This window comes from Eschrichtius robustus, chromosome 8 (genome assembly GCF_028021215.1).
Source record: "Eschrichtius robustus isolate mEscRob2 chromosome 8, mEscRob2.pri, whole genome shotgun sequence".
In the NCBI taxonomy this organism is placed as follows: domain Eukaryota; kingdom Metazoa; phylum Chordata; class Mammalia; order Artiodactyla; family Eschrichtiidae; genus Eschrichtius; species Eschrichtius robustus.
This window is the reverse complement of record NC_090831.1, coordinates 39681504-39753592: the sequence shown is the minus strand read 5'-3', so window position 1 is coordinate 39753592 and position 72089 is coordinate 39681504.

The window sequence follows — 72089 nt, the reverse complement described above, 5'->3', positions numbered from 1 at the left end:
GAGCTGATAGGTTTTTGTAATTTGGGTTTACGTGTCTGTAAAAATTCCTACAATTCATCATTTTTCCACGCCTTTTTCTTTTCTGTTAAAAGAAAAAAGAAAAAAAGTGTGAGTATAATATACCTCTTCAAATTTCCTTTTTGGAAGGTTGCACTCTAGAATTTTTTGGTCGATTTTCGACCTCAGTATTTTTTGGAGGGCAGGTGTCATTTACAGCACTGCAATTGGTGAATATTTAGTGACCTTTTGCAGTGGGTTTAAAGCTGCTGTTGTGGGAAACGGCCACAAGGATGCAGCATTTCTCCATTCCCAAATCTGGGTACTAGGGCAGCAGAGCCGTTCTGGAAGTCGTTTGCCTAGGTTGTAAATTTGAATGGAATGGGCCAGGAAAACCCCCCATAAGTTCATGTCTCATTACCCCTAGTTCGTGGTTTTAATTTTTTCAATTGGGGTAAAGGTTAGAATGTTGCTTGTCCAAGGTATATGCACTCTGGTTCATCTACATATTCTATATACCTATTTATGTAGAGATCCTCTTCCCGTGTAAATTATTACATAGTGTTGCGTAAACCCTCCTTGCTGTATGGTCGGTCTTTTTGATATATGTGTATAATATGTGTTTGTATACATATGGTAACGCTAATCTTCATTTATCCATTCCCCACACCTTTCCTTTTAGATAAGCATAGTATTTTTTTAAGAAGTCTCTGATTGACTTTCTGTGTGGAAATATGTTCATTTATGTCAGTTATTAGATAACGCCTCTAAGTGATATCATAGGATATAGGACTTTTGCTTTCCGACTTACCTCATGTTCTGTGATTATCTCCAAGATCATCTATGGTGCCTCAAAGAGCAGTGTTTCATTGTTTTCCATGGCTAGTATTCATTGTGTACCTGGACCACTTCTTCTTTATCCTTTCATCTGTTGATGGACATTTTGGTTGCTTCACTGTCCTGTCTATTGTGAATAAGGCTGCAGTGCAGCTTTGGCAGCCCGGGTCTTCTTCATTCTGGTCTTCTCAGGTGAGAGGCCCATTGGTGCGCCTGCTGGATTGAATGGTACCTCAATTTTTCCTTTTAAACGCAGCTCCTTTCTGTTCTCATTATTAGCGTTTAACCCTTTTACATCTCACCAGCAGCTAGAGGGTACACAGTTGTCTAAAACCTCTTCAGCATTTATTGTTTGTAGACTTTTTGCCAATGGTCAGTCGACTGGTGCGAGTTGAAAACTTTTTGTAGATTAGATTGCATGAGTCTACTAATTCCTGAGGTTGAGCTTTTATCCATTTTCCTTTCTTTAAAAAGAGAGTGAGTAAAACTTACCTCTTCATACTATCTTCTTGAAAATTTTGCCTGTTTTGAATTTTTTTTATCCATTCCCTACCTCAGCACAATTTTGAGGGCAGGTGTCCTTTACAGCCCTGAGTCCTTGTGAATGGTAAGTGACCATTAGCTGTGGGTTAAAAGCTGCTCTTGCGGGAATCGGCCACAAGGCGGCAGCATTTCTCCTTTACCAAATCTGGTTACTAGGGCAACAGAGCCTTACTGGAAGTGGTGTTCTAGGTTGTCAATTAGAATGGAATGTGCGAGGAAACAGCCCTTTAATTTATGTCTCATTACTTCTTGTTGGTATTTTTAACTTAAATTTTATTTTGTATCACAGCAAACTTGATTACAATGTTTTGTTTGTTCTAGGTGTGCAAGATGTGGTTCTTTCACACATATACATATATCTGTTCTTCTTCGGATCCTTTTCCCATGTAGGTTATGACACAATGTTGAGTAGTCTTCTCTTGGTATTGCGTAGGTCTTTGGTGATTATATATTTCATATGTGTATGTATCTCTCTGTTAACCTCAATATGGTAATGTATCCAATCCTCACACCATTCCATATGGCGAACCATAAGTTTTTTTAATGAATCTATGATAGTGTTTCTCTGTGGAAATATCTTTGTTTGTATCATTTGTTAGGTAACACCTATATGTGATATGATAGGATATGTGTCTTTCGCTTTCTCACTTACTCCAAGTGGCGTGATTACTTCTAGACTCATCTATGGTGCCGCAAATGGCATTGTTTCATTTTTTCACTAGCTCATATTCCACCTGTACGGGTAGCAGCTTTCTTTGTCCACCCATCTGTCGTTGGACTTTTTGGTTACTTCCATATCTTGGCTATTGTAATACTATGCAATGCAGATTTGCGTGCCTGTGTCCTTCCAATTCTGTCTTCTTAGTTTATAGGTCCAGGAATAGGTCTGCTGGATCATATGGTAGCTCAATGTTTACCTTTTCAAGGCACCTCTATTTTGTTCTCCTTAGTGGCTCTTTCCAGGTTACGTCCCACTTAAAGTGGAGGGTATGTATTTCTTCCCAGCACCTTCAGCATTTGTTCTTTGTAGTTTTTGCTGATGGTTATTCTGAGTGGTGTGAGCTGATACCTCTTTGTGGTTGAATTTGCATGTGTCTCGTAATGCGTTGAAATTGAGCTTTAAGACACGTCCTTTTTATTTTTCCAGCTGTGATTAGAGCTTATTTCTTCAAAGGGTTTTCTTAAAGTATGTGTCACCATTTGAAATATTTTGGCCATTATCTCCCTCAAGACATTTTGAGGGCAGGTTTCATTTACAGCCCTGCAGTACTTGTTCATATGAAGTGACCGTTAGCTCAGGCTTTAAACCTGCTTTTGCAGGTAACGGCCAGAGAGCGGCAGCCTTTCTAGGTTCCCCATGCTGGTACTAGGGAAACAGACCTACCGGCCAGGGGTGTTCTTCGGTTATAAATTAGAGTGCAATGTGCCCGGGTAAACCCACAAATGTTGATGTCTCCTTGCTTTTGTTTGTTTTTAAATTTAATTTCTATTTATTATTAGAGTAATAGTCCATTGTGTACGTGGACCACTTCTTCTTGGTGCATTCCTCTGTTGATGGACATTTTCATGGCTTCCAAGTGCTGGCTGTGGTAAATCTTGCTGGCGTACAGGTTTGCCAGCCTGTGACTTTTTGATTCTCATTTTCTCAGGTGATAGGCCAAGCAGCGGTTGTGATTGATTGACTGGTAGCTCAATGTTTCCCTTTTCAAAGCACCTACATTGTGTTTTCATTAGTGGCTCTTTACATGCCCCCCCTTACAACCGAGGGTACGCATTTCTCCACACTCCCTTCACCATTTAATTTTTGCAGCATTTTTCCTAATGGCCATTCTGACTGCTGTGAGCTGATAGGTTTTTGTAGTATGGGTATGCATGTCATTAAAATTTTTAAAATTCATCATATTCCTACGCCTTTTTCTTTTCTCTTAAAAGAAAAAACCGTGAGTACAATAGAGCTCTTGAAATTGTCTTCTTCGAAGGTTGCCCTCTTTTGAATTTTTTGGTCGATTTTTGACCCCAGACATTTTCTGGAGGGCTGGTGTCATTTACAGAACTGCAAGTTGGTGAAAATTTAGTGACCTTTTGCAGTGGGTTCAAAGCTGCTGTTGTGAGAAACGGCCACAAGGAGGTAGCATTTCTCCATGCCCCAATCTGGGTACTAGGGCAGCAGAGCCTTTCTGGAAGTCATTGTCCTAGGTTGTAAATTAGAATGGAATTTGCCAGGAGAAATCCCCATAAGTTTATGTCTCATTACTTCTTCTTGGTTTTTAAAATTTTTTTAATCTGGGTAAAGTTTAGAATATTGTTTGTCCTAGGTGTACACAATCTGGTTCATTTGTACATCATGTATGTCTATTAACGTACAGATCCTCTTCCCATGTAAAATATTCAGGTGTTCCGTCGACCTCCCTTGCTATATGTTCGGTCTTTTTGATACATGTATATAATATGTATTTGTATATGTATGGTACCACTAATCTTCATTTCTCAATTTCCCCCCCTCCATTCCTTGTAGATGAGCATAGTTTGTTTTCTAAGCCTGTGAGTGTCTTTCTCTTTGGAAATCTGTTCATCTGTGTCAGTTATTAGATAATGCCATAAGTGATAATATAGGCTGTAGGCCTTTTGCTTTCCGACCTACTTCATGTTTTGTGATTATCTCCAGGCTCATCTATGGTGCCTCAAAGAGCAGTGCTTCAATGTTTTCCATGGCTAATATTCCATTGTGTACATGGACCACTTCTTCTTGGTGCATTCCTCTGTTGATGGACATTTTCGTTGCTTCCAAGTGTTGCCTATGGTAAATATTGCTGGAGTGCAGGATTGGCAGCCTGTGATTTTTGATTTTCATTTTCTCAGGTGATAGACCCAGCAGTGGGTATGATTGATTGACTGGTATGGTAGCTCAACATTTACCTTTTCAAGGCACCTCAATTGTGCTTTCATTAGTGGCTCTTACCACGTCCCCCTTAGAATCGAGGGTACGCATTTCTCCACAATCACGTCAGCATCTATTGTTTGCAGCATTTTTGTTGATGGCCATTCTGACTGGTGTGAGCTGATAGGTTTTTGTAATTTGGGTTTACGTGTCTGTAAAAATTCCTACAATTCATCATTTTTCCACGCCTTTTTCTTTTCTGTTAAAAGAAAAAAAGTGTGAGTATAATATACCTCTTCAAATTTCCTTTTTGGAAGGTTGCACTGTAGAATTTTTTGGTCGATTTTCGACCTCAGTATTTTTTGGAGGGCAGGTGTCATTTACAGCACTGCAATTGGTGAATATTTAGTGACCTTTTGCAGTGGGTTTAAAGCTACTGTTGTGGGAAACGGCCACAAGGATGCAGCATTTCTCCATTCCCAAATCTGGGTACTAGGGCAGCAGAGCCGTTCTGGAAGTCGTTTGCCTAGGTTGTAAATTTGAAAGGAATGGGCCAGGAAAACCCCCCATAAGTTCATGTCTCATTACTCCTAGTTCGTGGTTTTAATTTTTTCAATTGGGGTAAAGGTTAGAATGTTGCTTGTCCAAGGTGTACGCACTCTGGTTCATCTACATATTCTATATACCTGTTTATGTAGAGATCCTCTTCCCGTGTAAATTATTACAGAGTGTTGCGTAAACCTTCCTTGCTGTATGGTCGGTCTTTTTGATATATGTGTATAATATGTGTTTGTATACATATGGTAACGCTAATCTTCATTTATCCATTCCTCCCACCTTTCCTTTAGATAAGCATAGTATTTTTTTAATAAGTCTGTGATTGACTTTCTCTGTGGAAATATGTTCATGTATGTCAGTTATTAGATAACGCCTCTAAGTGATATCATAGGATATAGGACTTTTGCTTTCCGACTTACCTCATGTTCTGTGATTATCTCCAAGATCATCTATGGTGCCTCAAAGAGCAGTGTTTCATTGTTTTCCATGGCTAGTATTCATTGTGTACCTGGACCACTTCTTCTTTATCCTTTCATCTGTTGATGGACATTTTGGTTGCTTCACTGTCCTGTCTATTGTGAATAAGGCTGCAGTGCAGCTTTGGCAGCCCGGGTCTTCTTCATTCTGGTCTTCTCAGGTGAGAGGCCCATTGGTGCGCCTGCTGGATTGAATGGTACCTCAATTTTTCCTTTTAAACGCAGCTCCTTTCTGTTCTCATTATTAGCGTTTAACCCTTTTACATCTCACCAGCAGCTAGAGGGTACACAGTTGTCTAAAACCTCTTCAGCATTTATTGTTTGTAGACTTTTTGCCAATGGTCAGTCGACTGGTGCGAGTTGAAAACTTTTTGTAGATTAGATTGCATGAGTCTACTAATTCCTGAGGTTGAGCTTTTATCCATTTTCCTTTCTTTAAAAAGAGAGTGAGTAAAACTTACCTCTTCATACTATCTTCTTGAAAATTTTGCCTGTTTTGAATTTTTTTTATCCATTCCCTACCTCAGCACAATTTTGAGGGCAGGTGTCCTTTACAGCCCTGAGTCCTTGTGAATGGTAAGTGACCATTAGCTGTGGGTTAAAAGCTGCTCTTGCGGGAATCGGCCACAAGGCGGCAGCATTTCTCCTTTACCAAATCTGGTTACTAGGGCAACAGAGCCTTACTGGAAGTGGTGTTCTAGGTTGTCAATTAGAATGGAATGTGCGAGGAAACAGCCCTTTAATTTATGTCTCATTACTTCTTGTTGGTATTTTTAACTTAATTTTTTATTTTTTATCACAGCAAACTTGATTACAATGTTTTGTTTGTTCTAGGTGTGCAAGATGTGGTTCTTTCACACATATACATATATCTGTTCTTCTTCGGATCCTTTTCCCATGTAGGTTATGACACAATGTTGAGTAGTCTTCTCTTGGTATTGCGTAGGTCTTTGGTGATTATATATTTCATATGTGTATGTATCTCTCTGTTAACCTCAATATGGTAATGTATCCTATCCTCACACCATTTCATATGGTGAACCATAAGTTTTTTTAATGAATCTATGATAGTGTTTCTCTGTGGAAATATCTTTGTTTGTATCATTTTTTAGGTAACACCTATGTGTGATATGATAGGATATGTGTCTTTCGCTTTCTCACTTACTCCAAGTTGCGTGATTACTTCTAGACTCATCTATGGTGCTGCAAATGGCATTGTTTCATTTTTTCACTAGCTCATATTCCATCTGTACGGGTAGCAGCTTTCTTTGTCCACCCATCTGTCGTTGGACTTTTTGGTTACTTCCATATCTTGGCTATTGTAATACTATGCAATGCAGATTTGCGTGCCTGTGTCCTTCCAATTCTGTCTTCTTAGTTTATAGGTCCAGGAATAGGTCTGCTGGATCATATGGTAGCTCAATGTTTACCTTTTCAAGGCACCTCTATTTTGTTCTCCTTAGTGGCTCTTTCCAGGTTACGTCCCACTTAAAGTGGAGGGTATGTATTTCTTCCCAGCACCTTCAGCATTTATTCTTTGTAGTTTTTGCTGATGGTTATTCTGAGTGGTGTGAGCTGATACCTCTTTGTGGTTGAATTTGCATGTGTCACATAATGCGTTGAAATTGAGCTTTAAGACATGTCCTTTTTATTTTTCCAGCTGTGATTAGAGCTTATTTCTTCAAAGTGTTTTCTTAAAGTATGTGTCACCTTTTGAAATATTTTGACCATTATCTCCCTCAAGACATTTTGAGGGCAGGTTTCATTTACAGCCCTGCAGTACTTGTTCATATGAAGTGACCGTTAGCTCAGGCTTTAAACCTGCTTTTGCAGGTAACGGCCAGCGAGCGGCAGCCTTTCTACGTTCCCCATGCTGGTACTAGGGAAACAGACCTACCGGCCAGTGGTGTTCTTCGGTTATAAATTAGAGTGCAATGTGCCCGGGTAAACCCACAAATGTTGATGTCTCCTTGCTTTTGTTTGTTTTTAAATTTAATTTATATTTATTATTAGAGTAATAGTCCATTGTGTACGTGGACCACTTCTTCTTGGTGCATTCTTCTGTTGATGGACATTTTCATGGCTTCCAAGTGCTGGCTGTGGTAAATCTTGCTGGCGTACAGGTTTGCCAGCCTGTGACTTTTTGATTCTCATTTTCTCAGGTGATAGGCCAAGCAGCAGTTGTGATTGATTGACTGGTAGCTCAATGTTTCCCTTTTCAAAGCACCTACATTGTGTTTTCATTAGTGGCTCTTTACATGCCCCCCCTTACAACCGAGGGTACGCATTTCTCCACACTCCCTTCACCATTTATTTTTTGCAGTATTTTTCCTAATGGCCATTCTGACTGCTGTGAGCTGATAGGTTTTTGTAGTATGGGTATGCATGTCATTAAAATTTTTAAAATTCATCATATTCCTACGCCTTTTTCTTTTCTCTTAAAAGAAAAAACCGTGAGTACAATAGAGCTCTTGAAATTGTCTTCTTCGAAGGTTGCCCTCTTTTGAATTTTTTGGTCGATTTTTGACCCCAGACATTTTCTGGAGGGCTGGTGTCATTTACAGAACTGCAAGTTGGTGAAAATTTAGTGACCTTTTGCAGTGGGTTCAAAGCTGCTGTTGTGGGAAACGGCCACAAGGAGGTAGCATTTCTCCATGCCCCAATCTGGGTACTAGGGCAGCAGAGCCTTTCTGGAAGTCATTGTCCTAGGTTGTAAATTAGAATGGAATTTGCCAGGAGAAATCCCCATAAGTTTATGTCTCATTACTTCTTCTTGGTTTTTAAAATTTTTTTAATCTGGGTAAAGTTTAGAATATTGTTTGTCCTAGGTGTACACAATCTGGTTCATTTGTACATCATGTATGTCTATTAACGTACAGATCCTCTTCCCATGTAAAATATTCAGGTGTTCCGTCGACCTCCCTTGCTATATGTTCGGTCTTTTTGATACATGTATATAATATGTATTTGTATATGTATGGTACCACTAATCTTCATTTCTCAATTTCCCCCCCTCCATTCCTTGTAGATGAGCATAGTTTGTTTTCTAAGCCTGTGAGTGTCTTTCTCTTTGGAAATCTGTTCATCTGTGTCAGTTATTAGATAATGCCATAAGTGATAATATAGGCTATAGGCCTTTTGCTTTCCGACCTACTTCATGTTTTGTGATTATCTCCAGGCTCATCTATGGTGCCTCAAAGAGCAGTGCTTCAATGTTTTCCATGGCTAATATTCCATTGTGTACATGGACCACTTCTTCTTGGTGCATTCCTCTGTTGATGGACATTTTCGTTGCTTCCAAGTGTTGCCTATGGTAAATATTGCTGGAGTGCAGGATTGCCAGCCTGTGATTTTTGATTTTCATTTTCTCAGGTGATAGACCCAGCAGTGGGTATGATTGATTGACTGGTATGGTAGCTCAACGTTTACCTTTTCAAGGCACCTCAATTGTGCTTTCATTAGTGGCTCTTACCACGTCCCCCTTAGAATCGAGGGTACGCATTTCTCCACAATCCCGTCAGCATCTATTGTTTGCAGCATTTTTGTTGATGGCCATTCTGACTGGTGTGAGCTGATAGGTTTTTGTAATTTGGGTTTACGTGTCTGTAAAAATTCCTACAATTCATCATTTTTCCACGCCTTTTTCTTTTCTGTTAAAAGAAAAAAGAAAAAAAGTGTGAGTATAATATACCTCTTCAAATTTCCTTTTTGGAAGGTTGCACTCTAGAATTTTTTGGTCGATTTTCGACCTCAGTATTTTTTGGAGGGCAGGTGTCATTTACAGCACTGCAATTGGTGAATATTTAGTGACCTTTTGCAGTGGGTTTAAAGCTGCTGTTGTGGGAAACGGCCACAAGGATGCAGCATTTCTCCATTCCCAAATCTGGGTACTAGGGCAGCAGAGCCGTTCTGGAAGTCGTTTGCCTAGGTTGTAAATTTGAATGGAATGGGCCAGGAAAACCCCCCATAAGTTCATGTCTCATTACCCCTAGTTCGTGGTTTTAATTTTTTCAATTGGGGTAAAGGTTAGAATGTTGCTTGTCCAAGGTATATGCACTCTGGTTCATCTACATATTCTATATACCTATTTATGTAGAGATCCTCTTCCCGTGTAAATTATTACATAGTGTTGCGTAAACCCTCCTTGCTGTATGGTCGGTCTTTTTGATATATGTGTATAATATGTGTTTGTATACATATGGTAACGCTAATCTTCATTTATCCATTCCCCACACCTTTCCTTTTAGATAAGCATAGTATTTTTTTAAGAAGTCTCTGATTGACTTTCTGTGTGGAAATATGTTCATTTATGTCAGTTATTAGATAACGCCTCTAAGTGATATCATAGGATATAGGACTTTTGCTTTCCGACTTACCTCATGTTCTGTGATTATCTCCAAGATCATCTATGGTGCCTCAAAGAGCAGTGTTTCATTGTTTTCCATGGCTAGTATTCATTGTGTACCTGGACCACTTCTTCTTTATCCTTTCATCTGTTGATGGACATTTTGGTTGCTTCACTGTCCTGTCTATTGTGAATAAGGCTGCAGTGCAGCTTTGGCAGCCCGGGTCTTCTTCATTCTGGTCTTCTCAGGTGAGAGGCCCATTGGTGCGCCTGCTGGATTGAATGGTACCTCAATTTTTCCTTTTAAACGCAGCTCCTTTCTGTTCTCATTATTAGCGTTTAACCCTTTTACATCTCACCAGCAGCTAGAGGGTACACAGTTGTCTAAAACCTCTTCAGCATTTATTGTTTGTAGACTTTTTGCCAATGGTCAGTCGACTGGTGCGAGTTGAAAACTTTTTGTAGATTAGATTGCATGAGTCTACTAATTCCTGAGGTTGAGCTTTTATCCATTTTCCTTTCTTTAAAAAGAGAGTGAGTAAAACTTACCTCTTCATACTATCTTCTTGAAAATTTTGCCTGTTTTGAATTTTTTTTATCCATTCCCTACCTCAGCACAATTTTGAGGGCAGGTGTCCTTTACAGCCCTGAGTCCTTGTGAATGGTAAGTGACCATTAGCTGTGGGTTAAAAGCTGCTCTTGCGGGAATCGGCCACAAGGCGGCAGCATTTCTCCTTTACCAAATCTGGTTACTAGGGCAACAGAGCCTTACTGGAAGTGGTGTTCTAGGTTGTCAATTAGAATGGAATGTGCGAGGAAACAGCCCTTTAATTTATGTCTCATTACTTCTTGTTGGTATTTTTAACTTAAATTTTATTTTGTATCACAGCAAACTTGATTACAATGTTTTGTTTGTTCTAGGTGTGCAAGATGTGGTTCTTTCACACATATACATATATCTGTTCTTCTTCGGATCCTTTTCCCATGTAGGTTATGACACAATGTTGAGTAGTCTTCTCTTGGTATTGCGTAGGTCTTTGGTGATTATATATTTCATATGTGTATGTATCTCTCTGTTAACCTCAATATGGTAATGTATCCAATCCTCACACCATTCCATATGGCGAACCATAAGTTTTTTTAATGAATCTATGATAGTGTTTCTCTGTGGAAATATCTTTGTTTGTATCATTTGTTAGGTAACACCTATATGTGATATGATAGGATATGTGTCTTTCGCTTTCTCACTTACTCCAAGTGGCGTGATTACTTCTAGACTCATCTATGGTGCCGCAAATGGCATTGTTTCATTTTTTCACTAGCTCATATTCCACCTGTACGGGTAGCAGCTTTCTTTGTCCACCCATCTGTCGTTGGACTTTTTGGTTACTTCCATATCTTGGCTATTGTAATACTATGCAATGCAGATTTGCGTGCCTGTGTCCTTCCAATTCTGTCTTCTTAGTTTATAGGTCCAGGAATAGGTCTGCTGGATCATATGGTAGCTCAATGTTTACCTTTTCAAGGCACCTCTATTTTGTTCTCCTTAGTGGCTCTTTCCAGGTTACGTCCCACTTAAAGTGGAGGGTATGTATTTCTTCCCAGCACCTTCAGCATTTGTTCTTTGTAGTTTTTGCTGATGGTTATTCTGAGTGGTGTGAGCTGATACCTCTTTGTGGTTGAATTTGCATGTGTCTCGTAATGCGTTGAAATTGAGCTTTAAGACACGTCCTTTTTATTTTTCCAGCTGTGATTAGAGCTTATTTCTTCAAAGGGTTTTCTTAAAGTATGTGTCACCATTTGAAATATTTTGGCCATTATCTCCCTCAAGACATTTTGAGGGCAGGTTTCATTTACAGCCCTGCAGTACTTGTTCATATGAAGTGACCGTTAGCTCAGGTTTTAAACCTGCTTTTGCAGGTAACGGCCAGAGAGCGGCAGCCTTTCTAGGTTCCCCATGCTGGTACTAGGGAAACAGACCTACCGGCCAGGGGTGTTCTTCGGTTATAAATTAGAGTGCAATGTGCCCGGGTAAACCCACAAATGTTGATGTCTCCTTGCTTTTGTTTGTTTTTAAATTTAATTTCTATTTATTATTAGAGTAATAGTCCATTGTGTACGTGGACCACTTCTTCTTGGTGCATTCCTCTGTTGATGGACATTTTCATGGCTTCCAAGTGCTGGCTGTGGTAAATCTTGCTGGCGTACAGGTTTGCCAGCCTGTGACTTTTTGATTCTCATTTTCTCAGGTGATAGGCCAAGCAGCGGTTGTGATTGATTGACTGGTAGCTCAATGTTTCCCTTTTCAAAGCACCTACATTGTGTTTTCATTAGTGGCTCTTTACATGCCCCCCCTTACAACCGAGGGTACGCATTTCTCCACACTCCCTTCACCATTTAATTTTTGCAGCATTTTTCCTAATGGCCATTCTGACTGCTGTGAGCTGATAGGTTTTTGTAGTATGGGTATGCATGTCATTAAAATTTTTAAAATTCATCATATTCCTACGCCTTTTTCTTTTCTCTTAAAAGAAAAAACCGTGAGTACAATAGAGCTCTTGAAATTGTCTTCTTCGAAGGTTGCCCTCTTTTGAATTTTTTGGTCGATTTTTGACCCCAGACATTTTCTGGAGGGCTGGTGTCATTTACAGAACTGCAAGTTGGTGAAAATTTAGTGACCTTTTGCAGTGGGTTCAAAGCTGCTGTTGTGAGAAACGGCCACAAGGAGGTAGCATTTCTCCATGCCCCAATCTGGGTACTAGGGCAGCAGAGCCTTTCTGGAAGTCATTGTCCTAGGTTGTAAATTAGAATGGAATTTGCCAGGAGAAATCCCCATAAGTTTATGTCTCATTACTTCTTCTTGGTTTTTAAAATTTTTTTAATCTGGGTAAAGTTTAGAATATTGTTTGTCCTAGGTGTACACAATCTGGTTCATTTGTACATCATGTATGTCTATTAACGTACAGATCCTCTTCCCATGTAAAATATTCAGGTGTTCCGTCGACCTCCCTTGCTATATGTTCGGTCTTTTTGATACATGTATATAATATGTATTTGTATATGTATGGTACCACTAATCTTCATTTCTCAATTTCCCCCCCTCCATTCCTTGTAGATGAGCATAGTTTGTTTTCTAAGCCTGTGAGTGTCTTTCTCTTTGGAAATCTGTTCATCTGTGTCAGTTATTAGATAATGCCATAAGTGATAATATAGGCTGTAGGCCTTTTGCTTTCCGACCTACTTCATGTTTTGTGATTATCTCCAGGCTCATCTATGGTGCCTCAAAGAGCAGTGCTTCAATGTTTTCCATGGCTAATATTCCATTGTGTACATGGACCACTTCTTCTTGGTGCATTCCTCTGTTGATGGACATTTTCGTTGCTTCCAAGTGTTGCCTATGGTAAATATTGCTGGAGTGCAGGATTGGCAGCCTGTGATTTTTGATTTTCATTTTCTCAGGTGATAGACCCAGCAGTGGGTATGATTGATTGACTGGTATGGTAGCTCAACATTTACCTTTTCAAGGCACCTCAATTGTGCTTTCATTAGTGGCTCTTACCACGTCCCCCTTAGAATCGAGGGTACGCATTTCTCCACAATCACGTCAGCATCTATTGTTTGCAGCATTTTTGTTGATGGCCATTCTGACTGGTGTGAGCTGATAGGTTTTTGTAATTTGGGTTTACGTGTCTGTAAAAATTCCTACAATTCATCATTTTTCCACGCCTTTTTCTTTTCTGTTAAAAGAAAAAAAGTGTGAGTATAATATACCTCTTCAAATTTCCTTTTTGGAAGGTTGCACTGTAGAATTTTTTGGTCGATTTTCGACCTCAGTATTTTTTGGAGGGCAGGTGTCATTTACAGCACTGCAATTGGTGAATATTTAGTGACCTTTTGCAGTGGGTTTAAAGCTACTGTTGTGGGAAACGGCCACAAGGATGCAGCATTTCTCCATTCCCAAATCTGGGTACTAGGGCAGCAGAGCCGTTCTGGAAGTCGTTTGCCTAGGTTGTAAATTTGAAAGGAATGGGCCAGGAAAACCCCCCATAAGTTCATGTCTCATTACTCCTAGTTCGTGGTTTTAATTTTTTCAATTGGGGTAAAGGTTAGAATGTTGCTTGTCCAAGGTGTACGCACTCTGGTTCATCTACATATTCTATATACCTGTTTATGTAGAGATCCTCTTCCCGTGTAAATTATTACAGAGTGTTGCGTAAACCTTCCTTGCTGTATGGTCGGTCTTTTTGATATATGTGTATAATATGTGTTTGTATACATATGGTAACGCTAATCTTCATTTATCCATTCCTCCCACCTTTCCTTTAGATAAGCATAGTATTTTTTTAATAAGTCTGTGATTGACTTTCTCTGTGGAAATATGTTCATGTATGTCAGTTATTAGATAACGCCTCTAAGTGATATCATAGGATATAGGACTTTTGCTTTCCGACTTACCTCATGTTCTGTGATTATCTCCAAGATCATCTATGGTGCCTCAAAGAGCAGTGTTTCATTGTTTTCCATGGCTAGTATTCATTGTGTACCTGGACCACTTCTTCTTTATCCTTTCATCTGTTGATGGACATTTTGGTTGCTTCACTGTCCTGTCTATTGTGAATAAGGCTGCAGTGCAGCTTTGGCAGCCCGGGTCTTCTTCATTCTGGTCTTCTCAGGTGAGAGGCCCATTGGTGCGCCTGCTGGATTGAATGGTACCTCAATTTTTCCTTTTAAACGCAGCTCCTTTCTGTTCTCATTATTAGCGTTTAACCCTTTTACATCTCACCAGCAGCTAGAGGGTACACAGTTGTCTAAAACCTCTTCAGCATTTATTGTTTGTAGACTTTTTGCCAATGGTCAGTCGACTGGTGCGAGTTGAAAACTTTTTGTAGATTAGATTGCATGAGTCTACTAATTCCTGAGGTTGAGCTTTTATCCATTTTCCTTTCTTTAAAAAGAGAGTGAGTAAAACTTACCTCTTCATACTATCTTCTTGAAAATTTTGCCTGTTTTGAATTTTTTTTATCCATTCCCTACCTCAGCACAATTTTGAGGGCAGGTGTCCTTTACAGCCCTGAGTCCTTGTGAATGGTAAGTGACCATTAGCTGTGGGTTAAAAGCTGCTCTTGCGGGAATCGGCCACAAGGCGGCAGCATTTCTCCTTTACCAAATCTGGTTACTAGGGCAACAGAGCCTTACTGGAAGTGGTGTTCTAGGTTGTCAATTAGAATGGAATGTGCGAGGAAACAGCCCTTTAATTTATGTCTCATTACTTCTTGTTGGTATTTTTAACTTAATTTTTTATTTTTTATCACAGCAAACTTGATTACAATGTTTTGTTTGTTCTAGGTGTGCAAGATGTGGTTCTTTCACACATATACATATATCTGTTCTTCTTCGGATCCTTTTCCCATGTAGGTTATGACACAATGTTGAGTAGTCTTCTCTTGGTATTGCGTAGGTCTTTGGTGATTATATATTTCATATGTGTATGTATCTCTCTGTTAACCTCAATATGGTAATGTATCCTATCCTCACACCATTTCATATGGTGAACCATAAGTTTTTTTAATGAATCTATGATAGTGTTTCTCTGTGGAAATATCTTTGTTTGTATCATTTTTTAGGTAACACCTATGTGTGATATGATAGGATATGTGTCTTTCGCTTTCTCACTTACTCCAAGTTGCGTGATTACTTCTAGACTCATCTATGGTGCTGCAAATGGCATTGTTTCATTTTTTCACTAGCTCATATTCCATCTGTACGGGTAGCAGCTTTCTTTGTCCACCCATCTGTCGTTGGACTTTTTGGTTACTTCCATATCTTGGCTATTGTAATACTATGCAATGCAGATTTGCGTGCCTGTGTCCTTCCAATTCTGTCTTCTTAGTTTATAGGTCCAGGAATAGGTCTGCTGGATCATATGGTAGCTCAATGTTTACCTTTTCAAGGCACCTCTATTTTGTTCTCCTTAGTGGCTCTTTCCAGGTTACGTCCCACTTAAAGTGGAGGGTATGTATTTCTTCCCAGCACCTTCAGCATTTATTCTTTGTAGTTTTTGCTGATGGTTATTCTGAGTGGTGTGAGCTGATACCTCTTTGTGGTTGAATTTGCATGTGTCACATAATGCGTTGAAATTGAGCTTTAAGACATGTCCTTTTTATTTTTCCAGCTGTGATTAGAGCTTATTTCTTCAAAGTGTTTTCTTAAAGTATGTGTCACCTTTTGAAATATTTTGACCATTATCTCCCTCAAGACATTTTGAGGGCAGGTTTCATTTACAGCCCTGCAGTACTTGTTCATATGAAGTGACCGTTAGCTCAGGCTTTAAACCTGCTTTTGCAGGTAACGGCCAGCGAGCGGCAGCCTTTCTACGTTCCCCATGCTGGTACTAGGGAAACAGACCTACCGGCCAGTGGTGTTCTTCGGTTATAAATTAGAGTGCAATGTGCCCGGGTAAACCCACAAATGTTGATGTCTCCTTGCTTTTGTTTGTTTTTAAATTTAATTTATATTTATTATTAGAGTAATAGTCCATTGTGTACGTGGACCACTTCTTCTTGGTGCATTCTTCTGTTGATGGACATTTTCATGGCTTCCAAGTGCTGGCTGTGGTAAATCTTGCTGGCGTACAGGTTTGCCAGCCTGTGACTTTTTGATTCTCATTTTCTCAGGTGATAGGCCAAGCAGCAGTTGTGATTGATTGACTGGTAGCTCAATGTTTCCCTTTTCAAAGCACCTACATTGTGTTTTCATTATTGGTTCTTTACATGCCCCCCCTTACAACCGAGGGTACGCATTTCTCCACACTCCCTTCACCATTTATTTTTTGCAGTATTTTTCCTAATGGCCATTCTGACTGCTGTGAGCTGATAGGTTTTTGTAGTATGGGTATGCATGTCATTAAAATTTTTAAAATTCATCATATTCCTACGCCTTTTTCTTTTCTCTTAAAAGAAAAAACCGTGAGTACAATAGAGCTCTTGAAATTGTCTTCTTCGAAGGTTGCCCTCTTTTGAATTTTTTGGTCGATTTTTGACCCCAGACATTTTCTGGAGGGCTGGTGTCATTTACAGAACTGCAAGTTGGTGAAAATTTAGTGACCTTTTGCAGTGGGTTCAAAGCTGCTGTTGTGGGAAACGGCCACAAGGAGGTAGCATTTCTCCATGCCCCAATCTGGGTACTAGGGCAGCAGAGCCTTTCTGGAAGTCATTGTCCTAGGTTGTAAATTAGAATGGAATTTGCCAGGAGAAATCCCCATAAGTTTATGTCTCATTACTTCTTCTTGGTTTTTAAAATTTTTTTAATCTGGGTAAAGTTTAGAATATTGTTTGTCCTAGGTGTACACAATCTGGTTCATTTGTACATCATGTATGTCTATTAACGTACAGATCCTCTTCCCATGTAAAATATTCAGGTGTTCCGTCGACCTCCCTTGCTATATGTTCGGTCTTTTTGATACATGTATATAATATGTATTTGTATATGTATGGTACCACTAATCTTCATTTCTCAATTTCCCCCCCTCCATTCCTTGTAGATGAGCATAGTTTGTTTTCTAAGCCTGTGAGTGTCTTTCTCTTTGGAAATCTGTTCATCTGTGTCAGTTATTAGATAATGCCATAAGTGATAATATAGGCTATAGGCCTTTTGCTTTCCGACCTACTTCATGTTTTGTGATTATCTCCAGGCTCATCTATGGTGCCTCAAAGAGCAGTGCTTCAATGTTTTCCATGGCTAATATTCCATTGTGTACATGGACCACTTCTTCTTGGTGCATTCCTCTGTTGATGGACATTTTCGTTGCTTCCAAGTGTTGCCTATGGTAAATATTGCTGGAGTGCAGGATTGGCAGCCTGTGATTTTTGATTTTCATTTTCTCAGGTGATAGACCCAGCAGTGGGTATGATTGATTGACTGGTATGGTAGCTCAACGTTTACCTTTTCAAGGCACCTCAATTGTGCTTTCATTTGTGGCTCTTACCACGTCCCCCTTAGAATCGAGGGTACGCATTTCTCCACAATCACGTCAGCATTTATTGTTTGCAGCATTTTTGTTGATGGCCATTCTGACTGGTGTGAGCTGATAGGTTTTTGTAATTTGGGTTTACGTGTCTGTAAAAATTCCTACAATTCATCATTTTTCCACGCCTTTTTCTTTTCTGTTAAAAGAAAAAAGAAAAAAAGTGTGAGTATAATATACCTCTTCAAATTTCCTTTTTGGAAGGTTGCACTCTAGAATTTTTTGGTCGATTTTCGACCTCAGTATTTTTTGGAGGGCAGGTGTCATTTACAGCACTGCAATTGGTGAATATTTAGTGACCTTTTGCAGTGGGTTTAAAGCTGCTGTTGTGGGAAACGGCCACAAGGATGCAGCATTTCTCCATTCCCAAATCTGGGTACTAGGGCAGCAGAGCCGTTCTGGAAGTCGTTTGCCTAGGTTGTAAATTTGAATGGAATGGGCCAGGAAAACCCCCCATAAGTTCATGTCTCATTACTCCTAGTTCGTGGTTTTAATTTTTTCAATTGGGGTAAAGGTTAGAATGTTGCTTGTCCAAGGTGTACGCACTCTGGTTCATCTACATATTCTATATACCTATTTATGTAGAGATCCTCTTCCCGTGTAAATTATTACAGAGTGTTGCGTAAACCCTCCTTGCTGTATGGTCGGTCTTTTTGATATATGTGTATAATATGTGTTTGTATACATATGGTAACGCTAATCTTCATTTATCCATTCCCCCCACCTTTCCTTTTAGATAAGCATAGTATTTTTTTAATAAGTCTGTGATTGACTTTCTCTGTGGAAATATGTTCATTTATGTCAGTTATTAGATAACGCCTCTAAGTGATATCATAGGATATAGGACTTTTGCTTTCCGACTTACCTCATGTTCTGTGATTATCTCCAAGATCATCTATGGTGCCTCAAAGAGCAGTATTTCATTGTTTTCCATGGCTAGTATTCATTGTGTACCTGGACCACTTCTTCTTTATCCTTTCATCTGTTGATGGACATTTTGGTTGCTTCACTGTCCTGTCTATTGTGAATAAGGCTGCAGTGCAGCTTTGGCAGCCCGGGTCTTCTTCATTCTGGTCTTCTCAGGTGAGAGGCCCATTGGTGCGCCTGCTGGATTGAATGGTACCTCAATTTTTCCTTTTAAACGCAGCTCCTTTCTGTTCTCATTATTAGCGTTTAACCCTTTTACATCTCACCAGCAGCTAGAGGGTACACAGTTGTCTAAAACCTCTTCAGCATTTATTGTTTGTAGACTTTTTGCCAATGGTCAGTCGACTGGTGCGAGTTGAAAACTTTTTGTAGATTAGATTGCATGAGTCTACTAATTCCTGAGGTTGAGCTTTTATCCATTTTCCTTTCTTTAAAAAGAGAGTGAGTAAAACTTACCTCTTCATACTATCTTCTTGAAAATTTTGCCTGTTTTGAATTTTTTTTATCCATTCCCTACCTCAGCACAATTTTGAGGGCAGGTGTCCTTTACAGCCCTGAGTCCTTGTGAATGGTAAGTGACCATTAGCTGTGGGTTAAAAGCTGCTCTTGCGGGAATCGGCCACAAGGCGGCAGCATTTCTCCTTTACCAAATCTGGTTACTAGGGCAACAGAGCCTTACTGGAAGTGGTGTTCTAGGTTGTCAATTAGAATGGAATGTGCGAGGAAACAGCCCTTTAATTTATGTCTCATTACTTCTTGTTGGTATTTTTAACTTAATTTTTTATTTTTTATCACAGCAAACTTGATTACAATGTTTTGTTTGTTCTAGGTGTGCAAGATGTGGTTCTTTCACACATATACATATATCTGTTCTTCTTCGGATCCTTTTCCCATGTAGGTTATGACACAATGTTGAGTAGTCTTCTCTTGGTATTGCGTAGGTCTTTGGTGATTATATATTTCATATGTGTATGTATCTCTTTGTTAACCTCAATATGGTAATGTATCCTATCCTCACACCATTTCATATGGTGAACCATAAGTTTTTTTAATGAATCTATGATAGTGTTTCTCTGTGGAAATATCTTTGTTTGTATCATTTTTTAGGTAACACCTATGTGTGATATGATAGGATATGTGTCTTTCGCTTTCTCACTTACTCCAAGTTGCGTGATTACTTCTAGACTCATCTATGGTGCTGCAAATGGCATTGTTTCATTTTTTCACTAGCTCATATTCCATCTGTACGGGTAGCAGCTTTCTTTGTCCACCCATCTGTCGTTGGACTTTTTGGTTACTTCCATATCTTGGCTATTGTAATACTATGCAATGCAGATTTGCGTGCCTGTGTCCTTCCAATTCTGTCTTCTTAGTTTATAGGTCCAGGAATAGGTCTGCTGGATCATATGGTAGCTCAATGTTTACCTTTTCAAGGCACCTCTATTTTGTTCTCCTTAGTGGCTCTTTCCAGGTTACGTCCCACTTAAAGTGGAGGGTATGTATTTCTTCCCAGCACCTTCAGCATTTATTCTTTGTAGTTTTTGCTGATGGTTATTCTGAGTGGTGTGAGCTGATACCTCTTTGTGGTTGAATTTGCATGTGTCACATAATGCGTTGAAATTGAGCTTTAAGACATGTCCTTTTTATTTTTCCAGCTGTGATTAGAGCTTATTTCTTCAAAGTGTTTTCTTAAAGTATGTGTCACCTTTTGAAATATTTTGACCATTATCTCCCTCAAGACATTTTGAGGGCAGGTTTCATTTACAGCCCTGCAGTACTTGTTCATATGAAGTGACCGTTAGCTCAGGCTTTAAACCTGCTTTTGCAGGTAACGGCCAGCGAGCGGCAGCCTTTCTACGTTCCCCATGCTGGTACTAGGGAAACAGACCTACCGGCCAGTGGTGTTCTTCGGTTATAAATTAGAGTGCAATGTGCCCGGGTAAACCCACAAATGTTGATGTCTCCTTGCTTTTGTTTGTTTTTAAATTTAATTTATATTTATTATTAGAGTAATAGTCCATTGTGTACGTGGACCACTTCTTCTTGGTGCATTCTTCTGTTGATGGACATTTTCATGGCTTCCAAGTGCTGGCTGTGGTAAATCTTGCTGGCGTACAGGTTTGCCAGCCTGTGACTTTTTGATTCTCATTTTCTCAGGTGATAGGCCAAGCAGCAGTTGTGATTGATTGACTGGTAGCTCAATGTTTCCCTTTTCAAAGCACCTACATTGTGTTTTCATTATTGGTTCTTTACATGCCCCCCCTTACAACCGAGGGTACGCATTTCTCCACACTCCCTTCACCATTTATTTTTTGCAGTATTTTTCCTAATGGCCATTCTGACTGCTGTGAGCTGATAGGTTTTTGTAGTATGGGTATGCATGTCATTAAAATTTTTAAAATTCATCATATTCCTACGCCTTTTTCTTTTCTCTTAAAAGAAAAAACCGTGAGTACAATAGAGCTCTTGAAATTGTCTTCTTCGAAGGTTGCCCTCTTTTGAATTTTTTGGTCGATTTTTGACCCCAGACATTTTCTGGAGGGCTGGTGTCATTTACAGAACTGCAAGTTGGTGAAAATTTAGTGACCTTTTGCAGTGGGTTCAAAGCTGCTGTTGTGGGAAACGGCCACAAGGAGGTAGCATTTCTCCATGCCCCAATCTGGGTACTAGGGCAGCAGAGCCTTTCTGGAAGTCATTGTCCTAGGTTGTAAATTAGAATGGAATTTGCCAGGAGAAATCCCCATAAGTTTATGTCTCATTACTTCTTCTTGGTTTTTAAAATTTTTTTAATCTGGGTAAAGTTTAGAATATTGTTTGTCCTAGGTGTACACAATCTGGTTCATTTGTACATCATGTATGTCTATTAACGTACAGATCCTCTTCCCATGTAAAATATTCAGGTGTTCCGTCGACCTCCCTTGCTATATGTTCGGTCTTTTTGATACATGTATATAATATGTATTTGTATATGTATGGTACCACTAATCTTCATTTCTCAATTTCCCCCCCTCCATTCCTTGTAGATGAGCATAGTTTGTTTTCTAAGCCTGTGAGTGTCTTTCTCTTTGGAAATCTGTTCATCTGTGTCAGTTATTAGATAATGCCATAAGTGATAATATAGGCTATAGGCCTTTTGCTTTCCGACCTACTTCATGTTTTGTGATTATCTCCAGGCTCATCTATGGTGCCTCAAAGAGCAGTGCTTCAATGTTTTCCATGGCTAATATTCCATTGTGTACATGGACCACTTCTTCTTGGTGCATTCCTCTGTTGATGGACATTTTCGTTGCTTCCAAGTGTTGCCTATGGTAAATATTGCTGGAGTGCAGGATTGGCAGCCTGTGATTTTTGATTTTCATTTTCTCAGGTGATAGACCCAGCAGTGGGTATGATTGATTGACTGGTATGGTAGCTCAACGTTTACCTTTTCAAGGCACCTCAATTGTGCTTTCATTTGTGGCTCTTACCACGTCCCCCTTAGAATCGAGGGTACGCATTTCTCCACAATCACGTCAGCATTTATTGTTTGCAGCATTTTTGTTGATGGCCATTCTGACTGGTGTGAGCTGATAGGTTTTTGTAATTTGGGTTTACGTGTCTGTAAAAATTCCTACAATTCATCATTTTTCCACGCCTTTTTCTTTTCTGTTAAAAGAAAAAAGAAAAAAAGTGTGAGTATAATATACCTCTTCAAATTTCCTTTTTGGAAGGTTGCACTCTAGAATTTTTTGGTCGATTTTCGACCTCAGTATTTTTTGGAGGGCAGGTGTCATTTACAGCACTGCAATTGGTGAATATTTAGTGACCTTTTGCAGTGGGTTTAAAGCTGCTGTTGTGGGAAACGGCCACAAGGATGCAGCATTTCTCCATTCCCAAATCTGGGTACTAGGGCAGCAGAGCCGTTCTGGAAGTCGTTTGCCTAGGTTGTAAATTTGAATGGAATGGGCCAGGAAAACCCCCCATAAGTTCATGTCTCATTACTCCTAGTTCGTGGTTTTAATTTTTTCAATTGGGGTAAAGGTTAGAATGTTGCTTGTCCAAGGTGTACGCACTCTGGTTCATCTACATATTCTATATACCTATTTATGTAGAGATCCTCTTCCCGTGTAAATTATTACAGAGTGTTGCGTAAACCCTCCTTGCTGTATGGTCGGTCTTTTTGATATATGTGTATAATATGTGTTTGTATACATATGGTAACGCTAATCTTCATTTATCCATTCCCCCCACCTTTCCTTTTAGATAAGCATAGTATTTTTTTAATAAGTCTGTGATTGACTTTCTCTGTGGAAATATGTTCATTTATGTCAGTTATTAGATAACGCCTCTAAGTGATATCATAGGATATAGGACTTTTGCTTTCCGACTTACCTCATGTTCTGTGATTATCTCCAAGATCATCTATGGTGCCTCAAAGAGCAGTATTTCATTGTTTTCCATGGCTAGTATTCATTGTGTACCTGGACCACTTCTTCTTTATCCTTTCATCTGTTGATGGACATTTTGGTTGCTTCACTGTCCTGTCTATTGTGAATAAGGCTGCAGTGCAGCTTTGGCAGCCCGGGTCTTCTTCATTCTGGTCTTCTCAGGTGAGAGGCCCATTGGTGCGCCTGCTGGATTGAATGGTACCTCAATTTTTCCTTTTAAACGCAGCTCCTTTCTGTTCTCATTATTAGCGTTTAACCCTTTTACATCTCACCAGCAGCTAGAGGGTACACAGTTGTCTAAAACCTCTTCAGCATTTATTGTTTGTAGACTTTTTGCCAATGGTCAGTCGACTGGTGCGAGTTGAAAACTTTTTGTAGATTAGATTGCATGAGTCTACTAATTCCTGAGGTTGAGCTTTTATCCATTTTCCTTTCTTTAAAAAGAGAGTGAGTAAAACTTACCTCTTCATACTATCTTCTTGAAAATTTTGCCTGTTTTGAATTTTTTTTATCCATTCCCTACCTCAGCACAATTTTGAGGGCAGGTGTCCTTTACAGCCCTGAGTCCTTGTGAATGGTAAGTGACCATTAGCTGTGGGTTAAAAGCTGCTCTTGCGGGAATCGGCCACAAGGCGGCAGCATTTCTCCTTTACCAAATCTGGTTACTAGGGCAACAGAGCCTTACTGGAAGTGGTGTTCTAGGTTGTAAATTAGAATGGAATGTGCGAGGAAACAGCCCTTTAATTTATGTCTCATTACTTCTTGTTGGTATTTTTAACTTAATTTTTTATTTTTTATCACAGCAAACTTGATTACAATGTTTTGTTTGTTCTAGGTGTGCAAGATGTGGTTCTTTCACACATATACATATATCTGTTCTTCTTCGGATCCTTTTCCCATGTAGGTTATGACACAATGTTGAGTAGTCTTCTCTTGGTATTGCGTAGGTCTTTGGTGATTATATATTTCATATGTGTATGTATCTCTCTGTTAACCTCAATATGGTAATGTATCCTATCCTCACACCATTTCATATGGTGAACCATAAGTTTTTTTAATGAATATATGATAGTGTTTCTCTGTGGAAATATCTTTGTTTGTATCATTTTTTAGGTAACACCTATGTGTGATATGATAGGATATGTGTCTTTCGCTTTCTCACTTACTCCAAGTTGCGTGATTACTTCTAGATTCATCTATGGTGCTGCAAATGGCATTGTTTCATTTTTTCACTAGCTCATATTCCATCTGTACGGGTAGCAGCTTTCTTTGTCCACCCATCTGTCGTTGGACTTTTTGGTTACTTCCATATCTTGGCTATTGTAATACTATGCAATGCAGATTTGCGTGCCTGTGTCCTTCCAATTCTGTCTTCTTAGTTTATAGGTCCAGGAATAGGTCTGCTGGATCATATGGTAGCTCAATGTTTACCTTTTCAAGGCACCTCTATTTTGTTCTCCTTAGTGGCTCTTTCCAGGTTACGTCCCACTTAAAGTGGAGGGTATGTATTTCTTCCCAGCACCTTCAGCATTTATTCTTTGTAGTTTTTGCTGATGGTTATTCTGAGTGGTGTGAGCTGATACCTCTTTGTGGTTGAATTTGCATGTGTCACATAATGCGTTGAAATTGAGCTTTAAGACATGTCCTTTTTATTTTTCCAGCTGTGATTAGAGCTTATTTCTTCAAAGTGTTTTCTTAAAGTATGTGTCACCTTTTGAAATATTTTGGCCATTATCTCCCTCAAGACATTTTGAGGGCAGGTTTCATTTACAGCCCTGCAGTACTTGTTCATATGAAGTGACCGTTAGCTCAGGCTTTAAACCTGCTTTTGCAGGTAACGGCCAGCGAGCGGCAGCCTTTCTACGTTCCCCATGCTGGTACTAGGGAAACAGACCTACCGGCCAGGGGTGTTCTTCGGTTATAAATTAGAGTGCAATGTGCCCGGGTAAACCCACAAATGTTGATGTCTCCTTGCTTTTGTTTGTTTTTAAATTTAATTTCTATTTATTATTAGAGTAATAGTCCATTGTGTACGTGGACCACTTCTTCTTGGTGCATTCCTCTGTTGATGGACATTTTCATGGCTTCCAAGTGCTGGCTGTGGTAAATCTTGCTGGCGTACAGGTTTGCCAGCCTGTGACTTTTTGATTCTCATTTTCTCAGGTGATAGGCCAAGCAGCAGTTGTGATTGATTGACTGGTAGCTCAATGTTTCCCTTTTCAAAGCACCTACATTGTGTTTTCATTAGTGGCTCTTTACATGCCCCCCCTTACAACCGAGGGTACGCATTTCTCCACACTCCCTTCACCATTTATTTTTTGCAGTATTTTTCCTAATGGCCATTCTGACTGCTGTGAGCTGATAGGTTTTTGTAGTATGGGTATGCATGTCATTAAAATTTTTAAAATTCATCATATTCCTACGCCTTTTTCTTTTCTCTTAAAAGAAAAAACCGTGAGTACAATAGAGCTCTTGAAATTGTCTTCTTCGAAGGTTGCCCTCTTTTGAATTTTTTGGTCGATTTTTGACCCCAGACATTTTCTGGAGGGCTGGTGTCATTTACAGAACTGCAATTTGGTGAAAATTTAGTGACCTTTTGCAGTGGGTTCAAAGCTGCTGTTGTGGGAAACGGCCACAAGGAGGTAGCATTTCTCCATGCCCCAATCTGGGTACTAGGGCAGCAGAGCCTTTCTGGAAGTCATTGTCCTAGGTTGTAAATTAGAATGGAATTTGCCAGGAGAAATCCCCATAAGTTTATGTCTCATTACTTCTTCTTGGTTTTTAAAATTTTTTTAATCTGGGTAAAGTTTAGAATATTGTTTGTCCTAGGTGTACACAATCTGGTTCATTTGTACATCATGTATGTCTATTAACGTACAGATCCTCTTCCCATGTAAAATATTCAGGTGTTCCGTCGACCTCCCTTGCTATATGTTCGGTCTTTTTGATACATGTATATAATATGTATTTGTATATGTATGGTACCACTAATCTTCATTTCTCAATTTCCCCCCCTCCATTCCTTGTAGATGAGCATAGTTTGTTTTCTAAGCCTGTGAGTGTCTTTCTCTTTGGAAATCTGTTCATCTGTGTCAGTTATTAGATAATGCCATAAGTGATAATATAGGCTATAGGCCTTTTGCTTTCCGACCTACTTCATGTTTTGTGATTATCTCCAGGCTCATCTATGGTGCCTCAAAGAGCAGTGCTTCAATGTTTTCCATGGCTAATATTCCATTGTGTACATGGACCACTTCTTCTTGGTGCATTCCTCTGTTGATGGACATTTTCGTTGCTTCCAAGTGTTGCCTATGGTAAATATTGCTGGAGTGCAGGATTGGCAGCCTGTGATTTTTGATTTTCATTTTCTCAGGTGATAGACCCAGCAGTGGGTATGATTGATTGACTGGTATGGTAGCTCAACGTTTACCTTTTCAAGGCACCTCAATTGTGCTTTCATTTGTGGCTCTTACCACGTCCCCCTTAGAATCGAGGGTACGCATTTCTCCACAATCACGTCAGCATCTATTGTTTGCAGCATTTTTGTTGATGGCCATTCTGACTGGTGTGAGCTGATAGGTTTTTGTAATTTGGGTTTACGTGTCTGTAAAAATTCCTACAATTCATCATTTTTCCACGCCTTTTTCTTTTCTGTTAAAAGAAAAAAGAAAAAAAGTGTGAGTATAATATACCTCTTCAAATTTCCTTTTTGGAAGGTTGCACTCTAGAATTTTTTGGTCGATTTTCGACCTCAGTATTTTTTGGAGGGCAGGTGTCATTTACAGCACTGCAATTGGTGAATATTTAGTGACCTTTTGCAGTGGGTTTAAAGCTGCTGTTGTGGGAAACGGCCACAAGGATGCAGCATTTCTCCATTCCCAAATCTGGGTACTAGGGCAGCAGAGCCGTTCTGGAAGTCGTTTGCCTAGGTTGTAAATTTGAATGGAATGGGCCAGGAAAACCCCCCATAAGTTCATGTCTCATTACTCCTAGTTCGTGGTTTTAATTTTTTCAATTGGGGTAAAGGTTAGAATGTTGCTTGTCCAAGGTGTACGCACTCTGGTTCATCTACATATTCTATATACCTATTTATGTAGAGATCCTCTTCCCGTGTAAATTATTACAGAGTGTTGCGTAAACCCTCCTTGCTGTATGGTCGGTCTTTTTGATATATGTGTATAATATGTGTTTGTATACATATGGTAACGCTAATCTTCATTTATCCATTCCCCACACCTTTCCTTTTAGATAAGGATAGTATTTTTTTAATAAGTCTCTGATTGACTTTCTGTGTGGAAATATGTTCATTTATGTCAGTTATTAGATAACGCCTCTAAGTGATATCATAGGATATAGGACTTTTGCTTTCCGACTTACCTCATGTTCTGTGATTATCTCCAAGATCATCTATGGTGCCTCAAAGAGCAGTATTTCATTGTTTTCCATGGCTAGTATTCATTGTGTACATGGACCACTTCTTCTTTATCCTTTCATCTGTTGATGGACATTTTGGTTGCTTCACTGTCCTGTCTATTGTGAATAAGGCTGCAGTGCAGCTTTGGCAGCCCGGGTCTTCTTCATTCTGGTCTTCTCAGGTGAGAGGCCCATTGGTGCGCCTGCTGGATTGAATGGTACCTCAATTTTTCCTTTTAAACGCAGCTCCTTTCTGTTCTCATTATTAGCGTTTAACCCTTTTACATCTCACCAGCAGCTAGAGGGTACACAGTTGTCTAAAACCTCTTCAGCATTTATTGTTTGTAGACTTTTTGCCAATGGTCAGTCGACTGGTGCGAGTTGAAAACTTTTTGTAGATTAGATTGCATGAGTCTACTAATTCCTGAGGTTGAGCTTTTATCCATTTTCCTTTCTTTAAAAAGAGAGTGAGTAAAACTTACCTCTTCATACTATCTTCTTGAAAATTTTGCCTGTTTTGAATTATTTTTATCCATTCCCTACCTCAGCACAATTTTGAGGGCAGGTGTCCTTTACAGCCCTGAGTCCTTGTGAATGGTAAGTGACCATTAGCTGTGGGTTAAAAGCTGCTCTTGCGGGAATCGGCCACAAGGCGGCAGCATTTCTCCTTTACCAAATCTGGTTACTAGGGCAACAGAGCCTTACTGGAAGTGGTGTTCTAGGTTGTCAATTAGAATGGAATGTGCGAGGAAACAGCCCTTTAATTTATGTCTCATTACTTCTTGTAGGTATTTTTAACTTAATTTTTTATTTTTTATCACAGCAAACTTGATTACAATGTTTTGTTTGTTCTAGGTGTGCAAGATGTGGTTCTTTCACACATATACATATATCTGTTCTTCTTCGGATCCTTTTCCCATGTAGGTTATGACACAATGTTGAGTAGTCTTCTCTTGGTATTGCGTAGGTCTTTGGTGATTATATATTTCATATGTGTATGTATCTCTCTGTTAACCTCAATATGGTAATGTATCCTATCCTCACACCATTCCATATGGTGAACCATAAGTTTTTTTAATGAATCTATGATAGTGTTTCTCTGTGGAAATATCTTTGTTTGTATCATTTTTTAGGTAACACCTATGTGTGATATGATAGGATATGTGTCTTTCGCTTTCTCACTTACTCCAAGTTGCGTGATTACTTGTAGACTCATCTATGGTGCTGCAAATGGCATTGTTTCATTTTTTCACTAGCTCATATTCCATCTGTACAGGTAGCAGCTTTCTTTGTCCACCCATCTGTCGTTGGACTTTTTGGTTACTTCCATATCTTGGCTATTGTAATACTATGCAATGCAGATTTGCGTGCCTGTGTCCTTCCAATTCTGTCTTCTTAGTTTATAGGTCCAGGAATAGGTCTGCTGGATCATATGGTAGCTCAATGTTTACCTTTTCAAGGCACCTCTATTTTGTTCTCCTTAGTGGCTCTTTCCAGGTTACGTCCCACTTAAAGTGGAGGGTATGTATTTCTTCCCAGCACCTTCAGCATTTATTCTTTGTAGTTTTTGCTGATGGTTATTCTGAGTGGTGTGAGCTGATACCTCTTTGTGGTTGAATTTGCATGTGTCACATAATGCGTTGAAATTGAGCTTTAAGACATGTCCTTTTTATTTTTCCAGCTGTGATTAGAGCTTATTTCTTCAAAGTGTTTTCTTAAAGTATGTGTCACCTTTTGAAATATTTTGGCCATTATCTCCCTCAAGACATTTTGAGGGCAGGTTTCATTTACAGCCCTGCAGTACTTGTTCATATGAAGTGACCGTTAGCTCAGGCTTTAAACCTGCTTTTGCAGGTAACGGCCAGCGAGCGGCAGCCTTTCTACGTTCCCCATGCTGGTACTAGGGAAACAGACCTACCGGCCAGGGGTGTTCTTCGGTTATAAATTAGAGTGCAATGTGCCCGGGTAAACCCACAAATGTTGATGTCTCCTTGCTTTTGTTTGTTTTTAAATTTAATTTCTATTTATTATTAGAGTAATAGTCCATTGTGTACGTGGACCACTTCTTCTTGGTGCATTCCTCTGTTGATGGACATTTTCATGGCTTCCAAGTGCTGGCTGTGGTAAATCTTGCTGGCGTACAGGTTTGCCAGCCTGTGACTTTTTGATTCTCATTTTCTCAGGTGATAGGCCAAGCAGCAGTTGTGATTGATTGACTGGTAGCTCAATGTTTCCCTTTTCAAAGCACCTACATTGTGTTTTCATTAGTGGCTCTTTACATGCCCCCCCTTACAACCGAGGGTACGCATTTCTCCACACTCCCTTCACCATTTATTTTTTGCAGTATTTTTCCTAATGGCCATTCTGACTGCTGTGAGCTGATAGGTTTTTGTAGTATGGGTATGCATGTCATTAAAATTTTTAAAATTCATCATATTCCTACGCCTTTTTCTTTTCTCTTAAAAGAAAAAACCGTGAGTACAATAGAGCTCTTGAAATTGTCTTCTTCGAAGGTTGCCCTCTTTTGAATTTTTTGGTCGATTTTTGACCCCAGACATTTTCTGGAGGGCTGGTGTCATTTACAGAACTGCAATTTGGTGAAAATTTAGTGACCTTTTGCAGTGGGTTCAAAGCTGCTGTTGTGGGAAACGGCCACAAGGAGGTAGCATTTCTCCATGCCCCAATCTGGGTACTAGGGCAGCAGAGCCTTTCTGGAAGTCATTGTCCTAGGTTGTAAATTAGAATGGAATTTGCCAGGAGAAATCCCCATAAGTTTATGTCTCATTACTTCTTCTTGGTTTTTAAAATTTTTTTAATCTGGGTAAAGTTTAGAATATTGTTTGTCCTAGGTGTACACAATCTGGTTCATTTGTACATCATGTATGTCTATTAACGTACAGATCCTCTTCCCATGTAAAATATTCAGGTGTTCCGTCGACCTCCCTTGCTATATGTTCGGTCTTTTTGATACATGTATATAATATGTATTTGTATATGTATGGTACCACTAATCTTCATTTCTCAATTTCCCCCCCTCCATTCCTTGTGGATGAGCATAGTTTGTTTTCTAAGCCTGTGAGTGTCTTTCTCTTTGGAAATCTGTTCATCTGTGTCAGTTATTAGATAATGCCATAAGTGATAATATAGGCTATAGGCCTTTTGCTTTCCGACCTACTTCATGTTTTGTGATTATCTCCAGGCTCATCTATGGTGCCTCAAAGAGCAGTGCTTCAATGTTTTCCATGGCTAATATTCCATTGTGTACATGGACCACTTCTTCTTGGTGCATTCCTCTGTTGATGGACATTTTCGTTGCTTCCAAGTGTTGCCTATGGTAAATATTGCTGGAGTGCAGGATTGGCAGCCTGTGATTTTTGATTTTCATTTTCTCAGGTGATAGACCCAGCAGTGGGTATGATTGATTGACTGGTATGGTAGCTCAACGTTTACCTTTTCAAGGCACCTCAATTGTGCTTTCATTTGTGGCTCTTACCACGTCCCCCTTAGAATCGAGGGTACGCATTTCTCCACAATCACGTCAGCATCTATTGTTTGCAGCATTTTTGTTGATGGCCATTCTGACTGGTGTGAGCTGATAGGTTTTTGTAATTTGGGTTTACGTGTCTGTAAAAATTCCTACAATTCATCATTTTTCCACGCCTTTTTCTTTTCTGTTAAAAGAAAAAAGAAAAAAAGTGTGAGTATAATATACCTCTTCAAATTTCCTTTTTGGAAGGTTGCACTCTAGAATTTTTTGGTCGATTTTCGACCTCAGTATTTTTTGGAGGGCAGGTGTCATTTACAGCACTGCAATTGGTGAATATTTAGTGACCTTTTGCAGTGGGTTTAAAGCTGCTGTTGTGGGAAACGGCCACAAGGATGCAGCATTTCTCCATTCCCAAATCTGGGTACTAGGGCAGCAGAGCCGTTCTGGAAGTCGTTTGCCTAGGTTGTAAATTTGAATGGAATGGGCCAGGAAAACCCCCCATAAGTTCATGTCTCATTACTCCTAGTTCGTGGTTTTAATTTTTTCAATTGGGGTAAAGGTTAGAATGTTGCTTGTCCAAGGTGTACGCACTCTCGTTCATCTACATATTCTATATACCTATTTATGTAGAGATCCTCTTCCCGTGTAAATTATTACAGAGTGTTGCGTAAACCCTCCTTGCTGTATGGTCGGTCTTTTTGATATATGTGTATAATATGTGTTTGTATACATATGGTAACGCTAATCTTCATTTATCCATTCCCCACACCTTTCCTTTTAGATAAGGATAGTATTTTTTTAATAAGTCTCTGATTGACTTTCTGTGTGGAAATATGTTCATTTATGTCAGTTATTAGATAACGCCTCTAAGTGATATCATAGGATATAGGACTTTTGCTTTCCGACTTACCTCATGTTCTGTGATTATCTCCAAGATCATCTATGGTGCCTCAAAGAGCAGTATTTCATTGTTTTCCATGGCTAGTATTCATTGTGTACATAGACCACTTCTTCTTTATCCTTTCATCTGTTGATGGACATTTTGGTTGCTTCACTGTCCTGTCTATTGTGAATAAGGCTGCAGTGCAGCTTTGGCAGCCCGGGTCTTCTTCATTCTGGTCTTCTCAGGTGAGAGGCCCATTGGTGCGCCTGCTGGATTGAATGGTACCTCAATTTTTCCTTTTAAACGCAGCTCCTTTCTGTTCTCATTATTAGCGTTTAACCCTTTTACATCTCACCAGCAGCTAGAGGGTACACAGTTCTCTAAAACCTCTTCAGCATTTATTGTTTGTAGACTTTTTGCCAATGGTCAGTCGACTGGTGCGAGTTGAAAACTTTTTGTAGATTAGATTGCATGAGTCTACTAATTCCTGAGGTTGAGCTTTTATCCATTTTCCTTTCTTTAAAAAGAGAGTGAGTAAAACTTACCTCTTCATACTATCTTCTTGAAAATTTTGCCTGTTTTGAATTATTTTTATCCATTCCCTACCTCAGCACAATTTTGAGGGCAGGTGTCCTTTACAGCCCTGAGTCCTTGTGAATGGTAAGTGACCATTAGCTGTGGGTTAAAAGCTGCTCTTGCGGGAATCGGCCACAAGGCGGCAGCATTTCTCCTTTACCAAATCTGGTTACTAGGGCAACAGAGCCTTACTGGAAGTGGTGTTCTAGGTTGTCAATTAGAATGGAATGTGCGAGGAAACAGCCCTTTAATTTATGTCTCATTACTTCTTGTAGGTATTTTTAACTTAATTTTTTATTTTTTATCACAGCAAACTTGATTACAATGTTTTGTTTGTTCTAGGTGTGCAAGATGTGGTTCTTTCACACATATACATATATCTGTTCTTCTTCGGATCCTTTTCCCATGTAGGTTATGACACAATGTTGAGTAGTCTTCTCTTGGTATTGCGTAGGTCTTTGGTGATTATATATTTCATATGTGTATGTATCTCTCTGTTAACCTCAATATGGTAATGTATCCTATCCTCACACCATTCCATATGGTGAACCATAAGTTTTTTTAATGAATCTATGATAGTGTTTCTCTGTGGAAATATCTTTGTTTGTATCATTTTTTAGGTAACACCTATGTGTGATATGATAGGATATGTGTCTTTCGCTTTCTCACTTACTCCAAGTTGCGTGATTACTTGTAGACTCATCTATGGTGCTGCAAATGGCATTGTTTCATTTTTTCACTAGCTCATATTCCATCTGTACAGGTAGCAGCTTTCTTTGTCCACCCATCTGTCGTTGGACTTTTTGGTTACTTCCATATCTTGGCTATTGTAATACTATGCAATGCAGATTTGCGTGCCTGTGTCCTTCCAATTCTGTCTTCTTAGTTTATAGGTCCAGGAATAGGTCTGCTGGATCATATGGTAGCTCAATGTTTACCTTTTCAAGGCACCTCTATTTTGTTCTCCTTAGTGGCTCTTTCCAGGTTACGTCCCACTTAAAGTGGAGGGTATGTATTTCTTCCCAGCACCTTCAGCATTTATTCTTTGTAGTTTTTGCTGATGGTTATTCTGAGTGGTGTGAGCTGATACCTCTTTGTGGTTGAATTTGCATGTGTCACATAATGCGTTGAAATTGAGCTTTAAGACATGTCCTTTTTATTTTTCCAGCTGTGATTAGAGCTTATTTCTTCAAAGTGTTTTCTTAAAGTATGTGTCACCTTTTGAAATATTTTGGCCATTATCTCCCTCAAGACATTTTGAGGGCAGGTTTCATTTACAGCCCTGCAGTACTTGTTCATATGAAGTGACCGTTAGCTCAGGCTTTAAACCTGCTTTTGCAGGTAACGGCCAGCGAGCGGCAGCCTTTCTACGTTCCCCATGCTGGTACTAGGGAAACAGACCTACCGGCCAGGGGTGTTCTTCGGTTATAAATTAGAGTGCAATGTGCCCGGGTAAACCCACAAATGTTGATGTCTCCTTGCTTTTGTTTGTTTTTAAATTTAATTTCTATTTATTATTAGAGTAATAGTCCATTGTGTACGTGGACCACTTCTTCTTGGTGCATTCCTCTGTTGATGGACATTTTCATGGCTTCCAAGTGCTGGCTGTGGTAAATCTTGCTGGCGTACAGGTTTGCCAGCCTGTGACTTTTTGATTCTCATTTTCTCAGGTGATAGGCCAAGCAGCGGTTGTGATTGATTGACTGGTAGCTCAATGTTTCCCTTTTCAAAGCACCTACATTGTGTTTTCATTAGTGGCTCTTTACATGCCCCCCCTTACAACCGAGGGTACGCATTTCTCCACACTCCCTTCACCATTTATTTTTTGCAGTATTTTTCCTAATGGCCATTCTGACTGCTGTGAGCTGATAGGTTTTTGTAGTATGGGTATGCATGTCATTAAAATTTTTAAAATTCATCATATTCCTACGCCTTTTTCTTTTCTCTTAAAAGAAAAAACCGTGAGTACAATAGAGCTCTTGAAATTGTCTTCTTCGAAGGTTGCCCTCTTTTGAATTTTTTGGTCGATTTTTGACCCCAGACATTTTCTGGAGGGCTGGTGTCATTTACAGAACTGCAATTTGGTGAAAATTTAGTGACCTTTTGCAGTGGGTTCAAAGCTGCTGTTGTGGGAAACGGCCACAAGGAGGTAGCATTTCTCCATGCCCCAATCTGGGTACTAGGGCAGCAGAGCCTTTCTGGAAGTCATTGTCCTAGGTTGTAAATTAGAATGGAATTTGCCAGGAGAAATCCCCATAAGTTTATGTCTCATTACTTCTTCTTGGTTTTTAAAATTTTTTTAATCTGGGTAAAGTTTAGAATATTGTTTGTCCTAGGTGTACACAATCTGGTTCATTTGTACATCATGTATGTCTATTAACGTACAGATCCTCTTCCCATGTAAAATATTCAGGTGTTCCGTCGACCTCCCTTGCTATATGTTCGGTCTTTTTGATACATGTATATAATATGTATTTGTATATGTATGGTACCACTAATCTTCATTTCTCAATTTCCCCCCCTCCATTCCTTGTGGATGAGCATAGTTTGTTTTCTAAGCCTGTGAGTGTCTTTCTCTTTGGAAATCTGTTCATCTGTGTCAGTTATTAGATAATGCCATAAGTGATAATATAGGCTATAGGCCTTTTGCTTTCCGACCTACTTCATGTTTTGTGATTATCTCCAGGCTCATCTATGGTGCCTCAAAGAGCAGTGCTTCAATGTTTTCCATGGCTAATATTCCATTGTGTACATGGACCACTTCTTCTTGGTGCATTCCTCTGTTGATGGACATTTTCGTTGCTTCCAAGTGTTGCCTATGGTAAATATTGCTGGAGTGCAGGATTGGCAGCCTGTGATTTTTGATTTTCATTTTCTCAGGTGATAGACCCAGCAGTGGGTATGATTGATTGACTGGTATGGTAGCTCAACGTTTACCTTTTCAAGGCACCTCAATTGTGCTTTCATTTGTGGCTCTTACCACGTCCCCCTTAGAATCGAGGGTACGCATTTCTCCACAATCACGTCAGCATCTATTGTTTGCAGCATTTTTGTTGATGGCCATTCTGACTGGTGTGAGCTGATAGGTTTTTGTAATTTGGGTTTACGTGTCTGTAAAAATTCCTACAATTCATCATTTTTCCACGCCTTTTTCTTTTCTGTTAAAAGAAAAAAGAAAAAAAGTGTGAGTATAATATACCTCTTCAAATTTCCTTTTTGGAAGGTTGCACTCTAGAATTTTTTGGTCGATTTTCGACCTCAGTATTTTTTGGAGGGCAGGTGTCATTTACAGCACTGCAATTGGTGAATATTTAGTGACCTTTTGCAGTGGGTTTAAAGCTGCTGTTGTGGGAAACGGCCACAAGGATGCAGCATTTCTCCATTCCCAAATCTGGGTACTAGGGCAGCAGAGCCGTTCTGGAAGTCGTTTGCCTAGGTTGTAAATTTGAATGGAATGGGCCAGGAAAACCCCCCATAAGTTCATGTCTCATTACTCCTAGTTCGTGGTTTTAATTTTTTCAATTGGGGTAAAGGTTAGAATGTTGCTTGTCCAAGGTGTACGCACTCTGGTTCATCTACATATTCTATATACCTATTTATGTAGAGATCCTCTTCCCGTGTAAATTATTACAGAGTGTTGCGTAAACCCTCCTTGCTGTATGGTCGGTCTTTTTGATATATGTGTATAATATGTGTTTGTATACATATGGTAACGCTAATCTTCATTTATCCATTCCCCACACCTTTCCTTTTAGATAAGGATAGTATTTTTTTAATAAGTCTCTGATTGACTTTCTGTGTGGAAATATGTTCATTTATGTCAGTTATTAGATAACGCCTCTAAGTGATATCATAGGATATAGGACTTTTGCTTTCCGACTTACCTCATGTTCTGTGATTATCTCCAAGATCATCTATGGTGCCTCAAAGAGCAGTATTTCATTGTTTTCCATGGCTAGTATTCATTGTGTACATAGACCACTTCTTCTTTATCCTTTCATCTGTTGATGGACATTTTGGTTGCTTCACTGTCCTGTCTATTGTGAATAAGGCTGCAGTGCAGCTTTGGCAGCCCGGGTCTTCTTCATTCTGGTCTTCTCAGGTGAGAGGCCCATTGGTGCGCCTGCTGGATTGAATGGTACCTCAATTTTTCCTTTTAAACGCAGCTCCTTTCTGTTCTCATTATTAGCGTTTAACCCTTTTACATCTCACCAGCAGCTAGAGGGTACACAGTTCTCTAAAACCTCTTCAGCATTTATTGTTTGTAGACTTTTTGCCAATGGTCAGTCGACTGGTGCGAGTTGAAAACTTTTTGTAGATTAGATTGCATGAGTCTACTAATTCCTGAGGTTGAGCTTTTATCCATTTTCCTTTCTTTAAAAAGAGAGTGAGTAAAACTTACCTCTTCATACTATCTTCTTGAAAATTTTGCCTGTTTTGAATTTTTTTTATCCATTCCCTACCTCAGCACAATTTTGAGGGCAGGTGTCCTTTACAGCCCTGAGTCCTTGTGAATGGTAAGTGACCATTAGCTGTGGGTTAAAAGCTGCTCTTGCGGGAATCGGCCACAAGGCGGCAGCATTTCTCCTTTACCAAATCTGGTTACTAGGGCAACAGAGCCTTACTGGAAGTGGTGTTCTAGGTTGTCAATTAGAATGGAATGTGCGAGGAAACAGCCCTTTAATTTATGTCTCATTACTTCTTGTAGGTATTTTTAACTTAATTTTTTATTTTTTATCACAGCAAACTTGATTACAATGTTTTGTTTGTTCTAGGTGTGCAAGATGTGGTTCTTTCACACATATACATATATCTGTTCTTCTTCGGATCCTTTTCCCATGTAGGTTATGACACAATGTTGAGTAGTCTTCTCTTGGTATTGCGTAGGTCTTTGGTGATTATATATTTCATATGTGTATGTATCTCTCTGTTAACCTCAATATGGTAATGTATCCTATCCTCACACCATTCCATATGGTGAACCATAAGTTTTTTTAATGAATCTATGATAGTGTTTCTCTGTGGAAATATCTTTGTTTGTATCATTTTTTAGGTAACACCTATGTGTGATATGATAGGATATGTGTCTTTCGCTTTCTCACTTACTCCAAGTTGCGTGATTACTTGTAGACTCATCTATGGTGCTGCAAATGGCATTGTTTCATTTTTTCACTAGCTCATATTCCATCTGTACAGGTAGCAGCTTTCTTTGTCCACCCATCTGTCGTTGGACTTTTTGGTTACTTCCATATCTTGGCTATTGTAATACTATGCAATGCAGATTTGCGTGCCTGTGTCCTTCCAATTCTGTCTTCTTAGTTTATAGGTCCAGGAATAGGTCTGCTGGATCATATGGTAGCTCAATGTTTACCTTTTCAAGGCACCTCTATTTTGTTCTCCTTAGTGGCTCTTTCCAGGTTACGTCCCACTTAAAGTGGAGGGTATGTATTTCTTCCCAGCACCTTCAGCATTTATTCTTTGTAGTTTTTGCTGATGGTTATTCTGAGTGGTGTGAGCTGATACCTCTTTGTGGTTGAATTTGCATGTGTCACATAATGCGTTGAAATTGAGCTTTAAGACATGTCCTTTTTATTTTTCCAGCTGTGATTAGAGCTTATTTCTTCAAAGTGTTTTCTTAAAGTATGTGTCACCTTTTGAAATATTTTGGCCATTATCTCCCTCAAGACATTTTGAGGGCAGGTTTCATTTACAGCCCTGCAGTACTTGTTCATATGAAGTGACCGTTAGCTCAGGCTTTAAACCTGCTTTTGCAGGTAACGGCCAGAGAGCGGCAGCCTTTCTAGGTTCCCCATGCTGGTACTAGGGAAACAGACCTACCGGCCAGGGGTGTTCTTCGGTTATAAATTAGAGTGCAATGTGCCCGGGTAAACCCACAAATGTTGATGTCTCCTTGCTTTTGTTTGTTTTTAAATTTAATTTCTATTTATTATTAGAGTAATAGTCCATTGTGTACGTGGACCACTTCTTCTTGGTGCATTCCTCTGTTGATGGACATTTTCATGGCTTCCAAGTGCTGGCTGTGGTAAATCTTGCTGGCGTACAGGTTTGCCAGCCTGTGACTTTTTGATTCTCATTTTCTCAGGTGATAGGCCAAGCAGCGGTTGTGATTGATTGACTGGTAGCTCAATGTTTCCCTTTTCAAAGCACCTACATTGTGTTTTCATTAGTGGCTCTTTACATGCCCCCCCTTACAACCGAGGGTACGCATTTCTCCACACTCCCTTCACCATTTAATTTTTGCAGCATTTTTCCTAATGGCCATTCTGACTGCTGTGAGCTGATAGGTTTTTGTAGTATGGGTATGCATGTCATTAAAATTTTTAAAATTCATCATATTCCTACGCCTTTTTCTTTTCTCTTAAAAGAAAAAACCGTGAGTACAATAGAGCTCTTGAAATTGTCTTCTTCGAAGGTTGCCCTCTTTTGAATTTTTTGGTCGATTTTTGACCCCAGACATTTTCTGGAGGGCTGGTGTCATTTACAGAACTGCAAGTTGGTGAAAATTTAGTGACCTTTTGCAGTGGGTTCAAAGCTGCTGTTGTGGGAAACGGCCACAAGGAGGTAGCATTTCTCCATGCCCCAATCTGGGTACTAGGGCAGCAGAGCCTTTCTGGAAGTCATTGTCCTAGGTTGTAAATTAGAATGGAATTTGCCAGGAGAAATCCCCATAAGTTTATGTCTCATTACTTCTTCTTGGTTTTTAAAATTTTTTTAATCTGGGTAAAGTTTAGAATATTGTTTGTCCTAGGTGTACACAATCTGGTTCATTTGTACATCATGTATGTCTATTAACGTACAGATCCTCTTCCCATGTAAAATATTCCAGTGTTCCTTCGACCTCCCTTGCTATATGTTCGGTCTTTTTGATACATGTATATAATATGTATTTGTATATGTATAGTAACACTAATCTTCATTTCTCAATTTCCCCCCTTCCTTTCCCTTTAGATGAGCATAGTTTGTTTTCTAAGCCTGTGAGTGTCTTTCTCTTTGGAAATCTGTTCATCTGTGTCAGTTATTAGATAATGCCATAAGTGATAATATAGGCTGTAGGCCTTTTGCTTTCCGACCTACTTCATGTTTTGTGATTATCTCCAGGCTCATCTATGGTGCCTCAAAGAGCAGTGCTTCAATGTTTTCCATGGCTAATATTCCATTGTGTACATGGACCACTTCTTCTTGGTGCATTCCTCTGTTGATGGACATTTTCGTTGCTTCCAAGTGTTGCCTATGGTAAATATTGCTGGAGTGCAGGATTGGCAGCCTGTGATTTTTGATTTTCATTTTCTCAGGTGATAGACCCAGCAGTGGGTATGATTGATTGACTGGTATGGTAGCTCAACGTTTACCTTTTCAAGGCACCTCAATTGTGCTTTCATTAGTGGCTCTTACCACGTCCCCCTTAGAATCGAGGGTACGCATTTCTCCACAATCACGTCAGCATCTATTGTTTGCAGCATTTTTGTTGATGGCCATTCTGACTGGTGTGAGCTGATAGGTTTTTGTAATTTGGGTTTACGTGTCTGTAAAAATTCCTACAATTCATCATTTTTCCACGCCTTTTTCTTTTCTGTTAAAAGAAAAAAGAAAAAAAGTGTGAGTATAATATACCTCTTCAAATTTCCTTTTTGGAAGGTTGCACTCTAGAATTTTTTGGTCGATTTTCGACCTCAGTATTTTTTGGAGGGCAGGTGTCATTTACAGCACTGCAATTGGTGAATATTTAGTGACCTTTTGCAGTGGGTTTAAAGCTGCTGTTGTGGGAAACGGCCACAAGGATGCAGCATTTCTCCATTCCCAAATCTGGGTACTAGGGCAGCAGAGCCGTTCTGGAAGTCGTTTGCCTAGGTTGTAAATTTGAATGGAATGGGCCAGGAAAACCCCCCATAAGTTCATGTCTCATTACTCCTAGTTCGTGGTTTTAATTTTTTCAATTGGGGTAAAGGTTAGAATGTTGCTTGTCCAAGGTGTACGCACTCTGGTTCATCTACATATTCTATATACCTATTTATGTAGAGATCCTCTTCCCGTGTAAATTATTACAGAGTGTTGCGTAAACCCTCCTTGCTGTATGGTCGGTCTTTTTGATATATGTGTATAATATGTGTTTGTATACATATGGTAACGCTAATCTTCATTTATCCATTCCCCACACCTTTCCTTTTAGATAAGCATAGTATTTTTTAATAAGTCTCTGATTGACTTTCTGTGTGGAAATATGTTCATTTATGTCAGTTATTAGATAACGCCTCTAAGTGATATCATAGGATATAGGACTTTTGCTTTCCGACTTACCTCATGTTCTGTGATTATCTCCAAGATCATCTATGGTGCCTCAAAGAGCAGTGTTTCATTGTTTTCCATGGCTAGTATTCATTGTGTACCTGGACCACTTCTTCTTTATCCTTTCATCTGTTGATGGACATTTTGGTTGCTTCACTGTCCTGTCTATTGTGAATAAGGCTGCAGTGCAGCTTTGGCAGCCCGGGTCTTCTTCATTCTGGTCTTCTCAGGTGAGAGGCCCATTGGTGCGCCTGCTGGATTGAATGGTACCTCAATTTTTCCTTTTAAACGCAGCTCCTTTCTGTTCTCATTATTAGCGTTTAACCCTTTTACATCTCACCAGCAGCTAGAGGGTACACAGTTCTCTAAAACCTCTTCAGCATTTATTGTTTGTAGACTTTTTGCCAATGGTCAGTCGACTGGTGCGAGTTGAAAACTTTTTGTAGATTAGATTGCATGAGTCTACTAATTCCTGAGGTTGAGCTTTTATCCATTTTCCTTTCTTTAAAAAGAGAGTGAGTAAAACTTACCTCTTCATACTATCTTCTTGAAAATTTTGCCTGTTTTGAATTTTTTTTATCCATTCCCTACCTCAGCACAATTTTGAGGGCAGGTGTCCTTTACAGCCCTGAGTCCTTGTGAATGGTAAGTGACCATTAGCTGTGGGTTAAAAGCTGCTCTTGCGGGAATCGGCCACAAGGCGGCAGCATTTCTCCTTTACCAAATCTGGTTACTAGGGCAACAGAGCCTTACTGGAAGTGGTGTTCTAGGTTGTCAATTAGAATGGAATGTGCGAGGAAACAGCCCTTTAATTTATGTCTCATTACTTCTTGTTGGTATTTTTAACTTAATTTTTATTTTGTATCACAGCAAACTTGATTACAATGTTTTGTTTGTTCTAGGTGTGCAAGATGTGGTTCTTTCACACATATACATATATCTGTTCTTCTTCGGATCCTTTTCCCATGTAGGTTATGACACAATGTTGAGTAGTCTTCTCTTGGTATTGCGTAGGTCTTTGGTGATTATATATTTCATATGTGTATGTATCTCTCTGTTAACCTCAATATGGTAATGTATCCAATCCTCACACCATTCCATATGGCGAACCATAAGTTTTTTTAATGAATCTATGATAGTGTTTCTCTGTGGAAATATCTTTGTTTGTATCATTTGTTAGGTAACACCTATATGTGATATGATAGGATATGTGTCTTTCGCTTTCTCACTTACTCCAAGTGGCGTGATTACTTCTAGACTCATCTATGGTGCCGCAAATGGCATTGTTTCATTTTTTCACTAGCTCATATTCCACCTGTACGGGTAGCAGCTTTCTTTGTCCACCCATCTGTCGTTGGACTTTTTGGTTACTTCCATATCTTGGCTATTGTAATACTATGCAATGCAGATTTGCGTGCCTGTGTCCTTCCAATTCTGTCTTCTTAGTTTATAGGTCCAGGAATAGGTCTGCTGGATCATATGGTAGCTCAATGTTTACCTTTTCAAGGCACCTCTATTTTGTTCTCCTTAGTGGCTCTTTCCAGGTTACGTCCCACTTAAAGTGGAGGGTATGTATTTCTTCCCAGCACCTTCAGCATTTATTCTTTGTAGTTTTTGCTGATGGTTATTCTGAGTGGTGTGAGCTGATACCTCTTTGTGGTTGAATTTGCATGTGTCTCGTAATGCGTTGAAATTGAGCTTTAAGACACGTCCTTTTTATTTTTCCAGCTGTGATTAGAGCTTATATCTTCAAAGTGTTTTCTTAAAGTATGTGTCACCATTTGAAATATTTTGGCCATTATCTCCCTCAAGACATTTTGAGGGCAGGTTTCATTTACAGCCCTGCAGTACTTGTTCATATGAAGTGACCGTTAGCTCAGGCTTTAAACCTGCTTTTGCAGGTAACGGCCAGAGAGCGGCAGCCTTTCTAGGTTCCCCATGCTGGTACTAGGGAAACAGACCTACCGGCCAGGGGTGTTCTTCGGTTATAAATTAGAGTGCAATGTGCCCGGGTAAACCCACAAATGTTGATGTCTCCTTGCTTTTGTTTGTTTTTAAATTTAATTTCTATTTATTATTAGAGTAATAGTCCATTGTGTACGTGGACCACTTCTTCTTGGTGCATTCCTCTGTTGATGGACATTTTCATGGCTTCCAAGTGCTGGCTGTGGTAAATCTTGCTGGCGTACAGGTTTGCCAGCCTGTGACTTTTTGATTCTCATTTTCTCAGGTGATAGGCCAAGCAGCGGTTGTGATTGATTGACTGGTAGCTCAATGTTTCCCTTTTCAAAGCACCTACATTGTGTTTTCATTAGTGGCTCTTTACATGCCCCCCCTTACAACCGAGGGTACGCATTTCTCCACACTCCCTTCACCATTTAATTTTTGCAGCATTTTTCCTAATGGCCATTCTGACTGCTGTGAGCTGATAGGTTTTTGTAGTATGGGTATGCATGTCATTAAAATTTTTAAAATTCATCATATTCCTACGCCTTTTTCTTTTCTCTTAAAAGAAAAAACCGTGAGTACAATAGAGCTCTTGAAATTGTCTTCTTCGAAGGTTGCCCTCTTTTGAATTTTTTGGTCGATTTTTGACCCCAGACATTTTCTGGAGGGCTGGTGTCATTTACAGAACTGCAAGTTGGTGAAAATTTAGTGACCTTTTGCAGTGGGTTCAAAGCTGCTGTTGTGAGAAACGGCCACAAGGAGGTAGCATTTCTCCATGCCCCAATCTGGGTACTAGGGCAGCAGAGCCTTTCTGGAAGTCATTGTCCTAGGTTGTAAATTAGAATGGAATTTGCCAGGAGAAATCCCCATAAGTTTATGTCTCATTACTTCTTCTTGGTTTTTAAAATTTTTTTAATCTGGGTAAAGTTTAGAATATTGTTTGTCCTAGGTGTACACAATCTGGTTCATTTGTACATCATGTATGTCTATTAACGTACAGATCCTCTTCCCATGTAAAATATTCAGGTGTTCCGTCGACCTCCCTTGCTATATGTTCGGTCTTTTTGATACATGTATATAATATGTATTTGTATATGTATGGTACCACTAATCTTCATTTCTCAATTTCCCCCCCTCCATTCCTTGTAGATGAGCATAGTTTGTTTTCTAAGCCTGTGAGTGTCTTTCTCTTTGGAAATCTGTTCATCTGTGTCAGTTATTAGATAATGCCATAAGTGATAATATAGGCTATAGGCCTTTTGCTTTCCGACCTACTTCATGTTTTGTGATTATCTCCAGGCTCATCTATGGTGCCTCAAAGAGCAGTGCTTCAATGTTTTCCATGGCTAATATTCCATTGTGTACATGGACCACTTCTTCTTGGTGCATTCCTCTGTTGATGGACATTTTCGTTGCTTCCAAGTGTTGCCTATGGTAAATATTGCTGGAGTGCAGGATTGGCAGCCTGTGATTTTTGATTTTCATTTTCTCAGGTGATAGACCCAGCAGTGGGTATGATTGATTGACTGGTATGGTAGCTCAACGTTTACCTTTTCAAGGCACCTCAATTGTGCTTTCATTAGTGGCTCTTACCACGTCCCCCTTAGAATCGAGGGTACGCATTTCTCCACAATCACGTCAGCATCTATTGTTTGCAGCATTTTTGTTGATGGCCATTCTGACTGGTGTGAGCTGATAGGTTTTTGTAATTTGGGTTTACGTGTCTGTAAAAATTCCTACAATTCATCATTTTTCCACGCCTTTTTCTTTTCTGTTAAAAGAAAAAAGAAAAAAAGTGTGAGTATAATATACCTCTTCAAATTTCCTTTTTGGAAGGTTGCACTCTAGAATTTTTTGGTCGATTTTCGACCTCAGTATTTTTTGGAGGGCAGGTGTCATTTACAGCACTGCAATTGGTGAATATTTAGTGACCTTTTGCAGTGGGTTTAAAGCTGCTGTTGTGGGAAACGGCCACAAGGATGCAGCATTTCTCCATTCCCAAATCTGGGTACTAGGGCAGCAGAGCCGTTCTGGAAGTCGTTTGCCTAGGTTGTAAATTTGAATGGAATGGGCCAGGAAAACCCCCCATAAGTTCATGTCTCATTACTCCTAGTTCGTGGTTTTAATTTTTTCAATTGGGGTAAAGGTTAGAATGTTGCTTGTCCAAGGTGTACGCACTCTGGTTCATCTACATATTCTATATACCTATTTATGTAGAGATCCTCTTCCCGTGTAAATTATTACAGAGTGTTGCGTAAACCCTCCTTGCTGTATGGTCGGTCTTTTTGATATATGTGTATAATATGTGTTTGTATACATATGGTAACGCTAATCTTCATTTATCCATTCCCCACACCTTTCCTTTTAGATAAGCATAGTATTTTTTAATAAGTCTCTGATTGACTTTCTGTGTGGAAATATGTTCATTTATGTCAGTTATTAGATAACGCCTCTAAGTGATATCATAGGATATAGGACTTTTGCTTTCCGACTTACCTCATGTTCTGTGATTATCTCCAAGATCATCTATGGTGCCTCAAAGAGCAGTGTTTCATTGTTTTCCATGGCTAGTATTCATTGTGTACCTGGACCACTTCTTCTTTATCCTTTCATCTGTTGATGGACATTTTGGTTGCTTCACTGTCCTGTCTATTGTGAATAAGGCTGCAGTGCAGCTTTGGCAGCCCGGGTCTTCTTCATTCTGGTCTTCTCAGGTGAGAGGCCCATTGGTGCGCCTGCTGGATTGAATGGTACCTCAATTTTTCCTTTTAAACGCAGCTCCTTTCTGTTCTCATTATTAGCGTTTAACCCTTTTACATCTCACCAGCAGCTAGAGGGTACACAGTTGTCTAAAACCTCTTCAGCATTTATTGTTTGTAGACTTTTTGCCAATGGTCAGTCGACTGGTGCGAGTTGAAAACTTTTTGTAGATTAGATTGCATGAGTCTACTAATTCCTGAGGTTGAGCTTTTATCCATTTTCCTTTCTTTAAAAAGAGAGTGAGTAAAACTTACCTCTTCATACTATCTTCTTGAAAATTTTGCCTGTTTTGAATTTTCTTTATCCATTCCCTACCTCAGCACAATTTTGAGGGCAGGTGTCCTTTACAGCCCTGAGTCCTTGTGAATGGTAAGTGACCATTAGCTGTGGGTTAAAAGCTGCTCTTGCGGGAATCGGCCACAAGGCGGCAGCATTTCTCCTTTACCAAATCTGGTTACTAGGGCAACAGAGCCTTACTGGAAGTGGTGTTCTAGGTTGTCAATTAGAATGGAATGTGCGAGGAAACAGCCCTTTAATTTATGTCTCATTACTTCTTGTTGGTATTTTTAACTTAATTTTTATTTTGTATCACAGCAAACTTGATTACAATGTTTTGTTTGTTCTAGGTGTGCAAGATGTGGTTCTTTCACACATATACATATATCTGTTCTTCTTCGGATCCTTTTCCCATGTAGGTTATGACACAATGTTGAGTAGTCTTCTCTTGGTATTGCGTAGGTCTTTGGTGATTATATATTTCATATGTGTATGTATCTCTCTGTTAACCTCAATATGGTAATGTATCCAATCCTCACACCATTCCATATGGCGAACCATAAGTTTTTTTAATGAATCTATGATAGTGTTTCTCTGTGGAAATATCTTTGTTTGTATCATTTTTTAGGTAACACCTATATGTGATATGATAGGATATGTGTCTTTCGCTTTCTCACTTACTCCAAGTGGCGTGATTACTTCTAGACTCATCTATGGTGCCGCAAATGGCATTGTTTCATTTTTTCACTAGCTCATATTCCACCTGTACGGGTAGCAGCTTTCTTTGTCCACCCATCTGTCGTTGGACTTTTTGGTTACTTCCATATCTTGGCTATTGTAATACTATGCAATGCAGATTTGCGTGCCTGTGTCCTTCCAATTCTGTCTTCTTAGTTTATAGGTCCAGGAATAGGTCTGCTGGATCATATGGTAGCTCAATGTTTACCTTTTCAAGGCACCTCTATTTTGTTCTCCTTAGTGGCTCTTTCCAGGTTACGTCCCACTTAAAGTGGAGGGTATGTATTTCTTCCCAGCACCTTCAGCATTTGTTCTTTGTAGTTTTTGCTGATGGTTATTCTGAGTGGTGTGAGCTGATACCTCTTTGTGGTTGAATTTGCATGTGTCTCGTAATGCGTTGAAATTGAGCTTTAAGACACGTCCTTTTTATTTTTCCAGCTGTGATTAGAGCTTATTTCTTCAAAGTGTTTTCTTAAAGTATGTGTCACCATTTGAAATATTTTGGCCATTATCTCCCTCAAGACATTTTGAGGGCAGGTTTCATTTACAGCCCTGCAGTACTTGTTCATATGAAGTGACCGTTAGCTCAGGCTTTAAACCTGCTTTTGCAGGTAACGGCCAGAGAGCGGCAGCCTTTCTAGGTTCCCCATGCTGGTACTAGGGAAACAGACCTACCGGCCAGGGGTGTTCTTCGGTTATAAATTAGAGTGCAATGTGCCCGGGTAAACCCACAAATGTTGATGTCTCCTTGCTTTTGTTTGTTTTTAAATTTAATTTCTATTTATTATTAGAGTAATAGTCCATTGTGTACGTGGACCACTTCTTCTTGGTGCATTCCTCTGTTGATGGACATTTTCATGGCTTCCAAGTGCTGGCTGTGGTAAATCTTGCTGGCGTACAGGTTTGCCAGCCTGTGACTTTTTGATTCTCATTTTCTCAGGTGATAGGCCAAGCAGCGGTTGTGATTGATTGACTGGTAGCTCAATGTTTCCCTTTTCAAAGCACCTACATTGTGTTTTCATTAGTGGCTCTTTACATGCCCCCCCTTACAACCGAGGGTACGCATTTCTCCACACTCCCTTCACCATTTAATTTTTGCAGCATTTTTCCTAATGGCCATTCTGACTGCTGTGAGCTGATAGGTTTTTGTAGTATGGGTATGCATGTCATTAAAATTTTTAAAATTCATCATATTCCTACGCCTTTTTCTTTTCTCTTAAAAGAAAAAACCGTGAGTACAATAGAGCTCTTGAAATTGTCTTCTTCGAAGGTTGCCCTCTTTTGAATTTTTTGGTCGATTTTTGACCCCAGACATTTTCTGGAGGGCTGGTGTCATTTACAGAACTGCAAGTTGGTGAAAATTTAGTGACCTTTTGCAGTGGGTTCAAAGCTGCTGTTGTGAGAAACGGCCACAAGGAGGTAGCATTTCTCCATGCCCCAATCTGGGTACTAGGGCAGCAGAGCCTTTCTGGAAGTCATTGTCCTAGGTTGTAAATTAGAATGGAATTTGCCAGGAGAAATCCCCATAAGTTTATGTCTCATTACTTCTTCTTGGTTTTTAAAATTTTTTTAATCTGGGTAAAGTTTAGAATATTGTTTGTCCTAGGTGTACACAATCTGGTTCATTTGTACATCATGTATGTCTATTAACGTACAGATCCTCTTCCCATGTAAAATATTCAGGTGTTCCGTCGACCTCCCTTGCTATATGTTCGGTCTTTTTGATACATGTATATAATATGTATTTGTATATGTATGGTACCACTAATCTTCATTTCTCAATTTCCCCCCCTCCATTCCTTGTAGATGAGCATAGTTTGTTTTCTAAGCCTGTGAGTGTCTTTCTCTTTGGAAATCTGTTCATCTGTGTCAGTTATTAGATAATGCCATAAGTGATAATATAGGCTATAGGCCTTTTGCTTTCCGACCTACTTCATGTTTTGTGATTATCTCCAGGCTCATCTATGGTGCCTCAAAGAGCAGTGCTTCAATGTTTTCCATGGCTAATATTCCATTGTGTACATGGACCACTTCTTCTTGGTGCATTCCTCTGTTGATGGACATTTTCGTTGCTTCCAAGTGTTGCCTATGGTAAATATTGCTGGAGTGCAGGATTGGCAGCCTGTGATTTTTGATTTTCATTTTCTCAGGTGATAGACCCAGCAGTGGGTATGATTGATTGACTGGTATGGTAGCTCAATGTTTACCTTTTCAAGGCACCTCAATTGTGCTTTCATTAGTGGCTCTTACCACGTCCCCCTTAGAATCGAGGGTACGCATTTCTCCACAATCACGTCAGCATCTATTGTTTGCAGCATTTTTGTTGATGGCCATTCTGACTGGTGTGAGCTGATAGGTTTTTGTAATTTGGGTTTACGTGTCTGTAAAAATTCCTACAATTCATCATTTTTCCACGCCTTTTTCTTTTCTGTTAAAAGAAAAAAGAAAAAAAGTGTGAGTATAATATACCTCTTCAAATTTCCTTTTTGGAAGGTTGCACTCTAGAATTTTTTGGTCGATTTTCGACCTCAGTATTTTTTGGAGGGCAGGTGTCATTTACAGCACTGCAATTGGTGAATATTTAGTGACCTTTTGCAGTGGGTTTAAAGCTGCTGTTGTGGGAAACGGCCACAAGGATGCAGCATTTCTCCATTCCCAAATCTGGGTACTAGGGCAGCAGAGCCGTTCTGGAAGTCGTTTGACTAGGTTGTAAATTTGAATGGAATGGGCCAGGAAAACCCGCCATAAGTTCATGTCTCATTACTCCTAGTTCGTGGTTTTAATTTTTTCAATTGGGGTAAAGGTTAGAATGTTGCTTATCCAAGGTGTACGCACTCTGGTTCATCTACATATTCTATATACCTATTTATGTAGAGATCCTCTTCCCGTGTAAATTATTACAGAGTGTTGCGTAAACCCTCCTTGCTGTATGGTCGGTCTTTTTGATATATGTGTATAATATGTGTTTGTATACATATGGTAACGCTAATCTTCATTTATCCATTCCCCCTACCTTTCCTTTTAGATAAGCATAGTATTTTTTTAATAAGTCTCTGATTGACTTTCTGTGTGGAAATATGTTCATTTATGTCAGTTATTAGATAACGCCTCTAAGTGATATCATAGGATATAGGACTTTTGCTTTCCGACTTACCTCATGTTCTGTGATTATCTCCAAGATCATCTATGGTGCCTCAAAGAGCAGTGTTTCATTGTTTTCCATGGCTAGTATTCATTGTGTACCTGGACCACTTCTTCTTTATCCTTTCATCTGTTGATGGACATTTTGGTTGCTTCACTGTCCTGTCTATTGTGAATAAGGCTGCAGTGCAGCTTTGGCAGCCCGGGTCTTCTTCATTCTGGTCTTCTCAGGTGAGAGGCCCATTGGTGCGCCTGCTGGATTGAATGGTACCTCAATTTTTCCTTTTAAACGCAGCTCCTTTCTGTTCTCATTATTAGCGTTTAACCCTTTTACATCTCACCAGCAGCTAGAGGGTACACAGTTCTCTAAAACCTCTTCAGCATTTATTGTTTGTAGACTTTTTGCCAATGGTCAGTCGACTGGTGCGAGTTGAAAACTTTTTGTAGATTAGATTGCATGAGTCTACTAATTCCTGAGGTTGAGCTTTTATCCATTTTCCTTTCTTTAAAAAGAGAGTGAGTAAAACTTACCTCTTCATACTATCTTCTTGAAAATTTTGCCTGTTTTGAATTTTTTTTATCCATTCCCTACCTCAGCACAATTTTGAGGGCAGGTGTCCTTTACAGCCCTGAGTCCTTGTGAATGGTAAGTGACCATTAGCTGTGGGTTAAAAGCTGCTCTTGCGGGAATCGGCCACAAGGCGGCAGCATTTCTCCTTTACCAAATCTGGTTACTAGGGCAACAGAGCCTTACTGGAAGTGGTGTTCTAGGTTGTCAATTAGAATGGAATGTGCGAGGAAACAGCCCTTTAATTTATGTCTCATTACTTCTTGTTGGTATTTTTAACTTAATTTTTATTTTGTATCACAGCAAACTTGATTACAATGTTTTGTTTGTTCTAGGTGTGCAAGATGTGGTTCTTTCACACATATACATATATCTGTTCTTCTTCGGATCCTTTTCCCATGTAGGTTATGACACAATGTTGAGTAGTCTTCTCTTGGTATTGCGTAGGTCTTTGGTGATTATATATTTCATATGTGTATGTATCTCTCTGTTAACCTCAATATGGTAATGTATCCAATCCTCACACCATTCCATATGGCGAACCATAAGTTTTTTTAATGAATCTATGATAGTGTTTCTCTGTGGAAATATCTTTGTTTGTATCATTTTTTAGGTAACACCTATATGTGATATGATAGGATATGTGTCTTTCGCTTTCTCACTTACTCCAAGTGGCGTGATTACTTCTAGACTCATCTATGGTGCCGCAAATGGCATTGTTTCATTTTTTCACTAGCTCATATTCCACCTGTACGGGTAGCAGCTTTCTTTGTCCACCCATCTGTCGTTGGACTTTTTGGTTACTTCCATATCTTGGCTATTGTAATACTATGCAATGCAGATTTGCGTGCCTGTGTCCTTCCAATTCTGTCTTCTTAGTTTATAGGTCCAGGAATAGGTCTGCTGGATCATATGGTAGCTCAATGTTTACCTTTTCAAGGCACCTCTATTTTGTTCTCCTTAGTGGCTCTTTCCAGGTTACGTCCCACTTAAAGTGGAGGGTATGTATTTCTTCCCAGCACCTTCAGCATTTGTTCTTTGTAGTTTTTGCTGATGGTTATTCTGAGTGGTGTGAGCTGATACCTCTTTGTGGTTGAATTTGCATGTGTCTCGTAATGCGTTGAAATTGAGCTTTAAGACACGTCCTTTTTATTTTTCCAGCTGTGATTAGAGCTTATTTCTTCAAAGTGTTTTCTTAAAGTATGTGTCACCATTTGAAATATTTTGGCCATTATCTCCCTCAAGACATTTTGAGGGCAGGTTTCATTTACAGCCCTGCAGTACTTGTTCATATGAAGTGACCGTTAGCTCAGGCTTTAAACCTGCTTTTGCAGGTAACGGCCAGAGAGCGGCAGCCTTTCTAGGTTCCCCATGCTGGTACTAGGGAAACAGACCTACCGGCCAGGGGTGTTCTTCGGTTATAAATTAGAGTGCAATGTGCCCGGGTAAACCCACAAATGTTGATGTCTCCTTGCTTTTGTTTGTTTTTAAATTTAATTTCTATTTATTATTAGAGTAATAGTCCATTGTGTACGTGGACCACTTCTTCTTGGTGCATTCCTCTGTTGATGGACATTTTCATGGCTTCCAAGTGCTGGCTGTGGTAAATCTTGCTGGCGTACAGGTTTGCCAGCCTGTGACTTTTTGATTCTCATTTTCTCAGGTGATAGGCCAAGCAGCGGTTGTGATTGATTGACTGGTAGCTCAATGTTTCCCTTTTCAAAGCACCTACATTGTGTTTTCATTAGTGGCTCTTTACATGCCCCCCCTTACAACCGAGGGTACGCATTTCTCCACACTCCCTTCACCATTTAATTTTTGCAGCATTTTTCCTAATGGCCATTCTGACTGCTGTGAGCTGATAGGTTTTTGTAGTATGGGTATGCATGTCATTAAAATTTTTAAAATTCATCATATTCCTACGCCTTTTTCTTTTCTCTTAAAAGAAAAAACCGTGAGTACAATAGAGCTCTTGAAATTGTCTTCTTCGAAGGTTGCCCTCTTTTGAATTTTTTGGTCGATTTTTGACCCCAGACATTTTCTGGAGGGCTGGTGTCATTTACAGAACTGCAAGTTGGTGAAAATTTAGTGACCTTTTGCAGTGGGTTCAAAGCTGCTGTTGTGGGAAACGGCCACAAGGAGGTAGCATTTCTCCATGCCCCAATCTGGGTACTAGGGCAGCAGAGCCTTTCTGGAAGTCATTGTCCTAGGTTGTAAATTAGAATGGAATTTGCCAGGAGAAATCCCCATAAGTTTATGTCTCATTACTTCTTCTTGGTTTTTAAAATTTTTTTAATCTGGGTAAAGTTTAGAATATTGTTTGTCCTAGGTGTACACAATCTGGTTCATTTGTACATCATGTATGTCTATTAACGTACAGATCCTCTTCCCATGTAAAATATTCAGGTGTTCCGTCGACCTCCCTTGCTATATGTTCGGTCTTTTTGATACATGTATATAATATGTATTTGTATATGTATGGTACCACTAATCTTCATTTCTCAATTTCCCCCCGTCCATTCCTTGTAGATGAGCATAGTTTGTTTTCTAAGCCTGTGAGTGTCTTTCTCTTTGGAAATCTGTTCATCTGTGTCAGTTATTAGATAATGCCATAAGTGATAATATAGGCTATAGGCCTTTTGCTTTCCGACCTACTTCATGTTTTGTGATTATCTCCAGGCTCATCTATGGTGCCTCAAAGAGCAGTGCTTCAATGTTTTCCATGGCTAATATTCCATTGTGTACATGGACCACTTCTTCTTGGTGCATTCCTCTGTTGATGGACATTTTCGTTGCTTCCAAGTGTTGCCTATGGTAAATATTGCTGGAGTGCAGGATTGGCAGCCTGTGATTTTTGATTTTCATTTTCTCAGGTGATAGACCCAGCAGTGGGTATGATTGATTGACTGGTATGGTAGCTCAACGTTTACCTTTTCAAGGCACCTCAATTGTGCTTTCATTTGTGGCTCTTACCACGTCCCCCTTAGAATCGAGGGTATGCATTTCTCCACAATCACGTCAGCATCTATTGTTTGCAGCATTTTTGTTGATGGCCATTCTGACTGGTGTGAGCTGATAGGTTTTTGTAATTTGGGTTTACGTGTCTGTAAAAATTCCTACAATTCATCATTTTTCCACGCCTTTTTCTTTTCTGTTAAAAGAAAAAAGAAAAAAAGTGTGAGTATAATATACCTCTTCAAATTTCCTTTTTGGAAGGTTGCACTCTAGAATTTTTTGGTCGATTTTCGACCTCAGTATTTTTTGGAGGGCAGGTGTCATTTACAGCACTGCAATTGGTGAATATTTAGTGACCTTTTGCAGTGGGTTTAAAGCTGCTGTTGTGGGAAACGGCCACAAGGATGCAGCATTTCTCCATTCCCAAATCTGGGTACTAGGGCAGCAGAGCCGTTCTGGAAGTCGTTTGCCTAGGTTGTAAATTTGAATGGAATGGGCCAGGAAAACCCCCCATAAGTTCATGTCTCATTACTCCTAGTTCGTGGTTTTAATTTTTTCAATTGGGGTAAAGGTTAGAATGTTGCTTGTCCAAGGTGTACGCACTCTGGTTCATCTACATATTCTATATACCTATTTATGTAGAGATCCTCTTCCCGTGTAAATTATTACAGAGTGTTGCGTAAACCCTCCTTGCTGTATGGTCGGTCTTTTTGATATATGTGTATAATATGTGTTTGTATACATATGGTAACGCTAATCTTCATTTATCCATTCCCCACACCTTTCCTTTTAGATAAGCATAGTATTTTTTTAATAAGTCTCTGATTGACTTTCTGTGTGGAAATATGTTCATTTATGTCAGTTATTAGATAACGCCTCTAAGTGATATCATAGGATATAGGACTTTTGCTTTCCGACTTACCTCATGTTCTGTGATTATCTCCAAGATCATCTATGGTGCCTCAAAGAGCAGTATTTCATTGTTTTCCATGGCTAGTATTCATTGTGTACATGGACCACTTCTTCTTTATCCTTTCATCTGTTGATGGACATTTTGGTTGCTTCACTGTCCTGTCTATTGTGAATAAGGCTGCAGTGCAGCTTTGGCAGCCCGGGTCTTCTTCATTCTGGTCTTCTCAGGTGAGAGGCCCATTGGTGCGCCTGCTGGATTGAATGGTACCTCAATTTTTCCTTTTAAACGCAGCTCCTTTCTGTTCTCATTATTAGCGTTTAACCCTTTTACATCTCACCAGCAGCTAGAGGGTACACAGTTCTCTAAAACCTCTTCAGCATTTATTGTTTGTAGACTTTTTGCCAATGGTCAGTCGACTGGTGCGAGTTGAAAACTTTTTGTAGATTAGATTGCATGAGTCTACTAATTCCTGAGGTTGAGCTTTTATCCATTTTCCTTTCTTTAAAAAGAGAGTGAGTAAAACTTACCTCTTCATACTATCTTCTTGAAAATTTTGCCTGTTTTGAATTTTTTTTATCCATTCCCTACCTCAGCACAATTTTGAGGGCAGGTGTCCTTTACAGCCCTGAGTCCTTGTGAATGGTAAGTGACCATTAGCTGTGGGTTAAAAGCTGCTCTTGCGGGAATCGGCCACAAGGCGGCAGCATTTCTCCTTTACCAAATCTGGTTACTAGGGCAACAGAGCCTTACTGGAAGTGGTGTTCTAGGTTGTCAATTAGAATGGAATGTGCGAGGAAACAGCCCTTTAATTTATGTCTCATTACTTCTTGTTGGTATTTTTAACTTAATTTTTATTTTGTATCACAGCAAACTTGATTACAATGTTTTGTTTGTTCTAGGTGTGCAAGATGTGGTTCTTTCACACATATACATATATCTGTTCTTCTTCGGATCCTTTTCCCATGTAGGTTATGACACAATGTTGAGTAGTCTTCTCTTGGTATTGCGTAGGTCTTTGGTGATTATATATTTCATATGTGTATGTATCTCTCTGTTAACCTCAATATGGTAATGTATCCAATCCTCACACCATTCCATATGGCGAACCATAAGTTTTTTTAATGAATCTATGATAGTGTTTCTCTGTGGAAATATCTTTGTTTGTATCATTTTTTAGGTAACACCTATATGTGATATGATAGGATATGTGTCTTTCGCTTTCTCACTTACTCCAAGTGGCGTGATTACTTCTAGACTCATCTATGGTGCCGCAAATGGCATTGTTTCATTTTTTCACTAGCTCATATTCCACCTGTACGGGTAGCAGCTTTCTTTGTCCACCCATCTGTCGTTGGACTTTTTGGTTACTTCCATATCTTGGCTATTGTAATACTATGCAATGCAGATTTGCGTGCCTGTGTCCTTCCAATTCTGTCTTCTTAGTTTATAGGTCCAGGAATAGGTCTGCTGGATCATATGGTAGCTCAATGTTTACCTTTTCAAGGCACCTCTATTTTGTTCTCCTTAGTGGCTCTTTCCAGGTTACGTCCCACTTAAAGTGGAGGGTATGTATTTCTTCCCAGCACCTTCAGCATTTGTTCTTTGTAGTTTTTGCTGATGGTTATTCTGAGTGGTGTGAGCTGATACCTCTTTGTGGTTGAATTTGCATGTGTCTCGTAATGCGTTGAAATTGAGCTTTAAGACACGTCCTTTTTATTTTTCCAGCTGTGATTAGAGCTTATTTCTTCAAAGTGTTTTCTTAAAGTATGTGTCACCATTTGAAATATTTTGGCCATTATCTCCCTCAAGACATTTTGAGGGCAGGTTTCATTTACAGCCCTGCAGTACTTGTTCATATGAAGTGACCGTTAGCTCAGGCTTTAAACCTGCTTTTGCAGGTAACGGCCAGAGAGCGGCAGCCTTTCTAGGTTCCCCATGCTGGTACTAGGGAAACAGACCTACCGGCCAGGGGTGTTCTTCGGTTATAAATTAGAGTGCAATGTGCCCGGGTAAACCCACAAATGTTGATGTCTCCTTGCTTTTGTTTGTTTTTAAATTTAATTTCTATTTATTATTAGAGTAATAGTCCATTGTGTACGTGGACCACTTCTTCTTGGTGCATTCCTCTGTTGATGGACATTTTCATGGCTTCCAAGTGCTGGCTGTGGTAAATCTTGCTGGCGTACAGGTTTGCCAGCCTGTGACTTTTTGATTCTCATTTTCTCAGGTGATAGGCCAAGCAGCGGTTGTGATTGATTGACTGGTAGCTCAATGTTTCCCTTTTCAAAGCACCTACATTGTGTTTTCATTAGTGGCTCTTTACATGCCCCCCCTTACAACCGAGGGTACGCATTTCTCCACACTCCCTTCACCATTTAATTTTTGCAGCATTTTTCCTAATGGCCATTCTGACTGCTGTGAGCTGATAGGTTTTTGTAGTATGGGTATGCATGTCATTAAAATTTTTAAAATTCATCATATTCCTACGCCTTTTTCTTTTCTCTTAAAAGAAAAAACCGTGAGTACAATAGAGCTCTTGAAATTGTCTTCTTCGAAGGTTGCCCTCTTTTGAATTTTTTGGTCGATTTTTGACCCCAGACATTTTCTGGAGGGCTGGTGTCATTTACAGAACTGCAAGTTGGTGAAAATTTAGTGACCTTTTGCAGTGGGTTCAAAGCTGCTGTTGTGAGAAACGGCCACAAGGAGGTAGCATTTCTCCATGCCCCAATCTGGGTACTAGGGCAGCAGAGCCTTTCTGGAAGTCATTGTCCTAGGTTGTAAATTAGAATGGAATTTGCCAGGAGAAATCCCCATAAGTTTATGTCTCATTACTTCTTCTTGGTTTTTAAAATTTTTTTAATCTGGGTAAAGTTTAGAATATTGTTTGTCCTAGGTGTACACAATCTGGTTCATTTGTACATCATGTATGTCTATTAACGTACAGATCCTCTTCCCATGTAAAATATTCAGGTGTTCCGTCGACCTCCCTTGCTATATGTTCGGTCTTTTTGATACATGTATATAATATGTATTTGTATATGTATGGTACCACTAATCTTCATTTCTCAATTTCCCCCCCTCCATTCCTTGTAGATGAGCATAGTTTGTTTTCTAAGCCTGTGAGTGTCTTTCTCTTTGGAAATCTGTTCATCTGTGTCAGTTATTAGATAATGCCATAAGTGATAATATAGGCTATAGGCCTTTTGCTTTCCGACCTACTTCATGTTTTGTGATTATCTCCAGGCTCATCTATGGTGCCTCAAAGAGCAGTGCTTCAATGTTTTCCATGGCTAATATTCCATTGTGTACATGGACCACTTCTTCTTGGTGCATTCCTCTGTTGATGGACATTTTCGTTGCTTCCAAGTGTTGCCTATGGTAAATATTGCTGGAGTGCAGGATTGGCAGCCTGTGATTTTTGATTTTCATTTTCTCAGGTGATAGACCCAGCAGTGGGTATGATTGATTGACTGGTATGGTAGCTCAACGTTTACCTTTTCAAGGCACCTCAATTGTGCTTTCATTAGTGGCTCTTACCACGTCCCCCTTAGAATCGAGGGTACGCATTTCTCCACAATCACGTCAGCATCTATTGTTTGCAGCATTTTTGTTGATGGCCATTCTGACTGGTGTGAGCTGATAGGTTTTTGTAATTTGGGTTTACGTGTCTGTAAAAATTCCTACAATTCATCATTTTTCCACGCCTTTTTCTTTTCTGTTAAAAGAAAAAAGAAAAAAAGTGTGAGTATAATATACCTCTTCAAATTTCCTTTTTGGAAGGTTGCACTCTAGAATTTTTTGGTCGATTTTCGACCTCAGTATTTTTTGGAGGGCAGGTGTCATTTACAGCACTGCAATTGGTGAATATTTAGTGACCTTTTGCAGTGGGTTTAAAGCTGCTGTTGTGGGAAACGGCCACAAGGATGCAGCATTTCTCCATTCCCAAATCTGGGTACTAGGGCAGCAGAGCCGTTCTGGAAGTCGTTTGACTAGGTTGTAAATTTGAATGGAATGGGCCAGGAAAACCCCCCATAAGTTCATGTCTCATTACTCCTAGTTCGTGGTTTTAATTTTTTCAATTGGGGTAAAGGTTAGAATGTTGCTTATCCAAGGTGTACGCACTCTGGTTCATCTACATATTCTATATACCTATTTATGTAGAGATCCTCTTCCCGTGTAAATTATTACAGAGTGTTGCGTAAACCCTCCTTGCTGTATGGTCGGTCTTTTTGATATATGTGTATAATATGTGTTTGTATACATATGGTAACGCTAATCTTCATTTATCCATTCCCCCTACCTTTCCTTTTAGATAAGCATAGTATTTTTTTAATAAGTCTCTGATTGACTTTCTGTGTGGAAATATGTTCATTTATGTCAGTTATTAGATAACGCCTCTAAGTGATATCATAGGATATAGGACTTTTGCTTTCCGACTTACCTCATGTTCTGTGATTATCTCCAAGATCATCTATGGTGCCTCAAAGAGCAGTGTTTCATTGTTTTCCATGGCTAGTATTCATTGTGTACCTGGACCACTTCTTCTTTATCCTTTCATCTGTTGATGGACATTTTGGTTGCTTCACTGTCCTGTCTATTGTGAATAAGGCTGCAGTGCAGCTTTGGCAGCCCGGGTCTTCTTCATTCTGGTCTTCTCAGGTGAGAGGCCCATTGGTGCGCCTGCTGGATTGAATGGTACCTCAATTTTTCCTTTTAAACGCAGCTCCTTTCTGTTCTCATTATTAGCGTTTAACCCTTTTACATCTCACCAGCAGCTAGAGGGTACACAGTTGTCTAAAACCTCTTCAGCATTTATTGTTTGTAGACTTTTTGCCAATGGTCAGTCGACTGGTGCGAGTTGAAAACTTTTTGTAGATTAGATTGCATGAGTCTACTAATTCCTGAGGTTGAGCTTTTATCCATTTTCCTTTCTTTAAAAAGAGAGTGAGTAAAACTTACCTCTTCATACTATCTTCTTGAAAATTTTGCCTGTTTTGAATTTTTTTTATCCATTCCCTACCTCAGCACAATTTTGAGGGCAGGTGTCCTTTACAGCCCTGAGTCCTTGTGAATGGTAAGTGACCATTAGCTGTGGGTTAAAAGCTGCTCTTGCGGGAATCGGCCACAAGGCGGCAGCATTTCTCCTTTACCAAATCTGGTTACTAGGGCAACAGAGCCTTACTGGAAGTGGTGTTCTAGGTTGTCAATTAGAATGGAATGTGCGAGGAAACAGCCCTTTAATTTATGTCTCATTACTTCTTGTTGGTATTTTTAACTTAATTTTTATTTTGTATCACAGCAAACTTGATTACAATGTTTTGTTTGTTCTAGGTGTGCAAGATGTGGTTCTTTCACACATATACATATATCTGTTCTTCTTCGGATCCTTTTCCCATGTAGGTTATGACACAATGTTGAGTAGTCTTCTCTTGGTATTGCGTAGGTCTTTGGTGATTATATATTTCATATGTGTATGTATCTCTCTGTTAACCTCAATATGGTAATGTATCCAATCCTCACACCATTCCATATGGCGAACCATAAGTTTTTTTAATGAATCTATGATAGTGTTTCTCTGTGGAAATATCTTTGTTTGTATCATTTTTTAGGTAACACCTATATGTGATATGATAGGATATGTGTCTTTCGCTTTCTCACTTACTCCAAGTGGCGTGATTACTTCTAGACTCATCTATGGTGCCGCAAATGGCATTGTTTCATTTTTTCACTAGCTCATATTCCACCTGTACGGGTAGCAGCTTTCTTTGTCCACCCATCTGTCGTTGGACTTTTTGGTTACTTCCATATCTTGGCTATTGTAATACTATGCAATGCAGATTTGCGTGCCTGTGTCCTTCCAATTCTGTCTTCTTAGTTTATAGGTCCAGGAATAGGTCTGCTGGATCATATGGTAGCTCAATGTTTACCTTTTCAAGGCACCTCTATTTTGTTCTCCTTAGTGGCTCTTTCCAGGTTACGTCCCACTTAAAGTGGAGGGTATGTATTTCTTCCCAGCACCTTCAGCATTTGTTCTTTGTAGTTTTTGCTGATGGTTATTCTGAGTGGTGTGAGCTGATACCTCTTTGTGGTTGAATTTGCATGTGTCTCGTAATGCGTTGAAATTGAGCTTTAAGACACGTCCTTTTTATTTTTCCAGCTGTGATTAGAGCTTATTTCTTCAAAGTGTTTTCTTAAAGTATGTGTCACCATTTGAAATATTTTGGCCATTATCTCCCTCAAGACATTTTGAGGGCAGGTTTCATTTACAGCCCTGCAGTACTTGTTCATATGAAGTGACCGTTAGCTCAGGCTTTAAACCTGCTTTTGCAGGTAACGGCCAGAGAGCGGCAGCCTTTCTAGGTTCCCCATGCTGGTACTAGGGAAACAGACCTACCGGCCAGGGGTGTTCTTCGGTTATAAATTAGAGTGCAATGTGCCCGGGTAAACCCACAAATGTTGATGTCTCCTTGCTTTTGTTTGTTTTTAAATTTAATTTCTATTTATTATTAGAGTAATAGTCCATTGTGTACGTGGACCACTTCTTCTTGGTGCATTCCTCTGTTGATGGACATTTTCATGGCTTCCAAGTGCTGGCTGTGGTAAATCTTGCTGGCGTACAGGTTTGCCAGCCTGTGACTTTTTGATTCTCATTTTCTCAGGTGATAGGCCAAGCAGCGGTTGTGATTGATTGACTGGTAGCTCAATGTTTCCCTTTTCAAAGCACCTACATTGTGTTTTCATTAGTGGCTCTTTACATGCCCCCCCTTACAACCGAGGGTACGCATTTCTCCACACTCCCTTCACCATTTAATTTTTGCAGCATTTTTCCTAATGGCCATTCTGACTGCTGTGAGCTGATAGGTTTTTGTAGTATGGGTATGCATGTCATTAAAATTTTTAAAATTCATCATATTCCTACGCCTTTTTCTTTTCTCTTAAAAGAAAAAACCGTGAGTACAATAGAGCTCTTGAAATTGTCTTCTTCGAAGGTTGCCCTCTTTTGAATTTTTTGGTCGATTTTTGACCCCAGACATTTTCTGGAGGGCTGGTGTCATTTACAGAACTGCAAGTTGGTGAAAATTTAGTGACCTTTTGCAGTGGGTTCAAAGCTGCTGTTGTGAGAAACGGCCACAAGGAGGTAGCATTTCTCCATGCCCCAATCTGGGTACTAGGGCAGCAGAGCCTTTCTGGAAGTCATTGTCCTAGGTTGTAAATTAGAATGGAATTTGCCAGGAGAAATCCCCATAAGTTTATGTCTCATTACTTCTTCTTGGTTTTTAAAATTTTTTTAATCTGGGTAAAGTTTAGAATATTGTTTGTCCTAGGTGTACACAATCTGGTTCATTTGTACATCATGTATGTCTATTAACGTACAGATCCTCTTCCCATGTAAAATATTCAGGTGTTCCGTCGACCTCCCTTGCTATATGTTCGGTCTTTTTGATACATGTATATAATATGTATTTGTATATGTATGGTACCACTAATCTTCATTTCTCAATTTCCCCCCCTCCATTCCTTGTAGATGAGCATAGTTTGTTTTCTAAGCCTGTGAGTGTCTTTCTCTTTGGAAATCTGTTCATCTGTGTCAGTTATTAGATAATGCCATAAGTGATAATATAGGCTATAGGCCTTTTGCTTTCCGACCTACTTCATGTTTTGTGATTATCTCCAGGCTCATCTATGGTGCCTCAAAGAGCAGTGCTTCAATGTTTTCCATGGCTAATATTCCATTGTGTACATGGACCACTTCTTCTTGGTGCATTCCTCTGTTGATGGACATTTTCGTTGCTTCCAAGTGTTGCCTATGGTAAATATTGCTGGAGTGCAGGATTGGCAGCCTGTGATTTTTGATTTTCATTTTCTCAGGTGATAGACCCAGCAGTGGGTATGATTGATTGACTGGTATGGTAGCTCAATGTTTACCTTTTCAAGGCACCTCAATTGTGCTTTCATTAGTGGCTCTTACCACGTCCCCCTTAGAATCGAGGGTACGCATTTCTCCACAATCACGTCAGCATCTATTGTTTGCAGCATTTTTGTTGATGGCCATTCTGACTGGTGTGAGCTGATAGGTTTTTGTAATTTGGGTTTACGTGTCTGTAAAAATTCCTACAATTCATCATTTTTCCACGCCTTTTTCTTTTCTGTTAAAAGAAAAAAGAAAAAAAGTGTGAGTATAATATACCTCTTCAAATTTCCTTTTTGGAAGGTTGCACTCTAGAATTTTTTGGTCGATTTTCGACCTCAGTATTTTTTGGAGGGCAGGTGTCATTTACAGCACTGCAATTGGTGAATATTTAGTGACCTTTTGCAGTGGGTTTAAAGCTGCTGTTGTGGGAAACGGCCACAAGGATGCAGCATTTCTCCATTCCCAAATCTGGGTACTAGGGCAGCAGAGCCCTTCTGGAAGTCGTTTGACTAGGTTGTAAATTTGAATGGAATGGGCCAGGAAAACCCCCCATAAGTTCATGTCTCATTACTCCTAGTTCGTGGTTTTAATTTTTTCAATTGGGGTAAAGGTTAGAATGTTGCTTATCCAAGGTGTACGCACTCTGGTTCATCTACATATTCTATATACCTATTTATGTAGAGATCCTCTTCCCGTGTAAATTATTACAGAGTGTTGCGTAAACCCTCCTTGCTGTATGGTCGGTCTTTTTGATATATGTGTATAATATGTGTTTGTATACATATGGTAACGCTAATCTTCATTTATCCATTCCCCCTACCTTTCCTTTTAGATAAGCATAGTATTTTTTTAATAAGTCTCTGATTGACTTTCTGTGTGGAAATATGTTCATTTATGTCAGTTATTAGATAACGCCTCTAAGTGATATCATAGGATATAGGACTTTTGCTTTCCGACTTACCTCATGTTCTGTGATTATCTCCAAGATCATCTATGGTGCCTCAAAGAGCAGTGTTTCATTGTTTTCCATGGCTAGTATTCATTGTGTACCTGGACCACTTCTTCTTTATCCTTTCATCTGTTGATGGACATTTTGGTTGCTTCACTGTCCTGTCTATTGTGAATAAGGCTGCAGTGCAGCTTTGGCAGCCCGGGTCTTCTTCATTCTGGTCTTCTCAGGTGAGAGGCCCATTGGTGCGCCTGCTGGATTGAATGGTACCTCAATTTTTCCTTTTAAACGCAGCTCCTTTCTGTTCTCATTATTAGCGTTTAACCCTTTTACATCTCACCAGCAGCTAGAGGGTACACAGTTCTCTAAAACCTCTTCAGCATTTATTGTTTGTAGACTTTTTGCCAATGGTCAGTCGACTGGTGCGAGTTGAAAACTTTTTGTAGATTAGATTGCATGAGTCTACTAATTCCTGAGGTTGAGCTTTTATCCATTTTCCTTTCTTTAAAAAGAGAGTGAGTAAAACTTACCTCTTCATACTATCTTCTTGAAAATTTTGCCTGTTTTGAATTTTCTTTATCCATTCCCTACCTCAGCACAATTTTGAGGGCAGGTGTCCTTTACAGCCCTGAGTCCTTGTGAATGGTAAGTGACCATTAGCTGTGGGTTAAAAGCTGCTCTTGCGGGAATCGGCCACAAGGCGGCAGCATTTCTCCTTTACCAAATCTGGTTACTAGGGCAACAGAGCCTTACTGGAAGTGGTGTTCTAGGTTGTCAATTAGAATGGAATGTGCGAGGAAACAGCCCTTTAATTTATGTCTCATTACTTCTTGTTGGTATTTTTAACTTAATTTTTATTTTGTATCACAGCAAACTTGATTACAATGTTTTGTTTGTTCTAGGTGTGCAAGATGTGGTTCTTTCACACATATACATATATCTGTTCTTCTTCGGATCCTTTTCCCATGTAGGTTATGACACAATGTTGAGTAGTCTTCTCTTGGTATTGCGTAGGTCTTTGGTGATTATATATTTCATATGTGTATGTATCTCTCTGTTAACCTCAATATGGTAATGTATCCAATCCTCACACCATTCCATATGGCGAACCATAAGTTTTTTTAATGAATCTATGATAGTGTTTCTCTGTGGAAATATCTTTGTTTGTATCATTTTTTAGGTAACACCTATATGTGATATGATAGGATATGTGTCTTTCGCTTTCTCACTTACTCCAAGTGGCGTGATTACTTCTAGACTCATCTATGGTGCCGCAAATGGCATTGTTTCATTTTTTCACTAGCTCATATTCCACCTGTACGGGTAGCAGCTTTCTTTGTCCACCCATCTGTCGTTGGACTTTTTGGTTACTTCCATATCTTGGCTATTGTAATACTATGCAATGCAGATTTGCGTGCCTGTGTCCTTCCAATTCTGTCTTCTTAGTTTATAGGTCCAGGAATAGGTCTGCTGGATCATATGGTAGCTCAATGTTTACCTTTTCAAGGCACCTCTATTTTGTTCTCCTTAGTGGCTCTTTCCAGGTTACGTCCCACTTAAAGTGGAGGGTATGTATTTCTTCCCAGCACCTTCAGCATTTGTTCTTTGTAGTTTTTGCTGATGGTTATTCTGAGTGGTGTGAGCTGATACCTCTTTGTGGTTGAATTTGCATGTGTCTCGTAATGCGTTGAAATTGAGCTTTAAGACACGTCCTTTTTATTTTTCCAGCTGTGATTAGAGCTTATTTCTTCAAAGTGTTTTCTTAAAGTATGTGTCACCATTTGAAATATTTTGGCCATTATCTCCCTCAAGACATTTTGAGGGCAGGTTTCATTTACAGCCCTGCAGTACTTGTTCATATGAAGTGACCGTTAGCTCAGGCTTTAAACCTGCTTTTGCAGGTAACGGCCAGAGAGCGGCAGCCTTTCTAGGTTCCCCATGCTGGTACTAGGGAAACAGACCTACCGGCCAGGGGTGTTCTTCGGTTATAAATTAGAGTGCAATGTGCCCGGGTAAACCCACAAATGTTGATGTCTCCTTGCTTTTGTTTGTTTTTAAATTTAATTTCTATTTATTATTAGAGTAATAGTCCATTGTGTACGTGGACCACTTCTTCTTGGTGCATTCCTCTGTTGATGGACATTTTCATGGCTTCCAAGTGCTGGCTGTGGTAAATCTTGCTGGCGTACAGGTTTGCCAGGCTGTGACTTTTTGATTCTCATTTTCTCAGGTGATAGGCCAAGCAGCGGTTGTGATTGATTGACTGGTAGCTCAATGTTTCCCTTTTCAAAGCACCTACATTGTGTTTTCATTAGTGGCTCTTTACATGCCCCCCCTTACAACCGAGGGTACGCATTTCTCCACACTCCCTTCACCATTTAATTTTTGCAGCATTTTTCCTAATGGCCATTCTGACTGCTGTGACCTGATAGGTTTTTGTAGTATGGGTATGCATGTCATTAAAATTTTTAAAATTCATCATATTCCTACGCCTTTTTCTTTTCTCTTAAAAGAAAAAACCATGAGTACAATAGAGCTCTTGAAATTGTCTTCTTCGAAGGTTGCCCTCTTTTGAATTTTTTGGTCGATTTTTGACCCCAGACATTTTCTGGAGGGCTGGTGTCATTTACAGAACTGCAAGTTGGTGAAAATTTAGTGACCTTTTGCAGTGGGTTCAAAGCTGCTGTTGTGAGAAACGGCCACAAGGAGGTAGCATTTCTCCATGCCCCAATCTGGGTACTAGGGCAGCAGAGCCTTTCTGGAAGTCATTGTCCTAGGTTGTAAATTAGAATGGAATTTGCCAGGAGAAATCCCCATAAGTTTATGTCTCATTACTTCTTGGTTTTTAAAATTTTTTTAATCTGGGTAAAGTTTAGAATATTGTTTGTCCTAGGTGTACACAATCTGGTTCATTTGTACATCATGTATGTCTATTAACGTACAGATCCTCTTCCCATGTAAAATATTCAGGTGTTCCGTCGACCTCCCTTGCTATATGTTCGGTCTTTTTGATACATGTATATAATATGTATTTGTATATGTATGGTACCACTAATCTTCATTTCTCAATTTCCCCCCCTCCATTCCTTGTAGATGAGCATAGTTTGTTTTCTAAGCCTGTGAGTGTCTTTCTCTTTGGAAATCTGTTCATCTGTGTCAGTTATTAGATAATGCCATAAGTGATAATATAGGCTATAGGCCTTTTGCTTTCCGACCTACTTCATGTTTTGTGATTATCTCCAGGCTCATCTATGGTGCCTCAAAGAGCAGTGCTTCAATGTTTTCCATGGCTAATATTCCATTGTGTACATGGACCACTTCTTCTTGGTGCATTCCTCTGTTGATGGACATTTTCGTTGCTTCCAAGTGTTGCCTATGGTAAATATTGCTGGAGTGCAGGATTGGCAGCCTGTGATTTTTGATTTTCATTTTCTCAGGTGATAGACCCAGCAGTGGGTATGATTGATTGACTGGTATGGTAGCTCAACGTTTACCTTTTCAAGGCACCTCAATTGTGCTTTCATTAGTGGCTCTTACCACGTCCCCCTTAGAATCGAGGGTACGCATTTCTCCACAATCACGTCAGCATCTATTGTTTGCAGCATTTTTGTTGATGGCCATTCTGACTGGTGTGAGCTGATAGGTTTTTGTAATTTGGGTTTACGTGTCTGTAAAAATTCCTACAATTCATCATTTTTCCACGCCTTTTTCTTTTCTGTTAAAAGAAAAAAGAAAAAAAGTGTGAGTATAATATACCTCTTCAAATTTCCTTTTTGGAAGGTTGCACTCTAGAATTTTTTGGTCGATTTTCGACCTCAGTATTTTTTGGAGGGCAGGTGTCATTTACAGCACTGCAATTGGTGAATATTTAGTGACCTTTTGCAGTGGGTTTAAAGCTGCTGTTGTGGGAAACGGCCACAAGGATGCAGCATTTCTCCATTCCCAAATCTGGGTACTAGGGCAGCAGAGCCGTTCTGGAAGTCGTTTGACTAGGTTGTAAATTTGAATGGAATGGGCCAGGAAAACCCCCCATAAGTTCATGTCTCATTACTCCTAGTTCGTGGTTTTAATTTTTTCAATTGGGGTAAAGGTTAGAATGTTGCTTATCCAAGGTGTACGCACTCTGGTTCATCTACATATTCTATATACCTATTTATGTAGAGATCCTCTTCCCGTGTAAATTATTACAGAGTGTTGCGTAAACCCTCCTTGCTGTATGGTCGGTCTTTTTGATATATGTGTATAATATGTGTTTGTATACATATGGTAACGCTAATCTTCATTTATCCATTCCCCCTACCTTTCCTTTTAGATAAGCATAGTATTTTTTTAATAAGTCTCTGATTGACTTTCTGTGTGGAAATATGTTCATTTATGTCAGTTATTAGATAACGCCTCTAAGTGATATCATAGGATATAGGACTTTTGCTTTCCGACTTACCTCATGTTCTGTGATTATCTCCAAGATCATCTATGGTGCCTCAAAGAGCAGTGTTTCATTGTTTTCCATGGCTAGTATTCATTGTGTACCTGGACCACTTCTTCTTTATCCTTTCATCTGTTGATGGACATTTTGGTTGCTTCACTGTCCTGTCTATTGTGAATAAGGCTGCAGTGCAGCTTTGGCAGCCCGGGTCTTCTTCATTCTGGTCTTCTCAGGTGAGAGGCCCATTGGTGCGCCTGCTGGATTGAATGGTACCTCAATTTTTCCTTTTAAACGCAGCTCCTTTCTGTTCTCATTATTAGCGTTTAACCCTTTTACATCTCACCAGCAGCTAGAGGGTACACAGTTGTCTAAAACCTCTTCAGCATTTATTGTTTGTAGACTTTTTGCCAATGGTCAGTCGACTGGTGCGAGTTGAAAACTTTTTGTAGATTAGATTGCATGAGTCTACTAATTCCTGAGGTTGAGCTTTTATCCATTTTCCTTTCTTTAAAAAGAGAGTGAGTAAAACTTACCTCTTCATACTATCTTCTTGAAAATTTTGCCTGTTTTGAATTTTCTTTATCCATTCCCTACCTCAGCACAATTTTGAGGGCAGGTGTCCTTTACAGCCCTGAGTCCTTGTGAATGGTAAGTGACCATTAGCTGTGGGTTAAAAGCTGCTCTTGCGGGAATCGGCCACAAGGCGGCAGCATTTCTCCTTTACCAAATCTGGTTACTAGGGCAACAGAGCCTTACTGGAAGTGGTGTTCTAGGTTGTCAATTAGAATGGAATGTGCGAGGAAACAGCCCTTTAATTTATGTCTCATTACTTCTTGTTGGTATTTTTAACTTAATTTTTATTTTGTATCACAGCAAACTTGATTACAATGTTTTGTTTGTTCTAGGTGTGCAAGATGTGGTTCTTTCACACATATACATATATCTGTTCTTCTTCGGATCCTTTTCCCATGTAGGTTATGACACAATGTTGAGTAGTCTTCTCTTGGTATTGCGTAGGTCTTTGGTGATTATATATTTCATATGTGTATGTATCTCTCTGTTAACCTCAATATGGTAATGTATCCAATCCTCACACCATTCCATATGGCGAACCATAAGTTTTTTTAATGAATCTATGATAGTGTTTCTCTGTGGAAATATCTTTGTTTGTATCATTTTTTAGGTAACACCTATATGTGATATGATAGGATATGTGTCTTTCGCTTTCTCACTTACTCCAAGTGGCGTGATTACTTCTAGACTCATCTATGGTGCCGCAAATGGCATTGTTTCATTTTTTCACTAGCTCATATTCCACCTGTACGGGTAGCAGCTTTCTTTGTCCACCCATCTGTCGTTGGACTTTTTGGTTACTTCCATATCTTGGCTATTGTAATACTATGCAATGCAGATTTGCGTGCCTGTGTCCTTCCAATTCTGTCTTCTTAGTTTATAGGTCCAGGAATAGGTCTGCTGGATCATATGGTAGCTCAATGTTTACCTTTTCAAGGCACCTCTATTTTGTTCTCCTTAGTGGCTCTTTCCAGGTTACGTCCCACTTAAAGTGGAGGGTATGTATTTCTTCCCAGCACCTTCAGCATTTGTTCTTTGTAGTTTTTGCTGATGGTTATTCTGAGTGGTGTGAGCTGATACCTCTTTGTGGTTGAATTTGCATGTGTCTCGTAATGCGTTGAAATTGAGCTTTAAGACACGTCCTTTTTATTTTTCCAGCTGTGATTAGAGCTTATTTCTTCAAAGTGTTTTCTTAAAGTATGTGTCACCATTTGAAATATTTTGGCCATTATCTCCCTCAAGACATTTTGAGGGCAGGTTTCATTTACAGCCCTGCAGTACTTGTTCATATGAAGTGACCGTTAGCTCAGGCTTTAAACCTGCTTTTGCAGGTAACGGCCAGAGAGCGGCAGCCTTTCTAGGTTCCCCATGCTGGTACTAGGGAAACAGACCTACCGGCCAGGGGTGTTCTTCGGTTATAAATTAGAGTGCAATGTGCCCGGGTAAACCCACAAATGTTGATGTCTCCTTGCTTTTGTTTGTTTTTAAATTTAATTTCTATTTATTATTAGAGTAATAGTCCATTGTGTACGTGGACCACTTCTTCTTGGTGCATTCCTCTGTTGATGGACATTTTCATGGCTTCCAAGTGCTGGCTGTGGTAAATCTTGCTGGCGTACAGGTTTGCCAGCCTGTGACTTTTTGATTCTCATTTTCTCAGGTGATAGGCCAAGCAGCGGTTGTGATTGATTGACTGGTAGCTCAATGTTTCCCTTTTCAAAGCACCTACATTGTGTTTTCATTAGTGGCTCTTTACATGCCCCCCCTTACAACCGAGGGTACGCATTTCTCCACACTCCCTTCACCATTTAATTTTTGCAGCATTTTTCCTAATGGCCATTCTGACTGCTGTGAGCTGATAGGTTTTTGTAGTATGGGTATGCATGTCATTAAAATTTTTAAAATTCATCATATTCCTACGCCTTTTTTCTTTTCTCTTAAAAGAAAAAACCGTGAGTACAATAGAGCTCTTGAAATTGTCTTCTTCGAAGGTTGCCCTCTTTTGAATTTTTTGGTCGATTTTTGACCCCAGACATTTTCTGGAGGGCTGGTGTCATTTACAGAACTGCAAGTTGGTGAAAATTTAGTGACCTTTTGCAGTGGGTTCAAAGCTGCTGTTGTGAGAAACGGCCACAAGGAGGTAGCATTTCTCCATGCCCCAATCTGGGTACTAGGGCAGCAGAGCCTTTCTGGAAGTCATTGTCCTAGGTTGTAAATTAGAATGGAATTTGCCAGGAGAAATCCCCATAAGTTTATGTCTCATTACTTCTTCTTGGTTTTTAAAATTTTTTTAATCTGGGTAAAGTTTAGAATATTGTTTGTCCTAGGTGTACACAATCTGGTTCATTTGTACATCATGTATGTCTATTAACGTACAGATCCTCTTCCCATGTAAAATATTCAGGTGTTCCGTCGACCTCCCTTGCTATATGTTCGGTCTTTTTGATACATGTATATAATATGTATTTGTATATGTATGGTACCACTAATCTTCATTTCTCAATTTCCCCCCCTCCATTCCTTGTAGATGAGCATAGTTTGTTTTCTAAGCCTGTGAGTGTCTTTCTCTTTGGAAATCTGTTCATCTGTGTCAGTTATTAGATAATGCCATAAGTGATAATATAGGCTATAGGCCTTTTGCTTTCCGACCTACTTCATGTTTTGTGATTATCTCCAGGCTCATCTATGGTGCCTCAAAGAGCAGTGCTTCAATGTTTTCCATGGCTAATATTCCATTGTGTACATGGACCACTTCTTCTTGGTGCATTCCTCTGTTGATGGACATTTTCGTTGCTTCCAAGTGTTGCCTATGGTAAATATTGCTGGAGTGCAGGATTGGCAGCCTGTGATTTTTGATTTTCATTTTCTCAGGTGATAGACCCAGCAGTGGGTATGATTGATTGACTGGTATGGTAGCTCAACGTTTACCTTTTCAAGGCACCTCAATTGTGCTTTCATTAGTGGCTCTTACCACGTCCCCCTTAGAATCGAGGGTACGCATTTCTCCACAATCACGTCAGCATCTATTGTTTGCAGCATTTTTGTTGATGGCCATTCTGACTGGTGTGAGCTGATAGGTTTTTGTAATTTGGGTTTACGTGTCTGTAAAAATTCCTACAATTCATCATTTTTCCACGCCTTTTTCTTTTCTGTTAAAAGAAAAAAGAAAAAAAGTGTGAGTATAATATACCTCTTCAAATTTCCTTTTTGGAAGGTTGCACTCTAGAATTTTTTGGTCGATTTTCGACCTCAGTATTTTTTGGAGGGCAGGTGTCATTTACAGCACTGCAATTGGTGAATATTTAGTGACCTTTTGCAGTGGGTTTAAAGCTGCTGTTGTGGGAAACGGCCACAAGGATGCAGCATTTCTCCATTCCCAAATCTGGGTACTAGGGCAGCAGAGCCGTTCTGGAAGTCGTTTGACTAGGTTGTAAATTTGAATGGAATGGGCCAGGAAAACCCCCCATAAGTTCATGTCTCATTACTCCTAGTTCGTGGTTTTAATTTTTTCAATTGGGGTAAAGGTTAGAATGTTGCTTATCCAAGGTGTACGCACTCTGGTTCATCTACATATTCTATATACCTATTTATGTAGAGATCCTCTTCCCGTGTAAATTATTACAGAGTGTTGCGTAAACCCTCCTTGCTGTATGGTCGGTCTTTTTGATATATGTGTATAATATGTGTTTGTATACATATGGTAACGCTAATCTTCATTTATCCATTCCCCCTACCTTTCCTTTTAGATAAGCATAGTATTTTTTTAATAAGTCTCTGATTGACTTTCTGTGTGGAAATATGTTCATTTATGTCAGTTATTAGATAACGCCTCTAAGTGATATCATAGGATATAGGACTTTTGCTTTCCGACTTACCTCATGTTCTGTGATTATCTCCAAGATCATCTATGGTGCCTCAAAGAGCAGTGTTTCATTGTTTTCCATGGCTAGTATTCATTGTGTACCTGGACCACTTCTTCTTTATCCTTTCATCTGTTGATGGACATTTTGGTTGCTTCACTGTCCTGTCTATTGTGAATAAGGCTGCAGTGCAGCTTTGGCAGCCCGGGTCTTCTTCATTCTGGTCTTCTCAGGTGAGAGGCCCATTGGTGCGCCTGCTGGATTGAATGGTACCTCAATTTTTCCTTTTAAACGCAGCTCCTTTCTGTTCTCATTATTAGCGTTTAACCCTTTTACATCTCACCAGCAGCTAGAGGGTACACAGTTGTCTAAAACCTCTTCAGCATTTATTGTTTGT